Source organism: Convolutriloba macropyga, chromosome 1, assembly GCF_964194025.1.
Source record: "Convolutriloba macropyga chromosome 1, txConMacr16.3, whole genome shotgun sequence".
In the NCBI taxonomy this organism is placed as follows: domain Eukaryota; kingdom Metazoa; phylum Xenacoelomorpha; order Acoela; family Convolutidae; genus Convolutriloba; species Convolutriloba macropyga.
In genome coordinates, this window is record NC_134468.1 from 24,888,892 (window position 1) to 24,960,980 (window position 72,089).

At 34.3% G+C, this 72,089-nt stretch overlaps 2 protein-coding genes across 8 annotated transcripts; one reads left to right on the forward strand and one right to left on the reverse strand.

Moving 5' to 3' along the window:
- The first annotated feature begins 371 nt into the window (after window positions 1–371).
- LOC142337015 (cationic amino acid transporter 4-like) lies at window positions 372–14,828 on the forward strand. Of its 2 annotated transcripts, XM_075386048.1 has the most exons (3): window positions 372–614; window positions 10,286–10,875; window positions 13,412–14,828. In XM_075386048.1, exons 2-3 carry the CDS (start codon window positions 10,365–10,367, stop codon window positions 14,617–14,619), a joined length of 1,719 nt encoding a protein of 572 aa, XP_075242163.1. In that variant the 5' UTR covers window positions 372–614; window positions 10,286–10,364; the 3' UTR covers window positions 14,620–14,828. The 2 variants fall into 2 exon arrangements, with proteins under 2 accessions (XP_075242163.1, XP_075242153.1); XM_075386038.1 differs by lacking the exon at window positions 372–614 and having other exon boundaries at window positions 10,086–10,875.
- Window positions 14,829–20,535: 5,707 nt separating this feature from the next.
- LOC142337031 (gamma-aminobutyric acid receptor subunit beta-like) lies at window positions 20,536–58,690 on the reverse strand. 6 transcript variants are annotated; one of them, XM_075386070.1, is made up of 8 exons: window positions 48,594–48,650; window positions 41,666–42,423; window positions 34,707–35,108; window positions 27,387–27,652; window positions 24,762–24,861; window positions 23,933–24,131; window positions 22,101–22,362; window positions 20,536–21,514 (listed from the first exon to the last, which is right to left on the reverse strand). In XM_075386070.1, the coding sequence occupies exons 3-8, from the start codon at window positions 34,983–34,985 to the stop codon at window positions 21,109–21,111; spliced, it is 1,512 nt and encodes a 503-aa protein (XP_075242185.1). In that variant the 5' UTR covers window positions 34,986–35,108; window positions 41,666–42,423; window positions 48,594–48,650; the 3' UTR covers window positions 20,536–21,108. The 6 variants fall into 6 exon arrangements, with proteins under 6 accessions (XP_075242185.1, XP_075242222.1, XP_075242203.1 ...); XM_075386107.1 differs by lacking the exons at window positions 41,666–42,423; window positions 48,594–48,650 and adding an exon at window positions 58,587–58,690; XM_075386088.1 differs by lacking the exons at window positions 41,666–42,423; window positions 48,594–48,650 and adding an exon at window positions 54,295–54,807.
- Between the last annotated feature and the right edge of the window lie 13,399 nt (window positions 58,691–72,089).

Genomic DNA, 72,089 nt, shown 5'->3' on the forward strand with positions numbered 1-72,089 from the left:
GTTGTCGCCTATAGTTAGTCTAAATTGGACTGATGATGAGTGACGTTGAATGGGCTCCTCAAACTGAAAGGATACTCATAGTCCTTTTTGTCCATTTTCATAGTTTGCTCTTAAACAAAATTTCTCGATGATCTTCATGATCATAATTTCTTCAGCCAACGTTGAGTTTTGCCGACTATCGAGACCAAATATTTGTCCTTTTTTCAGGGTAGTCAAAGTTTTGTCAAAACTATAAAACCTTATTATCATGAAATGAGAGCGGATTTCAATTTGGAATAAATTCAGCTAAGTAGAGATTATAAAGTGTAACATTATTCTGGTTCAGTTCAGCAATAACGGTATTAAAAAGCTATTAGTGCTGGTTGAAATATTTTCCTAAGTGTTCTATCCATCTGTTGCTAAGTTTTGTTTATTCCCTACCGTACATTGAAGTATTTTGTCACCACTGCTATTTCAAATGTGAATTGAACATAAGGACTTATTGAGCGCAGAACTAACATGCTGCTTATTATCAAATTGTTATTGAATACGTTAAATATCTGAACCATTTTATAACAAAAATCATATAACGAACCGTTTCTGGAAATTAGATACTCGTGGAGTTTTTGATCACCGTAAGTAAACGCTTAATGTTAATTATATAAAAAGAAAACTAAATTTTTCATTAGTAATTTTTCTGGTTTGAGAGCATAGCCCCCTTTCTGCTTCACATGCAAATGCTTTAACTTTTCATTAAAAAAACATAAAGAGACCTGTAGGCCTTACGTGAGCAATTTTCGTTGCCTAAAAGATGATTTTCAATAGTAAAATATAATAGGTCTTATAGTGTTTCTTCCAAGTTGTTGACTGTTTTCTTTTGCATGATAGCAACAAGAGTTTTATAAATCTTGCCTGGTTTAATCTGCACCAAATTGTACGCAGTGTGAAATCGTTTGCGAGCCATTCAGTTTCATAACTATATATCATTAATGGGTCTTGCTTCAAGTTGGTTACCCGGGTCAAGGTTTTTGGGTAAATTTTTGTAAGAAATGCGGTAAATGCGGTGAATTTATGTAAGAAACGCGGTGATTGCGGTGAATTGCGGTGACAATAAATATTTAACCGTAATTCAGCGCATTTCATACAAAATTCACCGCATGTCTTACAAAAATTCACCAAAGTTTACTCAATCTGATTTAGATTCACAGAAAATATCAAAGAATTAAGTGACAGTTGGCGCAGTGGAATAAGCAATTGAAGGTATGCAGAAGGTGAGAGGTTGGAACCCGTGTAGGGAAGATCCTGTTTTTTTAAGAATACTGAGAACATAGTGAAAATAATTAATTCGCCACGATTCACTGCATTCACCTTAAAAAATGTAAGAAATACGCGAAGAAAATTTTTTTCCACCGCATTTCACCGCATTTCTTAAAAAAACTCACCGCCAAACCTCGACCCGGGTAATCATTTCGGTTTGAGGAGAATTTAAACGATCGTTACAAATGGAAATCACAAAATGTAGAGTTTAATTACATTTGGAACAAATAGCACACAGACTTTTGAGCAAAACATGAAAGGAAGAGGCAATTCGTTGAAGCAAGCAGGGTTTAATAAAATGTACAATAAATTGATGTGGAGGTGTTTTTATTGTCGTATAAAACTACCTTAGCCTTGAGTTATCTGGCCATTAGAGTCTAAGCAGGGTTGTCTCGGTTCCACGTGCATCTTTCAAAATGTCCGAAGTCTGCAGTGAGGGAAGTTCATAAAGAAGTTCCTATATACGTAAACAGATTTAAGAACTCTCAGCATTTTCGAAATTGTAAAATGTCTGTTTTAAGCAAGATTACGTGACTCAGCACACCTGACTTCGAAACCGATAGTCAACATCTCGAACAGCTACGCGGTCTTGATTAAAGTCAGATTAAACCTATACATATGTTTCCAAATGTCAAAGGATTCACATCCGTTCATTTTCGTCATATAGCAGTCATGTCAGTGACGTCATTTATTAGTAGCAGCAGGAGTAAACAAAATGCAGGTCTTATGGTTCTATCAGTGCAACAATCAATGACATCTGACGCAAGGAAAAGCTAAACAAGCCAAATAATTGAAAATTAATTTTTGTGATTTTCTTATCAATTGCACTTTCTGAATGTACTGTTGTCTGTTTTGTTTTATATTGTATGTTGAACAGTTATTTTATCCGCAAGAATTTGTCTGCAAAATTGATGGAAAATGCTTTTGATTCTACAAAGCTTTTGTGCAATAATTTCTTCAGATAATTTGTGTACCAATTGTAATTATAACCTGTTGTATAATACAGGGAGAGTACAACTTTTCTATTTTTTTGCTTCTTATGAAACGCTAAACGCAAAGCAAGCCGAAGCAAAACTAACCGGTTTTTTTTTCATTGCGGTTTTATCTTTTGTCCAGTTTTTTATGGTATTGATAATACAAGGTTTCGAAAAAACTACTAATTTTGAATAATTGCCCAGTTTTGAGGTCTTTTGTAGCCCTGTGACTTTATCACATAATTGACAGATCCCGTGTTCTTTAACAGATTGAGAATTTGAACTTATTTTTGTTTTATTGCATAGATCATGGCTTTAACGGTTACCACTCTGTTTTCTAGCAAATTTAACCGATATGTCCAGTTTTGCCAGTATTTGTCGTTTTATTTAAGTTTTAAATCACAGAAAGATTGCTCTTCTTTTTTGGTCAAAAGATTGTTTCAATGGCCTGCAAATGAATCTTTCGACCAAACAATCTTTGGTCAATCTTTTGACCAAATAATCTTTGGTCGAAAGATTGTTTCAATGGCCTTCTATATAGCTGCAAATGAACATATTTGACTATTTCAACGAATAATCAATGTTTTTTACTTAATTTCAAATCTTTCTGAAGAATATAAACTTCTTTTGAACATTACTCTTTGTTCTTCTTTTTGTTATCCCATAATTTGGTCTCCTTAGTGGAAGATTTGATTAATTTTTCAATTAAACAAACGTTGAGTTTGCATCTTTTCCTATGCTTTGACTTATGGTTTTATGGCTCGGATGATGTGCGTTTTAATTAGAGTCGTTTTCGTTTTGATACTGGTCAAAATTTGTAGTCCTTTTGTCATTTTAAACAGATGGCCACTAATGGTTCAAATGAGACCAAAGTGACCCGATTCAAGCTTAGTCTCACTAATGACAGATCCGATTGACTTCAGCGCGGCCTCTTTTGACCTTTGCTATCTTATCTCTATTAACTTATAAAAAAGTTTCAGCTAATAAAGAGCAATACTTTGTTTGTTGTCGTTATTTGGTTGTTATTCTTGTCTCGTAGTCCAGGTTCCCTTATTTTTGCAGGTTCCCTTATTCGTCTAATGCGTCGTTTTCTAATTCATTCAGTGATTCGTGTTGAAAACTTTTCTAACTCATACCTCAAGTATTTTTGAACAAAGTGAGAGCTTTTGAAAGATTGCTATCTCTTCCTAATTTGGTAGATAACTAAGTCCAAAATAAGGATGAGTGGAATTGAAACAATATGCGCCAACGCCGAGCCTCAACGTTAGGTTGTAATCTTTCGTAAAAAGTTGATAGAAATGACTAACATGAAGGCCTATAAGCTCAAGACAATCTTTTTTCAAATCAATCTCCCGCATTTTGTTCCATAAGTAACAGCTAAAATTACGTGATGACAACTGCGCTTTCTGCTATATGTACGCTTTCTTCATTCTGCCATTTTGTGTCGAACATTAAATTTTGAGTAAAGCGATCAAAATCTATGCGCACAAAATGATGCTGATAACTTGAATATGAAACACCAACCAAGAAAATAGGTTAATGATTTTGGTTTCAGCTGCATATTTTTTATTATTTGGACGACAGCGGACACTTCAGTCCTTAATTTACAGAGAACATGCAAAGGCAAAAGTAATGAGTACCTTGTTGACACTTGTTTGATTTCACGTCTCGATATCTATGAGGATAAAGAACATCAAATGAATTCAATTCGCCAAGAGCAGATTGCCGTTTCAATGAAATTTGTTTTTCTGCTAGAAACGGTGTTTCTGTTTTCCGCTACTTGCTTGTTTGGGATTTCCAGCCAAAGACAATTTTATGTTTCTTACGTCTAATAAAAAATACGTCATCTTCACATTCAACGCAACTTAATTCACTAGCTTAAAAGGTCAACTATTTCAAAACGACAAGATCAAAATTATCCAAAAAGGTATGTTTACTTTGTTAAATCTATTGCCTCGTTACATTATTGACCGTAAATTTAATTGAGCCTAATAACTGCCTCTTGTCGATTAATAACCTGATTCACTCGCCCCTTCGAATATTTTAATTATTAAGTTGTGTTCAGGTATAGGCCTTCTGTAAAAGGGTAAGATTTTTTGAGTTTTTTCAAATTGATTAAGCAGAAATTGTGGTTGTTTTGTAGCAGATTCACAATTTGAAATTTGTAGGATTGTTTTAACAGAGACAAGTAGTACTAATACAATTAAAGATCTAAAAATTGAGGTACCACTGCTTTATTTATGTTAAGTAGCAAAATCAGCTTATATGAGGTGAACCATATTGTGTAATTTCTAGAAATGATATTTAAAAATTGAGGAAAAATTAAGAACGTCAAATGTATTGTTTATCGCAAATTTCTATTTTTAAATATATTCAGACAGTTAAAAACGCATATAATTGCGCGAATTTTTAAATACTCGGTAAATTTGATTTAGAATATTATCAATTTTTGTTGAGCTTTCATTAATAAACAATTTAAAGCTATTTTCAACCAAAAGACCTAATTTATGAACTTTCCGATATAAACAGTCGATAAGAATAAAAGTTTAATGGAATCCTTCCGGTTATTGAAATATCTAGTAAAAACAAGCAAAAAGATTAATGTGAAGGAAATTCAAAACGTTTGAACAATTTGAAAACATATTTGAAAATTTTCTGTCGCTATCTGCTCAAGAGAATTTGCGGCGTTATTTTAGGCGGCATAAAAACGAAGAAAAAATCAATAGTGGCAAAAGTTTCAGGGATTGAAAATTAAAAATTAAAATAAAAGGCATCAAAATCTTGCAATTTTTTAAATCATTCAAAAAATTAATTAATCATAGCAGTTAGTTGCCCCGGGTTATTAGCGATATTCAAAATGCAATCCTCAATGACTCAGAGGTTCTTTGCCCCTTATACTTTTTGATCTACTCACATAAGATTCATTTGTGTCCATTTTTGTATACCAACAAAGAGGTGCGGTAATGTGTTCGCACATAAAATTCCGAGCCCGCTCCTCTGCATTTTTAGCATAAATGTCTATCAAATGAGGAACAGATACAAAACCCCCCAAAATTTAAGCATTTTTCAAAAAGAGTGTATGAACAAAAAGATCGCCTCCAATGGAAACATTTCAGTGGAGTAAAATATGCCGCATTATATTAATCAGATCAGCCATTATTAAGAAAAAAACAAGTCAAGACGAACAACAAGATGAAATAACAATAACTACAAACATTAATTACATCCAAAAATTTATGTCCATTTTTAATTAAAAAAAATACGAACAAGGTCAAAATAGCGTCAAATAAAACTGAAACTAAACGAAATAACTTGTATATCACTAGAAAATAAATGGGACCACACAATAATAAGGCTCGGTAACAATTAGACAAAGAAGAACAAAAAACAGCAACGTTAAAAAATTGGGTTATATTTTAAAAAACGGTTACTTGCAAGGTAACAAAAACCGTAGATAGTAATTGAAAATATCCAGCGTGTTTATGATCACAAACGTCTCCATAGGAGGGCACTATGAAATTTAATTATTCATTTTTTTGCGTTTACAAAAAGAACGACATATAGTGAGAACAAACAAAAATTCAATTAAAGCTTGCAAACAACCGCTGCCGATACATTTATTTGAGCCGTCCCCAAACGCCAACAATGTGGTGTTAGACCTCTTTTAATGAGACTAGGTAACAAGCAGTCATAGAAAGAGAGAAAAAGCGCAAAATTAAGTAATACTTTTGTACTTTTCGAAAACAAATTTTCTCAAAGTCATGAAAGCCATTAGCTACAAAATTGAATCATCAAACAGGTGCTTGCACTCATCCAAAACAACCGTATGAGACCTTTAATAACTTAGAATATGTCTAACGTCTACAAAAAGAACGTCAAACGCAGACAACAAAAAAATTATTTACTTTTTAGCAAAGCCATTAATTTCATAACGAATTCTTTTAAAACATTAGATTTTGCAAACTTACACCTCCACTCAACAACAAAAATTTTGTATGCAGCCTGTATTTAACGAGACTAGGTAACAAATAGACAAAAAGAACAAAAATTGGAAATTAAAAAGTGTTTTTTTTGTTTTTGAAAACAATTGTTTTCGAAATCATGAAAACTATCAGCTAACTACTCAAAGTGGAATATAAGCTCATATAATTCTCCACATAAAACTAATGAGATCTGTAATGATCCAGGATTTTTCAAACAACTAAAAATGGTCGGATGCCACTATTTATTCACAAATTAGACAATCTAAAATCTTAACACTGAGCTTTAATAATTGTTCTTAAAATAAAAAACATTCAAAATGTTTTTTTTAAAGAAAAAAACCGACTGATTACAATCCGATTTTTTTTCGCTTGTATTTCTCCAATATTGGACCAAAATCAATTTTGCTATTGTTGTTAGTCCATAAAAAACACAACCGTTTCGAACGTTATAGATCTAGATAATTTGTTAGTTAAGAGATCAAAAATAAATGCTGCGTTATCGATATTCATAGAGTGAAGTTAGCAAAAAACGGCAAAATTGTAATTCCAGAATACTCTCAATGGAAATGGAGGTAAAACTGGCTTCATTGTAGCTTGCAAAGATTGTGTTGGTTGCTTTTGGATGGTAGTTCCGACAAATTTCGCCAAAGTGGACAAATAATCTTTTTTCGGGCAATTTTGATGAAAGAGTCTGAATTTTGAAATTTTTAGCCCAAAATTGCAGCCATAAAAAATAAAATCAAAATATTAAATAATACCTTCTTGTCCTTAAAAACAAAATGAACAGTACTATTGTCAAGAATTGTTACGTATTTTGGCAAAATAAACAAAATGGGCAAAATGGACAATATTTAGCAAAATGGACGAAATGGACGAAACCTGTCTTCATTTCTGTCCATTTTGGAGAACGGGCAAAATTGAAGACAAATTTCATTTTTTCCTTTTGTTTGGGAGGACTAAGTTTTTTCTAACTATCACTACCTTTTACTTACTATAGATGTTTACCTATGAATTTTGTTCCAGTGCTTTTCAAATCTAGCTAAACACTTTCTTCAAAATAATTTTGCTGCAGTTTTTCTGACTTATGATAATCAGCGCTTCTTTTTTATTCTTTTTTACAGGTTAAGAACCGTGTTGAATTCCCAGCCAAAACCGAACGGTTATCTTGCGAGATCTTGCAAGATTCTTGCAAACCTTGCAAGACGATGCATCGTCTTGCAAGATTTTCTTGCAAGATCTTGCAAGATAACCATTCGTCTTGCAAGATAACCATTTGTCTTGCACAAATCCTGCAAGATAACCATTTGACTTGCACAATCTTGCAAGATAACCATTTTTAGCGCAAAAAACCTCCTACATCCTAGAGACCTAGTCTTAGACTGAAAAGTTTTAAAAAGTTGAAGTATTTGAATGTACACAAATTCTGCGCATCGACAAAATTAATTTAATAAAAAAACAACAGAAAATTATTAAAATATAGCATCAGAAAAAGTGTTCTTCAACCTTCTTTTTTTCATTTCCTTTTTTCAGTATTCTTGATTTTTTCTATCAAATTCGTGATTTTCTGTTTTCTTGGTTTGAAAGAAGATGGGTTGCCAATGGGTTGCCAATGGGCAGACCATGGGTTGCCAAAGGGTTGCCGATGGGTTGACGACGGGTTGCCAATGGGCTGTCGATGGGTTGCCAATGGGCTGTCGATGGGTTACCAATGGGCCGATCATGGGATGCCAATGGGTTGCCGATGGGTTGAAGACGGGTTGGCAATGGGCTGTCGATGGGTTACCAATGGGCTGACCATGGGCTGCCAAGGGGTTGCCTATGGATTGAAGACGGCTTGACGATGGGTTGAAGTCCTGGCTACAACAATGAGAAATTTTTAGTACGCACACACACACCACACATGTGCACACACACGCACACCACATGCACAAGCACACCACACACACACACAAGCGCACCACACACACAGACTTACATGGTTGACACAGGTATGGTTGACATTTTTGCGGGAACTAGATGTTTTTTCATTCTCAATTAATTGTTGAAATTCAGTTTGTGCGGTACTTGCTACCTAATAATCATTTATAAAGAATGGACTCACAGAAAATCGTTAATTACAGAAAAAAAAGTGTAAAAAAACAATACAGATCATGAGCTGTGGATGCTTTTGTACGACTTTTTTTGTGCTTACCAAATCATTCACACTTGTTCTGAACATAATTAACCATTGAAACAATCACTGAACTGTTTTTGGGGAAATTAATATTTCAAATACGTTATCGACGGTAAACTCTTTTTGAAATTTTGCGTTTAGGCCCGAGAGAAAAATCAAATTAAGGCGAAAAAATTTTTGACCTCAATTTTCCTCTTTAAACTATATGTATACTTCAGTAGAAGCGCCATTCTGCTATAGGATGAGTTTAGCAAGGATTGGAAGGTCGAGAAATATGACCATTTGCGATTTTGGGCATGTAAATAATTTATCAATGAAAAACGTTATGTTATCGCAACACGAAAGGTATGGTTGTCAATTTTGCGAGAACTATATATTTTGTCACTCTCAATTGACTGTTGAAATTCAGTTTATGTGTTACTTGCTACCCAATAATCATTTAAAAAGAATTGATTCACAGAAAATTGTTTTTTTTTAAACAAAAAGTGTAATAAAAGAATATTTATCAAAAGCTGGAAGCCGCCGGATGCATTTTTGTTACCTTTTTTTGAATGCTTAACATTACATTCACACTTGGTTTTAACAGAATGAACCGTTGTATTGGTCATTGAAGTATTTTGTAGAAACACTTTTTCAAATACGTTATCAGGTAGTTTTCCTTAACTTTAATTAGTGTGTAGTTTTTGGCTTTCAAATGCACATCAATTTCGACAAAAAGTCAATTCAGCGACGTTTTAGACATACATGGTTGATCTCATTAATTTATTTACTCATTATTTGAGGTCTTTGGTTTTTTGCAAGAATCTTGCAAGATAACCATTCATCTTGCAGGATCTTGCAAGATAACCATTCATCTTGCAGGATCTTGCAAGATAACCTTTTGGTACTGACTGGGGATGTCTGAATCAGGATAAATTTTTCTGTTGAATTTTTCATTTTTTTGATTGGCTGGAACATTATATTCACACTACCGATCCTCCTTGTATTGGCTCAAGCACTGTGAACACTTTGCGACTGGTCAATCCATAGCTCAATTTTATTAATTCGAGTTGCCTCCCTTTTTACAATAGTGGAAGCGATTGTTAAAAAGATACGTATCTTATTGTATCCAAACTAACTAAATTTACAGAGCAGAATTTAATAAAAGCAAAATTAATGCGAGCAAACGTGTCTAATACTGTCCAATAACATCTATCCAGTAACTCAACTAGCCAACAAAATAGATCAATCTAGTACTAAAATCAATAAGAATCATGAGCTGTTAAATTAGCTACATTAGACTAATAGTCTCAGCACTCGCCCGTTATCAATGAGTTCGATTCATTGAAAAACTCGATGCTTCGAAAAGCAGTAGTCTACTGAAAACATTTACAATGTAATAATAATAATACAAACGTCATATAAATGAACAAATGATATAAATTTTACAACGCTGCTTAAGACGTAGAGCATTGACTACTGTAATTCTCCAACAAAGGTCACTTTATCAATCGTGTGATCAATCTTTTTTCTTAAAAAGACAGCAAAGATATACAATTTTTTTTATTGAATACTAGCCTCTGCTATAAAACATGCATACAGTAAGAAAAGATATTTTTCGCGTTTTACACGCATATGGTTAAAGTAAACAAACCAGTTTCATGCGCTCAAACTAAAAACCAATGGCAAACTGTATTGAATAAGTCTAATGCTCAAAAACAGATCTCAAAAGTTATAATGCTAACGTCAAAACTAAGCCATAATTCTAATTTAAGAGACATGTCTTGTTCATACTTGTAGAATTAAATTTACTCTTATGGCCATTTGTTAGGTGACTTTTGACTTTCTGAGTAACTTAAGAAAGTGGCTATTCTTTACAGGCTGTATTTGAACAGACTCAAACATGTACAGAAATTTCGCAACATCGTGAACAATCAACTGAACAACTATTCTCCAATAATGTCGTCTACATTGCTGAGGAAATTGACGAGGCGCCGGACACTGGACGACGATGCGATGGCCACCGAGTTAAACCGATGTCTCACAACTTTCGATCTTATTTTGATCGGAATCGGCGGAACGGTGGGAAGTGGAATGTACGTTCTTGCTGGAGAAATTGCTCATGAAGTTACAGGTCCCGCTCTTTTCCTCTCGTTTCTTGTTGCTGCAATTGCGAGTGCTATGTCGGCTTGGTGCTATGCCGAATTTGGCTGCCGGGTTCCCAAAGCGGGTTCGGCTTACATTTATACTTATCTCACTGTTGGGGAGTTTATGGCGTTTGTAATTGGGTGGAATTTACTTCTGGAACATATAATCGGTGCAGCTGCTGTGACCAGGGGTCTTGTTGGTTACATCAACGCAATATCCAACAATTTTTTATTAAGAGCAACCCCCTCAGCTCTCTCCAGTCATCACTTCGATCCATACGCTCCTATTCTTATCATTGTCTTGGCTTTTGTGGTTTGTTTGGGTAAGTCCAATGTTTACTCTGTTTTTACAGTGCTATAGAGAACGCAAAGCTAAATTAGCATTCAACATTTTATGACGTAAAAACATCAAATCTAGGCCAAAAATTAAACTAATTTCTGGTTACTGCACAAGAAAGTCTCCCTCAAATTGAAAAAAAAATTTGATGAATCTAGCATGTTTTTAATTTTTCAAGGCCATTTGGATTTTTATTAGCTGAATTGTTTTATTATCACATAACCAAATTTTGCCGACTTTGCCAAAATTTTTGATAGGTAGGGTGTATGAACAATGTGCGCACGCTCATTACCTAGCATCTATTCATTATGGATAAGAGACGGAATAACTGCTTGCCACTGAGTTTTCAGTTTCCATTCTTGTTCTCTTTAGACATGTATGGCAGTTGACACTGCTGAGGTCAAATTTTGGATCGCAGCTTCCAATAATTGTTACAAGTTATGAAAATGCTCCAAGTTAAAGATGGTACTTAAAAATTTGATGTTGATCGGGTGCTTTCGCATATTGCGTTCTATCGCTATGAGGCATGCATTTGTCTCGGATCGTTTTCTCGTCGGGGCATTTGAATTTTTTCTCAAAAACGAGATAAACCGGGAAAACCTGGAGGTCACGAAGTTGCTGAGCAGTTCTCTTAGAGCCTAACTAGTTTTATAGAAACTGTTGAGGAGACATAAATTAACGCATTGTGTAAAGGGGGTAATTTGACCCAATCACTCACAACTTTACTTCTACCTCCCATCACATCTTCCACTTCACCCCCCAACTGCATCCCTTCTGCCAAAATCCGCCCGTAACCCTTCCGCTTGACACCTACCCGCGCAAAACAATCCCACGGCTCCATCTCTTCCCGTTTCATTCAACCCACCATCTCAGTAGAGCTAAAGCTAGCCTGCCTAAGCCAAAGCCAGGTACTGACGACTCCAACAGCTCGCCAGTCGGTTGAGAGCAATTGGCCACAAAATAGATGTTTAATTGATCTGGAACGAAGTTTGAAGCAATTATTGTACACGTGTGTGTCTTTTTTATGCAAAATTTGCGCTTTTTCTCTAGAACATTCTCTTACTTTTGACGCTTCTCCATCAATTTTGAATGATCTCAATTGCGCTCACTCCTAAGTAAAGTTTAACGCTAAAATAAAAGCAATTGTAGATTGAGACAGGGACTTAGCTGCGAAAGCTATAAGTATTAGAACTCTGGAGGTCGTGGGCGCAAATCCTATTGTTCGGATGTTTTTGCAACCATAGACAAAATTTGGATCCATTTGTTCGGTCGGTACGTTTTGCCTCCCCCTTTTACAGAGGAAGTTTCATCATATAGTCAATGATTATGTAAAAAATGGCACTGTTTTCAGCGGGTACAAATAATATGCACGCAGTAAGCTGGACGAGGGCACAAGAATTTATCTAGGCTACAACCCAGGAATCAAATTTCTAGCAAAATAATCTTGGTTTGCAAACGTTCGCCAGTTTTTGTCTAGCTGACTTAATTTTGTAGTTTTGGACAAGGTTGTAATGGTTGTAATTTTCAGCAACCTCTTTTGTAAATGAATATTAATCGCTTAGCATTGGGTCAGTTTTTACATATTGTTGATATAAAATGCCTTGAGTTAAAATCTTTTAAACAGATATTGTTACATTTGTCGTCTCTTATGTGTCCATTTGGTTCAATCCGTAATCTGATACCTGATTAAAATTCTGATAGGAATTTCTTTTTTCTGGTGTAGCTTTGTGCAAAAATTGGAGAAAGTTTGTTCTGATTCGCAGTTAAAAAATGATGGATTTAAGTTTTTTGGCACTATATTTCCCACTTCTGGAATCCGCGCCATAATTAACAGTCTGGGCCACAACTTTCAATTTCTTTCAGTTATTTAATCACTATTTAAAAAAAAATCAGAAATCAGCTACAATTACAAAAAAAAACTGATCTTTTTTATATTAACATCAAAAAACTTAGTACGGCAGACAAACGGAAAATAGATAATAAATAAAAACTTGCCAACATTGGACATTTCTGCTCTGAAGGTATTGCTCTGAACTCATGTGCTGATCTTGGTATGCTAATTTGCGTGTGGATGTACGTTGAGTCAGTTACTATGGCAAGTTTCCTTCTTGAGTCGTTTCCAGAATTCATCAGGCCATGCTTTAATTTGTCTACATCAATGATTCTGGCCACCATTTGACTTCTAAACAAATCATTTTGGAATGATTTACCGTTTTCAACTGAATTTGTGTGCGTGAAGTCATTTCTGACTCCCTTTCTCAGTCTTTATGTCAAAAGCGTAAATGGTGTTTTTTGGTCATACGTGACTTACTCTCGAACTTTCTTTATTGTATGATCACATCTGTAACTGAATGTGAATAGAGTGCAACTAACATAGAGCGCTATCTTAATTTTTTTACTCTGACGTACTCTCTTCTTTTTTCTTGCTTATTTATTTTCTGTTGTCAAAACAAGCTTCAACAATCTATTTTGCTACTATTATCCGACAATCTACCGGCTCTGTTATAGACACTGTGTTTCAGGTATTAAACAATCGGTTATAGTGAACAACTTTCTAACACTGCTCAACATCTCAGTTGCCCTGTTTGTTATCGTCTGTGGAATGATACTAGCCGACAGTGCCAACTGGGCACATTTCCTTCCCAACGGAGCCTCTTCCATATTCGAGGGGGCAGCACAAGCTTACTATGCGTTCGTCGGGTATGACGTCATAACAATAGCCAGTGAAGAGGCATTAACTCCTGAATTCTCAGTGCCTTTTGCTTTGGCATTTGTAGTTTTCTTCGTAACATTTCTCTACTGTTCGGTTTCGGTTGCTCTGACATTGATGGTTCCCTTTCAGCTTATAAGCAATGATTCGGCATTTGCTTCTGCACTTGATTACAATGGATGGACATGGGCCAAAAACATTGCAAGCGCCGGTGCAATTGCTGCAATGTCTTGCACGCTTTTGGGTTGCATGATAACAATGCCACGTGCGCTATACGCAATGGCCTCGGACGGTATTATCTTCCAGTCTTTATCCAAAATCAGCTCGGATACGCGGGTTCCAGTAGTAGCCACTATTTTGGGAACTATCAAAATGTGTCTATTTGCATTCTTTCTTGAACTTCGCCAATTGGCCGAGTTTCTTTCGATTGGAACCCTGTTAGCTTACCTGTTGATTGCTCTGGCAGTTATCATGCTTAGGTACCACTCCACTGACTTGATTACAGGGAAAAGTTTTCCTGTATCAGAAACAGTGCCTTTAGAAGGTCAGCGACGATTACAACTGCGTCAACTTTTTGTGCTTATGATTTTTGTCATAATAGCGCTTTTTACAAGCCTTTGTATTAACTTTGCGCAGCTTACTAACAATGATAGTGTTTATTATACGTGCTTGATATTCATATGGATTTTCTGTTGCTGTATGATTTATTTACTGTGCTATTTGTCATGGATATCGACAGATAACAAGGATTACGTCAAATCTGCATGTAGGGTTCCATTAGTTCCTTTCCTACCTGGAGTATCAGTGTTTGTCAATATTTATCTGATGACGCAACTGAAACTGGAAACGTGGATGCGGTTCATAATCTGGATGGCTCTGGGTTTTATGATTTATTTTGGGTATGGAATTCGAAACAGTCGGCTTGCGGGTGATGATAGCGAGAATGGGGATAAAGAAGGGATTATATCGACGAAAGATCATGACACCGACTCCAGTGGAAAGAAGACATCATATCAATAATGTATGTCAATATAATCGACAGGTCACCTACTCTGCTAGATTTAACTGCTCTTACTGATTACCATAATTGTACATAGAAGTATTGAATTAGAATTGGTCGTTAAAAATGATGCGCTTGCTATATGGGAAAATGCATGAATGGCTATATATTATATTTTTGTCATTTAGAGCTTTAGATTATATTATGCTTATTTGAAATTTGCAAATCGCTATCTTCGAAAATTAAGGTACCTATAGCAAATTACAGCAGGGAACGCAGAATTGGAAAATCAGTTAACATGATGAATTGCTCTCAAACGAAGCTTGTTGCAATTATATTATGTTAGTCCTGTTGGTCTTTTTTATGCAATTTTTGGCTTGACCGATGTTTCGTCTGACCCATTTGACTTTTGTCCTCAAAAACAGGGATAAACAGGTAGCGCACACCGAGCAGTACGTTCTCCTAGAGCCTTTCAGCTCACTGTTATCCAAGTATGCTATTCACAAACTGTTTTGGAGACTTATAATTATGGTGTGAAGGTCGGTTCTTAGAAGTTGACCCCTCTGCAGCCCCCTCCCCACATCAGCCCCCTACTTCATCCCCCAATCCCTACCCAAGCACATCGTTCAGGCTGGAAGGGTCCCGTGCAGCAAAAGACCCCCTCGAACCGCTGACCCTCCTCCCTCCCCCCACTGTTGCCCCCAACCCCCATCAGCCTCCCGGCGGTGCACTCCCTCCCGCTGCGCTCACCTCACGCCCCTTCAATTAAGCTAACGCTAGCCTCACTAAACTGTGCCTAGCTACCGACGAAGCCAACTCTGAGTGCCTAGCTACTGAATTCGCCTGACGTTAGTCGGTTATGTTTGGGTTCTTTTGTTCTTGGAAAGAAAGTTTTATATTGAACAATTAAACAACTAACACAAAAGGTGAGGTAACGTGGTTTATTTACCCAGTCTAAAGTGGGTTTTCCCCAGTCTAGTAAAAGAGTACTTTACAAAGACTTTTTTTAATAACTAAATATAAATTTAGGAGGAGAAAACTAGCATAGGCACACTATTGTTGACAAATTTGTCAACAAATTTCAGTTCTTTTTCAAAACTTTTTCAACTCTTATGCTTAGATCCTATTACGAACAATGCCTTCTTTAAACTGAGTAAAAAATTAGTGCTGATGCAACCTCTCAAAAAGAAATGAAAACTAAAAAATTATCAATTAACTGACAGTTGAAATCTATTTTCTGAAATGAGTTACTTCTGCAAACTTTTTCCTTCGGTTTAACTGGTTTTAACATTTTATACGCTACGTGCACCAAGTTAACCTTGCACGATTTTTGCATGAATCTTACAAAATTAATTTTGTCTCGCAAGATCCTACAAGATTTTATCTGTCTTGCGAGATTATACAGAACCATACAGAATCTTGTGTTTTCGACTTGAATAATTATTTGCAGAATAATTTTTTCTGAAATGTTTTAAGACAAACAGCTTTTGCCTCGAAAGAAGTGTCACCTCGAAGTTCCTGAGTTTTACGTCTGTTCAATTATTGGTAAGCATTATTTTGATCATTTCAATTCATATTTAGTCAAGTTGCTCATAAATACCAAAAACAAATTCATTGCTTTCCTCAGTAAAAATAATATGTTATTCATAAGTTCTCCGAAGGTCAAATGATGCAGCTTAGGGAATTTATTGCCACTCACACTACTTTGTGGTAAAATGATAACCTATTGTTCTTTTGAGAGCAATTTTTTCAAAATTTATCTGGTATGTTTGTGGTTCCAAGTTTTGCCGGCTAAATTGCGGTGTAACAGTTTGATATTTTGGTGAAAGAACCCGAGTTGTTTTTTCAGCATTTGGTTTCTGAACAACTTGGCGGGTTTCAATGTCACCCTCGTCATGAAATATTTTCAACTTTTGTTTTGGGTTCTCATTGTATTTACAGATAAATAGTGCCCCAGAAAAGATAAGAATTGGAGACCGATCAGAATGAAGAAACAAGATTTTCACAAAGTTGCAGGATTCCCGGAATCCGTTAATATTGGTCCTTCAAAAAGGCATGTTGCATAACCTAATTATTTTTTTGGAAAAATCACCCAAATCTGTCATAATTGCCCTCTTACACACTCTGCTTGTTGACTGATTGATTAAAGGCCCTCTTTTTTACAAATCGAAGAGGAATAGTAAAATTCTACAGCTTTTTTCTAGCTGACAAAAGTTTTTTTCAAGACTTGTGCTTTTGAACTTTGCTTTCGAACATTGACTTCTGATTAACAACTTGGGTTGTTGTTTTTGAACATTGGATTTCAACAGTTGCACAGTTTATAATGTATAGTTATTAGGAACTGCGGGTAATATTCGCGGTGAAAAAATCATTGAGAACTTTTGATCACTTATAAGTCACTCCAACCTACTTAACCTACCCTTCCCCACTTCTCCTTACGCCTACTTTCCATCTCCAACTACTTACCCCACCTGCCCCTCCTTTCCGCCTACTTACAGACATTTCTCTCTAAAATTAATTGTTCTCACTATATGTTGCTTTTTTATTTCCTTTTTTATTTCTGAAATAGGTAGAGTTAAATAAGGTTTTATTGGACGACTCTTGGTGTCGTTTCCAGTATTCTACCGGCTATATTTTTTATGCAAATTGTTTCGCTTGACCCTTCTTGACTTTTCGAGTGCATTTTTGCGTTTTGCGTGATCTAAAATTCTCTCTCATAACGATTTCAAGCAAATGAACTCAATTGGCGGCAATTTATTACTAAAAGTCACATGATAAGTGCACCGACACTGGTGCCATTTTTCCAAACTTTTAATGAGGTTATTTGAAGCCCCTAGTGAATTTAGCAATCCCAGTCAGGCTATCCCCGACTGATGCAGGCTGCAAATGATTAGAGCTTCCACTAGTTGCTCGAGAGCAATTCTTCTGGCATTGTAAAATTGGCCACAAAAGTTTGTGTCACGTCGCATCGAATGACAATATAATCTGTAAGGCGAAATTATTGAGCTGCATTGTGAAATTGCATTGACAGCATTTTATCTTAGTACGTGTTAAATAGTCTGCTCTTACATTCACTTATTAGTTGTTGCAAAAGTTTCTCAACTTCAATATTTCTGAAAACCTTATTATTTTAAAATAAGGAAGTTGCTCAAAAAGGCCTTCTTTTTTGTCATTTGCCATTATTAACGTAGATGAGAAATACCCATTACATAAGATTTATTAAAGATTTATATTGGCAATTTAGTCTATTTTACATCCTGAATTCAACAAAACGTCCTGAACCATAGTAGCATTGTAACTCAGCTCTGAATCATAGTATTTTAAAGAGCAAACTAAAACGGTGCAACGCCGAAGCTTCAACTTCGTATTCAAAAATTTCAATTTTGCCATGCTTTTTGTATGCAACATTAAAATTTTTCTGTGAAACATTAAAGATGGTGTTCAGTCTATTTCAGACAACAAAATTGAACACTTAAGTTGAACCTCACATCCTGAGGTAGAGATACCCTTAGGATAGACTGTTACAATACTGAGTCGAGAATATACTACGGAATTTTGACACGAGGGTCCGGGGTATCATAATAAATGTAAGGGCCTTACAGTATGGGATATCGCGACAAAGGAACGATTATACTACTTTGTTTCTACTGTTAAAAAATGTATTATACTAGGATATACCTCACTAAAAGATTATAATTGTTATTATACTTTACAATGCCTCTGTCTCAAAATTCCACAAATTAGCATCTTAATTAAAACCAATCGCTAGGGAGCAATGGCTTGTATTGATACACATACGCATGCACAAATACATACATATACACCTGCTCTTATTTTTACATACATATAAACACTCATCCACTCACCCAAACACACTCACACACACAAACACCCACACATACACCGACCCCCCCCCCCCCCACCCAACACACTCACCCACACACACACACCCGCACAGCCACCGCACACACACACACCCACTCACACACACGCACACACACACACACACACACACACACACACACACACACACACAACCTACCATGCGAGAATGCATGTACACACGCATACCGTTTTCTTGTCAAAAGATGTTGAAAAATGAAGAAAAAGTGCTGCTGTTCGCTGTTCTGTGACAAATTCTCTCGATAATCTCAAACGTGCTTAAGCAGTGCAAACTTTTGAGGTACAGACTGAGTTGGACTTGAATAAATTTTCTGGCAATTGGAACGATTATGATTGTCATGAAGTTATAAATAAAACTCTTGGGTAAATGTTCAGGTTTCAAAACACATAAAAAATTATAACCGACTAACGTCGGGCGAATTGCTCTCAAACGACCGGCGAGCGGCTGGCTCTGTCAGTAGCTAGCCCCGGGTTAGTGAGGCTAGCTTTAGCTTGATTCGAATCTGTAAATTTTTGTTTTCTAGCCATAACAGTAAATAAATATTAAAAAAAACTGATTTTCAAAAAATTTGCAAAATATTCCAAAAATTAAAAAAATGTTTCCAGATTCCGCAGTGAAAAATTGTTCGAAGCCAATTTTTTGTCTCTGGAGTTTTGTCGGGTAACCCATCTGCAAGACTTAAGAAGTTTTGTTAGCCAGTAATGATAGTTAAACTCAGAAAAGGGGCAAAAATATTCAAAAATAAAAAAATTCAAATTTTATCAAAAAATTTCTAAAGCAGAAGTCATTAAAAATTTGTGATCATTCCGTTAACTCTAGAAACTTTGCAACAGCTTATTAAAAAATCTTGGAGGAGGCCACTAGAACTCTGGTGCCGAAGTTTGCGATAATAAAAAAACGAAAACTAATCCATGGCCAAACAAAAATGATTCAATCACTTTTTAGGGAACACTAAAAGAGCTTTTCTGACCCCTGAGGCTGAAAAAACCTGAATAATGACAAAAAGTTAAAAAAAATGAAAAAAATTGCAAGTTTTGTCAAAAAAAGGTTAATATCCGTATGTTAAAATCTTGAAAAACATTCCACTACATCCAGAATCTATTCTATGACCTATTGTAAAATCTTAGAGGAGATTTTTTTGGCCCTTGAGGCTAGAGAAACCTGAAAAACGACCAAAGTTTTCATAAAACTTGAAAAAAATACAAGAGTTATCAAAAATAGCTAAAGTTTGTGATATTAAAAAGTTCAAAGATATACCATGGCAAGAACAAATTTTCCAGTAACCCATTATCAAACCTTGGAGGAGATTTATTGGCTTCTGGTGCTCGAAAAACCTAATTTTCGATAATAAATTTTAGAAATTTGAAAAAAAATGCAAGTTTTATAATAAAAAATGCTAATATTTGTTATGTCAAAATGTTGAAACCATTACACTGCCAGTAGAAATTTTAGAATAATATATTATTAAACTTTTTAGGAGTTTCATTGATACCTATGGCTGAACGAAACTAAATTAAACAACAATTTTCAAAAAGCTTGAAAGAATTGTGAAAGATATTATAATTTTAGCGAGTGGTTGTTCGTCAGTTGCTAGCGAGGGGGGAGGGGAGAGTCCACCGGGACTGATGGGGGCAACAGTGGGGAAGGGTGGGCAACAGCGTGATGAGGGGGGTGGGGGCAATAGTGGGGGGGTCGACAGTGGGGGTGTCTTTAACCTCTAAGAACCGCCCTTCACACCCTAAGTATAAGTCTCAAAAACAGTTTGAGCTGAAACAGAGCTGAAAAGGTCTAAGAGCACTTAATTCCCGCTGGGCGCTACCTGTTTATCCCGTTTTTGCGGACGAAAAGTCAAATAGGTCAGACGAAAAATCGGTCAAGCGAAAAATCGCATAAAAAAGACAAACAGGATGAATATATTTGCTGCAAACTTCGTTTGAGAGCAATTAATATATAAATTACTTTTTTATTTAGGGAAAACAGGGATTATAACCGATTGTTTTTTTCACCTGATTCGTTAGCTAATGGAACTACATACGAAAAGAAAATAAATTATTTGAAAGCTTTTATTAGAAACACATATCTGTAGATATCACAACTATTGTGAAGTGAACTTTAATATTATCATAAAGCAATTACAAACTGCTAACAGAAATACTATATAATGTAAATACTAAATACACATTGTACTCAATATAATACCGGAAAAATTATTAAAGACTACCGGATATTTTCAATTTGTCCCCCCTAAGCGTGTTGGATGCATATACATATTGATTTACTGTGTAACAGAACGTGTTCTGTAACTGTGAGTAGTTCATAACGTACCGGGAGAGGGGGACAAAGGAAAAGATCCGGGTCATAGTCAAGACATGTCTAAAGCAGGATTAATTTATTTTACTTCGACGTGATAGCGAAATACAAAACATCTAGCTCAAATTTAAGGTATTCCCATTAGAGCCCAGGCCATAATGACCATAAGTGTATAATTTCGGTGATTTACGTGTTTGCACTTTCTTGCGCCTTTTACACAGGGATGGCGTGGCTATCTTGGGAAAGAACACAAATTTTTATGTGGATAGTTTTTTATAGAGAATCCGGTAGTTGATCACATTGTGTAATCTCTCGTAAGATAAAAAGCCCAATATCCGAACATAAGCGTGAAAAACGCCAATGGGAAAAACCATCTCGAAAAACTGTCAATAGCTCCAACGTCATCCATTTGGAATTGACATCCGGGTTCCACAAAACGTCGACAAAAATATCGAGCAAAGGAGACTCCTGGCTCCCCTCCCTGGCTCTGTGTCCCCATGCCACCCCCACACCCCCCACAGAATGCTTCCATTCCACTAGAGGGGGTGTTGTGTTCGCAAGAAGAGGGGTGGTGGGGTGGAGCCTGTGGTACGAAGTGCTCCTCTGGGTAGATGCAGTTGTTCTGCATGTAGTAGTGGCGAGGGTCCATCTCAATGTCGTTCACATTGGACACCCTCTGTCCGATTGGAGCTCCGTGCTTCCTGAATGCAATTAAGTTCCCGACATTTTGAAACAATTTTTTGTGCCCTTTGTTAAATGCAAGGCCTTCATTTTCTTGATAAAAATTAAAATTGAGATGCCTTAGCAAGATCCAGATGAGCCAAATTGTTATAAAATCTATAGGATTTTTTAAAAAATATTTGTTCGTATTGTGCCCGTATCTCCAATTTCGTCCGCAACGGTCCGTTTTGTTAATTAGTCTTATCAAGATATTTCAACTGTTGTCTCTCTGGTATAACGCTAGGAATCGATCCCACACAAATTAACAACAAAAAAAACTAACACGACCCTCATAACTGCTGTAAAATTGTTCAAGAGCAAATAAATCTCATCATAATTGAAAATTTGAATAAATCGTTTGTATTCCTAGATGTGTCGGGAAAAATTCCCATTCTGCCAAATTTCTCAAAATATACCCGTTGCTAAAATTATTAGAAAAACTATTTAGCATGATAATGCCTATGTGCGAAAATTGATAATATAATTTAGTTTACGTTTTAACCGCAAATACTAGCTCATTTGGTTAAGCCTCGCCGGCCTGGTACAAATGATCTATGCTAAATGTACCTGATGAGAACAATGTCGCTGTGTAGTAGCTCCTGAATCTCGTATCTGGACTTGTCGATCTGTCTCTTAATCTTGGCACTCTCCCTCTTCTGTGGCATCTGTTGGTCCATGTAACACACCACTGCGAACTCTATAAGACTGGCGAACACGAAGAGGAAGCAGCCTGCCAAGTAGACGTCTATGGCCTTCATGTAGGAGATCTTGGGCATGTTGGCATTTGTGGACGAGATAAGAGTCAAAAGGGTCAGCACTGTTGTGATACCTACAGACACGGATATATTCAAAACCTGCATTTATTAGTCGCCTACTGTAATCTTTAATGAAGGGAACGGGTATCCAAAGAATTTAATGAAAAATTTGAAACTACTGTAAATTACCAGCAGATCAATTGGACATTGCCAGAGAAACTAAAATAAGCAAACTAAACTTAAAAATAATCATTGTTAAAAATAATTAGTCTAAAAAGAACTTAACCTGAAAGCCCAAATTGATCAATTAAAATGCATCCATTAGCCCACGCACCAGCCGTGAAAGAAGTTTATAGTCCACAAAAAATAGAAAAACTCCAGAAAATGACAAAAACATTTAAAATATTGAAAACTGCAAAATTTATACAAAAGTTTCTGAATTTCGCAAGGACAATATGTTCATAAATTCGTTTGTCTTTCGGATCTGTCCAGTGAAGCATATGCTAGACTTCAAGAAGTTTCATTAGCCCTGAAAGATTGATAACTGCGAGAAAATGACAAAAGCTTTCAAAAAATTTGAAAACAAATTCAAACTTTTTTGAGTTATTGCTACAATTCGTTATATTAATATCTTCAGAACCATTTCATAGTCTTCTGAAACTATCCAGTAATCCATTTTGAAGCCTAAAAATTTTCACTGGCCGATAAAGAAAAATAAATCAGAAAAAGATTAGAAGTTCCAAGTTTTATAGAAAAAAGTTCAAAGTTTTTTTTTCGTCATATCAAAATGTTAAAAACCATTTCATTGTCCCTAGCAACTACAAAATAACTTTCAATTAACCCCTAAAAAAAGTTCCCTGGACCCTGGAATTAGAAAATTTCAATAAGATGAAAAAAATTATGAAAAAAGCTTGAAAATAGAAGTTTTCTCAAAAAAATTCTAAAATTCGTGAAAATAAATTTAAAACCATTTCATTTATACTAGAAACTATACTGTATCTTATTATCAAAACCTAGAGGAGGATCCCTGGTCCCTAGGTCTGAAAAATTTGGAAAATGACGAAAACATGAAAAATTGGCAAAAAATAGTATCAATTTGCGTGTTTATGTTTGTAGTACCAGAATATATATCTCACAAAATGATCATAAACGGTAATTATTTCTTGATTAAGTTTTTTTAATGAATTTTGACAAACGTCAAGTTAGGTCTGATTCAACAAAATACCTAAAAATGACGCAAAACGTGAAAAATTATTAAAAATTGTCATTGTAGCCTAATGACACTTCAAAAATCCATTGCACTTTTTACAAAATAAATTGTTATTAAGTGTAAAAACGCCTTTTATGGAGTGTCAGGATTATTTTGGCTAGCGCCCCCAGATTTTTAAGTGATGCTAACATTATATGCAACAATTTTTCGTTGAAATACGTAACACTTTCAAACCAGAGCTCAGCTAGCTTTTAGTAAATGCATATTTTTCACATACGCATATGTATAAACTTACTTAGATTTAACTCTTTGCTTAAACATGTATAAAGGGGGTGCAACGGGGCGGGGTGCGTAGCAGAAAAGATCCAAGTATTATGATCTATCGGGGAAGAAAACAGGTTCTGTTTTTTTTGGTCGTGTAATTCTGATCATACCAAGTGCGGCCCTGGCAGGAATGGCAGTTCTGGCCACCCAGAAGGATACCCAGGAGACCATGACGATGAGGGTGGAGGGGATGTACATCTGGATGATGAAGTAGAGGGTGTTCCTCCCAAACACGAAGGACGCCTCCAATGTTGACCAGTTGCCAGTCGTGAGAGACCGGTCGAAACTGCGGTACGTCAAATTCATTACCTGTGAAATATTTACCACATGATTAAGATTACATATTAAGTCTTTTCAAAAAGCATGCATCTCAAATATGGTGATAAAAATGTTAAATTTTATTTACATGGTAAATTATTTTATTGAAGCTTTTTCGTCTCTATAATTTGCGAAAAATTTTACCCTGATTGAGATGCCGTCTTTATGAAATCGTAAAAGTCTTCTAAAAACGAGATTTGAAATAATTTCCGACCATATAGTTTAATACTAGACGAACCACGAAATAACGTTGATCAACCAATATTGGGTGTGAAAAAGCACAATGGCTCGACATTTGAAAAGATTTTGGGAAAAACCGTTACAACTGTAACCGTAGACCCAGCAAAGTCTTTTAAAATTGAAAATTAAAAGCCATTGTTTCTTTTCACACCCAATATTGGTCGATCAGCGTCTCTTCTTTGGCCGACCCCTCAACTAGGGTGAGTATGAATTGTATGTAACATTTTTATCACTGATTATCTTAGAAATTCCGGTGTCAACATTCTGGTTAGATGTTCAAGAAGATTTCTTTCTTTCAAATGTCCTCTGCTATTTTGTAGGCCTCCCCGCTCTCTAATACATGTTGAAGAGAATTCTTTTGAAAATCTTTGGGATGTTAACCTGGAAATTGGCTAGTGTGATGTCATCTGATATCTGGATAGGGTCTTCTTTGGTGCTCTCCACCCAGAGATACTGGATGTCATCTGCCGTGTAGCCCCAACTGACAAGAGAAATACACCTTCATTTTTTAAATCAAAATAAATCATTAATGCATGAGAAATGGGTTACCTACACCCCAGCCCAGTTAAAATGCCTTAACTGTTTTGCTTTGTTTTGCACACTTATTCGCCAAAAGGACTAATAAATCGAAAACCAAAAAAAAACGGGACCTGATATAAACATATCACAACCGAACATGAATGCTAAAATCTGATTGTCCAATACGCAACTTCAATTAATTCATGTTCAATCTATTGTCCCAATTTTTGCTTTCGATCTATTGTTTGGTGTCTTAGTACTTCAATGTCGACCCTTAATTAAATGCTTCTTTGACGAGTAAGGATTTGTTAATATTTGAACCGAATTGTGGTCCAACAGTTGGCGCTACACGTGATAGGATACTATAGCGAATTGAACTGCGTCAGTTTCTAAGTGAGAAATAGGGCTGTGGACGCCTTTTTGAGTCTGCGGTAACATGAATAATAAAACATAGTCTGTTGAAGCCAAGAGAGGCCGCTGAAACTTTAGGGTGAAGTTAAGCAAGCGCAAGTTGTATTGCTAAAAACAAGTATCCACAAATATGTGTTTCTAGAATTTTTTACGTGAAAATTGGTTCTCTATTTTTGCTGTTTCTATATAAACAGATATATCTTTAAAAAATGATCTGTTGAGACTCTTATTTTTTCTCAGTTTTCGTATTTTAGAAATACTTTTAGAAATTAATACGTTTGATGATGAATAATTTGCACATGAATTTGTTCTCGTAAATATTGCAAAACAGCCCATGTTGAGGTCCCAGACGGAAAGGCGGTATGTCCAGACCAGAATTTCACCAGAATTTCGTGCGTTCATATCCAGACCTTCGTGCGTTCACCAGATTTTCGTCCATTCAGCAGGCTTTCGTGCGTTTATGTCCAGACTTTCGTGCGTTCATCAGACCTTTCGTGCGTTCATGTCCAGACTTTCGTGCGTTTTTCCGTGTTTCCAGACTATGTAAATTTGAACGCACGACACCCCCGTCGTGCATACATCTGGTTCTGGACATGTCGACTTTCCGTCTGCGTCTTCAACCTGAGTTTAATTTGCTGTATAAACCAAAACGAGTCACTCAATGAATTATCTGTAGCAGAATGTGTTGAGTTTTAGTCCTGAATTTGCATTGGAAATTACGTATTTTGGTAAATACCGAGCTATCAGCAAATCTGATACCATCAGGAACATGCGGTTAAGAAATTTCTTTTAAAATTTTCAAAAGAAAACCTATAAAGGTGATTAGCAAAAATTTCAAAACTTTTTTGCATAATTTCATTATTTCCTAAATGGTGCTAATTTTTGCAAAGAAAATATACAGAGCTTATTTTTAGTTTTAAATTTCCTTGGCGAGCTGTGATAGCCTCGAATTTTAACTTGGTGCATTATTTAGGGCAAGTCTCATTCATTTGGAGTATAATATGTCAAAAAATTTTGCCAATTTCCTATTAAATTTAGCCAATCCGATAATGATGCTCACAGAGTGAGTTTTAGAAAGGAATAGAAAAAGAGAACAAATATTGATTTTCGATATTTGAGAGATTTCCGGAAAAACAACCAAAAATGATTTGCTAGAGAAACTGCAAAATTGACGGTTAAAATTGGGTAGCTATTGGTACTGCTCTTGTGTCTTTATTTCACTAGCCTATGCCTCTAAAAAGAAAAACCTTCAACCTAGCTTTGTAAATGTTATTTTTGCAAATACGTGCAAAATTCTAAAATTTTGTCGAAAAAGGGTCAACAAATTTTTAAATTGAATTTCATAACGGATTGGACAATTTTTAGAGCGATCACTAATTTTTAGTTTAATCAAAACAATTTTGTAATCAAAGCCCAAATTTGAGAATTTGGTCTGCATACTCTTGGATTTCTAGATCCTTGTGAAGAATTCACTGTGAGTAGTTTACCGGGAAAATGCAAGTTGGTACATTTTTACAACTGTTATTTTGTTTCGTATCTTGTTCCCAAGTCCAGAAGACCAAACAAAATGACATAAGAATTATTTGTCATGATCATTGTCAGGTTTACGAAATCGTCGCTATGTTTGGTTTGAAGAAATCAGCGGGTTTTTTTCCCTATAAAAATTTGAATTTTTTCTTTACAATGTAAAATGTTAATGTATTCACAGGATTTTCAAAAGTATTTTCAAAAGAAAAGGATCTTCTTGTCAAATTCAAGGATTTAGAAAAACGATTTCAAACCGAACATTCCGACGACTTTCCAGCGATTAAAGACAATAATTTATGCACTGATGCAATAGCGTACGGCGGGAGCACAAAAACTTTGTTTCTCCTAGTTTTGGAACTGAGCGGAGAAAATGTTCGGAAATAAACTGATGACGAAAAGAAACTGCTCCATTTCGTTTCTTTCATTCTAGTTTCTAGTTTCCGTAACATCATCATGCTTTTTTAGTTTCTATTTTCTAGTTTCCGTAATACCATCATGCGAAATTGAATGCAATTATGAACGCAATGTTACATAGAAGTAGTTATTCACCTGGCAATTCTGAGGACACATTTCTGCACATCCATCGGGAAGTATGCCAGATCCATAGGACAGCGTGACGTCACAGTGACACGCATGCTCATGAGGATGCCGCCTTGTTTGTCCAGTCGGAAGAAGATATTCTTCTTAGTGACGTCATGGACATAGGACTCTGTTTCTGTCTGGAAGAATGAGTCGGGGATCCATAGGGAGTCCACCACGTCCTGTGAGAGAACTAATTTTTCCACTGTCTCGTTGTAAAAGTTGAGTCGCTTGTCCTAAAAACACAATGGGTATTTTACCCTCAAGCGTTTAAAGTGTGCAGTAAATTTGAATGTTTCAAATAATTAAATATTTCAAATTAAAACATCGCGTAGCTAGCTTCTTTTGCATAAATATTTATTTCCCCGGCTCGAGGTGTCAACAATAAAAATCGATAGAAATTTACGAATTGCGATGAATGTGGCTGAAATATGTAAGAATTGTGGTTTTTGGCGTTGAATCCAGTAAATGCCGTGAGAAAAAAAAACTGCAAAAAATTCTTACAAAAGCAAAATTCTACAAAAGCATCCCCTATGTATGAGGTAAATAAATCTATATGTGTAATTTAAAATTTGTGAGATGTGTTAGATAATGTCTAAACTGGAGCCTGGATTCACGTTGACAAAAATTAACCCAAGTACTGGTTCAAGTTAAACATGTAGAAAAAAAAACTACAAAAGTGCGCAGAAAATATTTTAAAGTCAGAATCAATAAAAACAATAATCGCTATTGATGGGACACCTGAAGGGAAAGAAATCCATACTCAGTGAGTGAAAAACTGAGTTTTGTTAGTTATTGCGTAAACCGAATTGCTGTGAGAAAAAAATTCTCAACCCAATGAATTCACTCCTTGTAGCGGTGAGGAATGAAATGAAAGCGTTGAGTTCTTGTAAGAACGCCGGTAAAAATGACGATGAATATTTTCTTAATTTGCACTTCATAGCGATTAACTTTTTCCAACGCTTTCTTTTGGTATCATTAAGTTGTTTTAACTCCAACCAGAAGAAGCAGGCAAAAAACCGTATGACTTTAAAAAGGCAGAAGTTGCAATAATTAAATTCATCGCCAAATTTACCGCAAACCAAAATTTGACAATTAAATTCACTGCAAATCTTGCAAAACATCACCGAATTTACTGCCATAGGATAGAAGTCCCTTGGGGTGAGAAGCTTTCACCGCTGTTCACCACAACAGTTATGTTATTTTCTGGACGAAACTTTGACCGGCTCTACAAGTTACCCAGTCAATTACTTCGCTTTTAGTTTCAGTTTTTGGCTGCGTGGAAATTTTGTAAATCTACGAACAAGCCATCTAGCTCTTTTTAAAATAATAACGCAGGCACAGACAGAACGGAAGGAGTTTGAAAAAAGCAAGAATATCAAGAATTTCAGAACTCCAAAAGCACGAACTCAAAGCATTTAACAAAAATCACTATCAGAAGTAAAGACAAAATGCGTTTCTTTGTCAGCAAAACAAAAAAAAAGTTTGACTTGTCAGGTAGAACATCGATGGGCTCCTTTTACAGCCTTATGGTATAAAGAGCTGGGGCTCCATATTTCTGCGCGCGAAGTAGGCTTACCTATATCTCTAAGACTAACCGGCTCTTTAAAACACTGAAGATAAACTTCTATTAATACGGTGGTAATAGAGTACAGCACCGGAGTCAAGAGTATACACATGGTGTATCTAAACTAACAGACTGACTATAGCTAGTTGAGTTAGTGCTATATATAAGAGAATAGTGTCCCTGATTGGCTGGAGGTATACATCCAGAATTTCTGCTGCTACACTTGATTGAACGAACAAATTGGAACGTATCTAACGAAGAAGATAACAAACGAGTATCAATTCAACAACAAAGACAACATTTAATCCAAAAACACTACAAAGATATACTAAGACTCATGAAGTTCAGGTCAAGGACCTCAATAGGGCAACAACTGTTTATTCCTATCTTTCAGCATTGATCCAAATCTTTCAATGTGGTCCCAAATTATAACAGCAACCAAAAACTGACATCTATTTCTTCAAACTTCCCAAAATTGCAACGCCCCCACCTGTTAAAAATGGAATTTGTCAGTAGAAACAAAAACAGCGGTATTATTGACAAATTCAATGAGACTTTGCAAACCTCAGCGACAAAATTAGATGATGTAATTAATAAAGACGTGACATTACCTGATAACATACCGGATTCGAAAGATATAAGTATTGATGAAATCGACCCATAGTTATTCTGAGCATTCCAAACGTGGTTCACTGCCTGGTATGAGTTAGGCCAAGCTAAATTACCTCAAACTTTCTGATAATTTAAAGCATTTTTTGGTGAAATTTAGTTAAATTTACAATAACATTTTCTAGCGTGAAGCTAACTGGAACTTTGTTTCCAGACTTGAGTTGTGTTTATGGCATCGAGGCCCGACAATGTTTAAAAGTTTGAACTTAAGACAAATGCACCTCAGTTTTTAGCTTTGCAAGGATTTTAGTTATTCGTGTGTGTGTGTATGTGTGTGTTTGTGTGTGTGTGTGTTTGTTGTGTTTGTGTTTCTGTGAGTGTGCTTGTTTAACTGTGGATTCTTGATCAATTGGCATTATTATTCCGACCCACTTGTGGGGGGTGGGCGGAACTATATACTCAAATGGGTTTGTTTGACCAGCTAAATTTGACCGATTGATATATTCATCGTAGAGAGTTGAGATTTGTATCATTAGAGAGCTCGTCCAGCGTAGAATATAGAATTAAATATTTTTTTGTTTTCAAGTTTTACAGGGAGTTATCGATGTGTAAACTTTTGGGAGAAGTAGAGTTGTTTTTTATTCCGTTGTTTTTATTCACACTTTCCGTAATTTTTGACCCAATTTTCCTTAGTGTTGCTAAAACTTGTTTTTATTTATGAGAACATTGTTAATGCTTTTACGGTTAGGGAGAAAGAAGGCTCGCCACGTTATTTTAATCGAGTTTTTTGGTAATATTTCTGCTAAATTCGAATTTGAGACTTTTTTTTTAGCTCAAACAGTCTCCAAAAAAGACTTTGTTTCTTACTTCGTTTAAAATTCCAGGAAGTCGAGACCGGACATTTGCCGCCACAATGTTTTGGAACTCCTCAAAAAATCTGTACGTTCGCTTCCTATAGGAGTTTTTGGAATTAAAATTTTGCCGGTTTTTCGAAAAATAAACATTTACACGAAATGCATAATTTAATTGTGTTTTATTAAAACATTTCGTTTGCTAATTGTTACAAGAATTTAAAAAACAAACCGTTTTTGTTGGACGCCGAGAAAAATCAAGGCTGTATTTTAACTCATCATGGATTCGTATAATCAATAATTACTCGGATTAGATAAGGGCACCGTCTTTTTCAAAATTTTTTCGCAGTTTTGTTTTTTTTGTTGATTGCTGACAAGAACTATGTCAAATAAGACCCAATCAATGACAAAGTCTATGCACAGCAAAAAGGTCATATTAAAATATAGTTTGTCTTCAGACAAAAGCTAATAAGATTTATGTCTTTGACAATGTGTTTTCGTGAACTTCAAAAAACGGTTTTTTTCTTTTGGCTTCATCTGTCAATCTTTTCGCATTCTCATGAATACGTTTCATTATTTAAAGATTCAATAGGGTTCCTAAAGAGCTTCATACAATTTCTTTAGTTGTTATCTAATGCCTCTTACGAAATTCAACGAATTTCTTTTAAGAAAAGGCTAGTGAAGTGTTGAATTTTGAAATTTTTTAGTCTAATATCTTTCCTTATGGATCTTAATCTTAATTTATGCAAGACAAATATTAGATCACGTGAAGGATAGATATCTCATTATAGTGGTTTTGTATTCAAGTATTGTTTTTAGACTTTCTTATACGAAATTTCATGAAAGTTTTTGTGAATTTTTGCAAATTTCCTGTATTTGAGGTAGTTATTTATTCACTTTTTAACTAATCATATTAAAAAACCCAAAAAACATTTAAGAATGCGCAAATTAAACATTTTTGATTATTTCCGCGATTAAATGATTTATTGGATGTTTGTCTTTGCCTGTAATTGCGGTTCTTTTCGCTTTCGTAAACATATTTCTACCAACCAAAAGCCTTAATTGTATCTCTAGAGTTTTAAATGATTTTATTTACTTATTTCGAATTAGAGCTGAAGTTTTTGATTAATTTTTTTTAAGAAAATAATTTTGTAGTTCCTAATTTGTGTATATTTTCCCGTATTCGGTGTTGTTTTTTGTTCTCTTTTCAACTTATGACAAAAAGATAGCTCCAGTTAGCATCGAAGGGATGCGCAAAAGACCCATTTAAAGACTTCAATGAATAGCCTATAGTTTTAGCGGCTGCACATTCGTGCCCTCACGATATTCTTTTTTAATTTTTTTTCTGTTTTTGCCCCTAAACGCCGTTCTTTTTGCTGTCGTTCAGCATATTAACGTTTATTAAAGGCCTTGATTGCTTGAAAAACTATTCATTCGAATCTATTCCCTAATATCAATTTATAGCTAACTGTTCTAAGAACATTCGATTAATTTTTTTGTAGAAAATATTTTTGTTGTTGCAATTTTTTGTTCTTTTTGTCGTCAACAAGTAACTAAGACTTATAATGGATAGAGCTCATCAGTTTTCAGTGGCTCTTAGCATCAATTTTGCTGTTGGTTATGTTTTGACAGATGTCTAAAGTACTTAGAAATGTTTTTTAAAAAAAGTTGCGTGAATATACTGTTCAATTTTTGTTCTTTTTCTTGTCTTTTCCACAAACAGCCTACACCCAAAGACCTTTTGGCTTCAACACTCTGGCTTCAAGAAAATTTTTATAGTTTTTCGATGTCTGTATTAGCTTTTTTGTCGTCCTTTGATTGGGTCACAATAATAACAAGCACAACTGGATTCTTGAGCAGTTGGTTGTAAATTGCTCTGTTTTTGTTTTAAATAGAAAGCTTATGGTTTGTTTGACTATTTGAAAATATTTTGTTAAAAAAATCAATGGATTTTTTAGTTGTCTCAATTTTAAATTACTTCATGGAATTTTGTAGCTTGGTCTCTGTGACGACAGGTTGTATCATTTTGCTCATTCTGAGTTTTTTATTACTTTTTACATTATCACACTAATGGGGTGGCCCATTTGACGTTGAAAAGTGCAAAATTAAAGATGTTTAAAATTCTCCATGGATTACCCGAGGTTTCAACTGTGGCTGCCCCACGTTCTGGGTAATTTCAGTTGTTTTTGTTCCGTTTTTGCTGTTATTTTTGCAGACTTCCGACATATTAAGGATAACCACAAGACTCGATTGTCTCCTATGGCGTATAATTTTTCCTTCCTAATGAGCCAAGTTGACACTAAGTGGTTTCAATCCATTAGAAATTGTTTGTTTTGAAAAAGAGAAACGTATTTTTGAACTTTGTCCTTTTTGCTCTTCTTTTTCTGCATGTAACCGAGTTGCATTATTGAGATGTCTTGATTTTTATGCAATGAACATCTAATGAAGTACAGGTTTATTTGTTTAGATCGGGTTTTATCGGATTCATTATTTTCTGTCTTTTCGTTATTTTCTGTTCTTTTAAATACAATCATGGAAATTGAGGCATAAATAATGTTTGCAACTATTTGTTTTTGTAGCTGTTATGTCCATTACTCTCCTTGTTGGTAAGCCTCACCGGTTCTCTAATCCAGCATTATTTTCCCAATTAATTGTGTTGAAAGATTTGTGTTTTTTGGAACAACTCTTTCTCTTCCTCACTTGGCAGACTATTAAATCAAAACCTTGATGGGCGGGGTCGGAACATCATCTGCGAAAGCACATTACCGAGCTTCCTTGTCGATCATATTTTTGAAGGTTGAGCAACAGTCTCCCCTTGTTGACCTATTGTCCTTATAAAACCGATTTGGATCCTATAGACACTTTGCCGATATCCAGTGAACAACTTTTCTTGTTAAAACGTCTGAATGAGTTCTAGTCGACTCCCACTAAGCCTATTTGCTGGTTAGAAGGCATAATATTGTGTCAATAATTTTGAAAAAAAGTCATTGATTCATTTGTTTTATTAGATCTTTTTAAAACTCCAATAAGTTTTTGAACTCTTGGTCCTATATATCAGTTATATAATTGTTTTACTTCACAACAACCGAAAATTCAGGCAACCATAACCACCCAAGTTGAGGTCCAGACTCAAATTGGTTTATAATCAGACCCAATCGAGCGCACACCCGTGTGTTCCCAGACCGAAATTACAGGGTCTGGAAGGAAGTTCGAGCGCTCTACAGTCTGGACGATGGTCTGGACGATGGTCTGATCAGATGTCGATTTGGTCTGAAAAGTCTGATCATAGGCGGATTCGAGCGCATTTGGGTCTGATCAGAGCCGACTTCGAGCGCAATTGGGTCTGATCATAACCTCTTCGAGCGCACTTGGGTCTGATCAGAAATGTTTTCGAACGCATTTGGCTCTGATCAGGGACCATTTCGAGCGCATTATTTTTATTCAATTTTTTTTACTGAGAGATGTTGGCTTTTCCAAGAGGCAGCCACAAAGCAGCGTTCTGATCAGAGACCCATCATAAGTCCGATAGCTCTGATCAGAAAAAAGGAGTCCAGCTGATAGCACAGATGGTCTGATCAGAACACCCTCGGTCTGAAAAGTCTTATCAGAGACCTTTGTGTCTGGAAAGTCTGATCAGAGGTATTTTGGGTCTGGAAAGTCTGATCAGGGTGAACTTCCGTCTGGAAAGTCTGATCAGAGATAATTTCGGTATGAAAAGTCTGGTTGGGGTCTGGACCTCAACCTGGGCAAGAACGTAAATTTTCATGGTAGCTGTAAGATTCATGAATGTGCATCGATCCGAAAGACATTAATTATGATGAAGTCACCCGTGAGTTACTCTGAGTATTCCAAAGCTGGTGCACTCACTACAGGTATAAGTTAGGCAAAGCTAAATTACCTCAAACTCTCTGATAATTTAAAGTGTATTTTTTGGTTAAAGTTCAGTTCAATTTGCCATAAGATTATCCAATGTGAAGCTAAATAAAATTTTGTCTCCAGTCTAAAGATGTATTTAGGGGATCGAGGCCTGACATGGTACAAAAGTTTAAAGTTCAGACAAGTTTGGCTCAAATATGAGGATTTTAGTTATTCGAGCATAAGTTATGCTTGATGTAGCTAGAAATGACCCTTTCCAGAATTGAGAACTTGACACTACTTAGCGTCATAAAGCCTGCAGGAAAGACATGATTTGTACTCGATGCGTCTATTTTTACTGTAGCTGCTTTTGTTCAATCACCTACAGAATATGTAATATATACTTACATTCCAGAACTGTCGGAAGTAGAGACTGAGTTTGAATGTCATGTCCACCTCAGACACGGGTCCAATACTGACAACGTACATGGTTGCATTCACAATAAGGGGAGAGACACCCGACAGGGGTCGAAGTCTCTTCTCATAGTCAACCAGCAACCGAGAGAGGATCTTCTCTTGAACACTGTCTGTCTTTTCAGTCTTCTTACTACACACCACACCAATCTGCAGTAGTGACGTCACTGCTAATAATGCTACAGTCCTTACTAGTAATTGTGTATTTGACATTATAAAGATTCTGATTCGTAATCAAGTCTTCTGAGTCGACTTCAGCCAAGTGATTGAAGTATGTAGGTGGTATGAAGTAGAGCCGAGTTTTGTCACATCACTTCAGCATAACATAAGTAGACGCTAGAACAAAAACAAAATAGTTTCTTTGGAAGAAAGAGTAAACTTCATTACTTATGAACTTTTCTAATATCACATTATTTATCTGCATAATGGAAAAAATGGGTTTAGTTGTAAAGTAATAGAAACTCAGAAAACGCGCAGGGCTTTCAAACAACATCCCATAAAATTTTTTCCTTCCTGCAAATCCCTCCGTTTTTAATGTTGGAACGTGTATTTTCTTACTCTGATGGTCGATACTGTACAAAAATTGAGGAGTTTTAACTTAAAATTTTGTTTGCCGCTTATAATGCTTAAACAGTCATTTTAGATGATCGACAACTCCATCAGATCGAACAATCAAACATACTTTTATCTTCATAACTAGATGAAAATCAAGTCACCCTTTTAACGAAGAAAATGAGCGGTTCAAAAGAGAGGACTAGCAAAAAGGGTGGTTTGAGATCGAGCAAAAAGCAATTAAAATCAACATTTCTAAATACGCTCCTTCCAAGCTGTAAAAACGATTAACGCAAATTTAATATTTCTCATTTTTGTCAAAGAGGGAAAGTTTCGTCTTCTGCGATTGACAAAAAGTCCCCTGAGTGTGATGATGGAAGATTCTAGAACAGGAGACCCGTTTTCATCTAGGGCTCATCAAAAAAAATCCGAAAAATAATATTTAGACAAAAATGTCTCCATTTCAACTGCTTGAGTTAGCGCCATACAAAAACTGGAGACAAACAGTTTTTGAGTAGAAATCTATGAAAAACTACCCATTATTATCTTTCAAAGCAGCAGTCATCTAATGCAAAAAAAGTTCAGCGTTCACTGTCCAAAATACTTATAGATTTTTTTGCGCAATCAAAAAGTGCACTATTTTAGTTCAATGTATTTCAAATCAAATATCTATAATTATATATCTATATATATATATATATATATATATATATATATATATATATATAAATATATACGTAATATATATATATATATATATATATATATATATATATACATATTTATATATATATATATATATATATATATATATATATATATATGTCTATATATATATATATATATATATATATATATATATATATATATATAAATATATGTATATATACAAGTAGAATTTTATGAAAAAAAACTAACAAATATATACAAATATGAAAAAACTACCCATTAATATCTTTCGAAGCAGCAGTCATCTCTCCAAAATATTAATAGATTTTTTGCGCTAAAAGTGCAATATTACAGTTCAATATAATTCAAATTAAATATCTATAAATTTATCTATGTATAAATATATATATATATATATATATATATACATGTATATATACGAGTAGAATTCTATGAAAAAACTACCCAACATATACATATAACTATATATTTATATATATATATATATATATATATATATATATATATATATATGAGTAGAATTCTATGAAAAAACTACGCAATATATACATATACACACATATATATATATATATATATATATATATATATATATATATATAATTACATACCGTGAAATCTATTGTAATATACCAATATAACAATTATGTTTTTCAAAGCTCTAATCGGTTGATAAAAATTTTCCTAAGCTGCGAAAATTAATCAAAACTGACAGTACTAGAATTGTTTCTTCTGAAGAACATTACCGAGATTTTTCAAATAGAAAATTAAAATGTATTTTTGTTTCTAAAATCCTTTTACTGGAATTGAAATTGCTCGTAACTTTGATATTTTTTGACTTCTTTGAAGATTTAACTAATTGTTGCACCCCAAAAATGCTCAATCTACATTTAAGAATATAGCGAATAATCAGTTAGAAGGTCGCAAAAAGAACATTTTCAATTTGTTTTGTTTCAGTGATTCAAATATTATCTTTGCTTTTTCAGCAACAACAGGAACAAAAATTTTATCCTAGATTTTTTTTAAAAACAAGCATACAGGGAATTTTTTTCAGTGTTTAATATGAAAAACAAATAATCCCCCAATTAACCTGATATTCAATTCATTTGAACTATAGCATAAAAGAATATACTATTGTAGTATAAAATTTGTTTCTGATCAAAATTAGTTCAGCTACAACCAACGCTTTCTAACTGTCAAACGGATGTCATTAAATACCACGTTTATTTTAACTGATTTAATTAGTTTGATGAACTGTTACAAATGCTGGTCAGCAAAAAACAAGGGCTGTTGAAACTTCATGTGATTGAGGTAAGTGGGAGTGAGTTGCAGAAACAGATCAACATAAGGCAAATCATATTTAGACGCTTTAATTGGAAAAATGAAACGATATAAAATTTGGAAGTGATTTTAATAATCAGGAGCCCAAATAAGTTTCATAGATGTGTCCAAAAATGTGAATTTCATATTGAAAATAAGATCAATTTATGCCTAGCACCCAAATTTTAATTGAGCTGCAAGAAATTCTGCAGGAAAAAAATTAATATATGGTATTGTTTAATGGTTTTTTCACAAACCTCACTTTTTATTTAAGCGACAGCAAGTTATAAAAAATGACACCAACTTATCATGAAAACATTTAAACTTCCGTTTAAAGATCGATACACTAAATCAAATATGGATCGTGATCCGCAGAAATGATGTATTAATCGAACGGTCATTTTTTCATGTTCTAAATATTTACGCAATGTAGAAAACCGCTGTTTGTTTTCTAATTACTACGTTCTGGTAGTTTTGATCGCTCCATTATTTCATTCCAATGCAAAAAACTTCCTATTAAAATGATGAAATTAATTAAAACTTCTCACACTAGCCTGTTGGGTGTGTGGTTTTTGGAAATGTCGATATTGTTTATAACAGGTCTATAAAAAGCACTGAAACCTAAATAAAAATGGAAGAAGAAAAGTGCATCTGAATTAAAAGAAAAGGCCAAGTAAAAGCTGCGCCGTTTGTAAGCAGTGCCTGTTGAGAGGTGAAGACTTGTTCAATCGGCGGCAAAAGTGGGGACATCAAAACAGAGCAAGCAAAATAATGGAGAGTTTGCTTTCTTTCGAAGCGGATTAAATATCAGTTCTTCTTCGAGTGCCACTGCGCCATACAAAATTAAATCCTAAAGATATGCATTAAAAATGCGGTGTCTTAGAAATCTACAGAAAAATTCTCAGCATTATATTAACCGAATGAAGTTGAATGCGGTTTTTTCCCTCGTGAACAAACATATATTCGAAGCTCTGCAGCATGAGCAAAATTAAATACAAGATGTTTTTTTTTATATTTAGTAGATGATTAAAGATAACAATTAGAGGGAAAACAGGATTGAAAACTAGAAATAAGCTAAAACAGTGGCAAATTGGCTGAATAAGATGAAAATGTACGCATATAAAAAAAAGCTAATTTTGCGGGAAAAGCGCTGAAACAACCTAGTCATAAAAATCACATGACCGAGTTCAATTACAAAAAAAAGCTAATTGAGCTGAAACTATTACTTAAGTTCACAAAATATCACTAATCATCTCATTCAAAATAACAATGATAAAAGAACTGGATCTTTTACAAAAGTTCATGGAAAACTCTTATCACATTTTCGAAATCAAATTTTAATATTTGGGTCGAATTGTTCTTTGAATACGTCCACGCACTTCAAGAGCAGCTTTTGAACAAACTTTGACCAAAGATTTTTTTTAATATTTCTCATTGAACATTGATGCCTACAATAAACCAACATTGTGCAACCGACAAGATTTAGTTTTTCAAATTTTGTTGCAACTATTTTAAGAAATGTAATTTGATTTTTTTTCTTCCAGTTTTCCTGGCTTGGGAATCCACCGGTTCTACAAATTCCACGTAAGGACGTCTCAAGCACTAAATACCAAAATATTGTATACTTTCAGGTAAAAATCTTTGTTTGGATGACAATACCAATACCGAATCGAAGTATAAGTTTGCATTAGGTTTAAAATATTGATAATACATTTCATAGGGCGTTACCAACTACCAATTTGTACGAACCATTCCTTTCTTTTTACCCATCATTTTAAATAAAATTTTTCATCAAACATGTAAAATTGGCTCAAAATATGAAATAGTGTTAAAAAAGCATTGTATGGAAAACGGTGCAACTTTTGTCACCAAATTACACAAAAAGGCCATTTTGGCGGTTGAATTTCGTGACAACAATTGTCCCTCTGATTCTGCAATTTAAAACTATGATATGGCACAGTTTGTGGTATTCAATTTTTTGCATGACACGTCCCTTAGAATTCACAAAAAAGCAGGTAATTAATGATAAATTAAGTAGCTACTCCTCCAACTTAAAAAAACAGCTCTGAAAAACAAGTGGGGTCAAATATTCAAATTACGTAGTGCATAAGTATTCAAATTATATTATAAATTAAACTTGGTACACAATACAGTTGATTATACAATATAAAAATATGTTTTTAAGAACTACCAGATACAAATAATTTAAATAACCAACTTGTATATTATAATTTAGAGATTTTTTACAAGCTATATTCATATAAAAATTTATCTGTAATCTTTTAATAAAACTGCTCTAACGATTTTAAAATTTCGTAGCGGCAAATGAAAAGACCAACTTCTAAACCTGATAAAACAACTAAGTATACAATTAAAACATGTTGTTAAAACAAGTAAGTAGAGTATACAGTACCTTTATTTGTTGGTGAGTGAGTAAATTTTTAGTTGAATTTCTTTATTAGATCCAGTGGAAAGTGATCAGTAACTCTTTAATATTTTTCCATCGTATCAAAACAACACCCAGTCTTCGCCAAAAACTGTTCTATCATAATTGCCTTTTTTCTGAAAAATGCCTCCAAAATACGGCTTTGTTACTGCTGCTTAATACATATCATATATATAAATTAGCGCCTAAGATAGAGGGGGTTTTGTTCACTGAAAATTCTAATAATTAGGGAAATTTATTTTCACCATTTTGTCCAAATTCCAGCAGTTACATAATTAAATTATATATATATATATATATATATATATATATATATATAACAGTAAGTAAATAACAACAAACCCTTCTTAATTCAGGGTACGAGGAGACTTGAACGGATTGTTTTTTTTATAAAGTATGATAATAGAAATTAGTAACATGATTAATTGGTTACACAGAGCTAAGGTACAATTATTTCATAATCATAAAATCAATTATCGGATTGAGAAACCAATCACGACTCAATTTGAAGATGGATTAGGGCCGCTTCAACGCCAAAGAAATTAAATTATTTGTGGAACAGACAAAACAGTTCCAGACAAAGCAGTCCCGGACAAAACATTCCCAAATAGCAAAATATTCCCAGACAAAACAATCCCAGTCAAAATAGTCCGAACTAAAGATGGAGTCAAACATGTGCACATCACCTAAGAAAGAAACCCCTTAAGGTACTCATATGATTGTAATTCTTTGAACAAAAATTAAGCTTAGTACAACATAGTTTTTGACAAATAATGTGTTTTTAAACAAGTTTTTGGTTTATTCCTAATTCATATCAATTAAAAACAATGTATTCAGAAGCCTAACTTATAGATTATGTTTTTTAATTGTTTGTAGATTATATTTAAAATTGTTCCAATAATTTACTTGGGACTATTTTGTTTGGGACTGTCTTGTCTGTTTTATTGGGACTAATTTGTGCGGGACTGTTTTGTCCGGACACGAAATTATTTATTCAAAAACATGTTCACAGAAAAGCCTATTCTCTGGCTCATTTGATAGCTTTCATGATTTAAAGTAATACAACGTTCAAAAAACTTGCACGTCATCTTTCTATGAAGTCAGTGAATTCATATCACAGTAACACAGTAGAATTAATATATTTTTTCTATGATTAATATCAACTCATATATAGTTTCTTGGCAGTCATGGCAGTTTCCTATAAATTTTCTGTGTGATCGTACATCGGGATTCTAAACTACTTTGTTCAATTCCTGCAATAACTGATAGTAATATGCTGCACCGTATTATACCTTGTTAGATGCTTTCTGTAATTAAATTTTACAACGATGATTTGTGATTTCTTTGATTTTATAAGAGAATCATGTATAAATAGTACGGTGTCATGCAGTGAGGTATAATACGATGAAGTCATACAAAGTCTGTAAATGGAATTACGTTATGATTTAGAAGACATTAAATATGATTCCTATTTGGCTATTAGGAAATGGTGACTTCCCGGGTCCTTTACAATATAGTGTCCTAGAAACTACTAGTTGAATTGTTACCTTTAAAAAGTTTGAATTTAATATTACATTGAAAATACTAATTTTTGTAGATAGTTTTATTTGAAATAATTATTTAATTTAATTTCTGTTGCAGCTGAGTTTCTTAGAAAAAAAATACAAACTGCTTTGATGAATTTTGAACTCATCAATTAAAGGTTAATTATATAGATTTTATATACTGATATAAAATATATTTTCGAATGAGAACGAAACTGCTGAACCGTAAGTAATGAAGAACAAACTGTCTGTACCATGAAGAGTTGTACTAGATCTGGTATTCAAGACAATATTGTCATGTCACTGATCGTACAATATGCAAACTTATTTAACGAACTTACCTTTAATCTAAATCCAAAATCAACTGTCTTGTTTTGGGGTTCAAGAAACTTCACTTCGAAATCGAAAATTAAATACCATTCACGCCGCACAATTATTTTTAGTTTTGGTTTTTAAAATTCGGTGAATATGCGCCAGAAGTTGAAAAAAATCTTCAATCAGATTATTATAATGATACCAATAAATAAGATACGTCTGCAAGGGATGAAATGGAAACGACTGTCAGTTTTTATCACCCAACTATTGTCATTAATGTGCATCTCAAAGTCCAGCTACCCACCGTAACCACAAAAAAGACTTTAGGTTTTATCTTCCAACAATTTCAAACCATAATTAATGATAATTACTCTATTGAGAACTGAATAATGAACTGAAATGTCAGGAAGGAACGGTTGTAATGAACAATAAACTTTTATGGAATCTTTTCTTCTCTCTCTTAACTGTGTAGAAACAGGAAACGAGCGCCCCAAATAAGCGTTATAACGAAGCTTTATTTTCGGAGCTAATGATTCAAAAGTAATCATGAAAATAGCTTCACGTCAGGGAAGTAAAACGGCGAAAGGGGAGAAATATTGAAAGAACTGAAAACTAAAAACAGCAAATAGTTTTTGATAAATTTTTTTTGATTAATAAGATTTAACACAAAACAACAAACAAAATGTGATAAACAATACAAAGACGTGACTATTGTGTTGGTAAAATTGTGAAGAAAGCGGTGTGAACTAAATGTATGACGGTTTATTCCATGAAATTGTGGAAGCTAGTGAAGGTAAGAAGGCGATTTAGTGATTTAAGTTAACAAAAATGTACATGTTAATTTTCGAGGGGGAGGGGGACTTAGACAGGAGGTTTATTCTCAAGTAATAATACTTTTCACGCATTAATGCCTTTCAATTGGGACATTTGTTAATATCCGCGAAAACATAAAACCTCTCAGCTAGTAAAATGTACCTTTGGGGGAAAATAGCCCCTGTTTTATCCTGCCGGAGGTAAAAAGAGTGCTAGTGAGTGGGGGTGGTGGGGGGGGGGGGGGTTGGGTTAGATTATTAGGAAAAAATTGTGACTGTATTAAGATGCAAGGCTGCAAAAAACCAAAAAGGAGTGAAAATGAATGCAGATTTGCCCAGGAAACCATTCTCAGTAATAATATGCTCAATGCTCCCCCTCCCCCCCCATCACCCCTGCCCCTCTTTGAAAAGCCCCATTTTGCCCGTGTTTCTTCCTTTTTGCATGAGTGATTTTTTAAAAGCTCATCTGTCAGGTTTAAGACTTCGCTCCGCTGCCCACTACAATAACGGGGATTTTGACATTATAAAAGCGTCAATCAAAGCGAGAGAGCTTTAATCGAAAAATGAAAAGAGCAGAACAGAAATGAGGATGAGAAGAGAATTATTCAGTTCTAAAATGACACTACTGCGGGTATACGTGATGCCCGCTTTGCCCTTTTTTTATCAAATAATAACTAAATAACTAGGCACTGGAGGGGAATAATAAAAAACAGCTCTTTTCGTATCATATTCCCGTAAGCTGCTTCCTTCCGTAATGCGGTACAAAACATCCTTCGATAATCGATCAAATGCTTATTTTGATGCTTAAAACGGAGATAGCTAACTTAACATATTCCATTGAAGCCAATCATTTGCATACGTACATTATGTTCTTTTATTCAGTAATAGAAGGGAAAAGGGAACGGGGGGATATAGAACGGGATCTTTTCAGTTTCGCTGCGGAATCTCGGTCATACTGAAATCGAGGAGGGTTGCTGGGGAGGAAAATAGAATTCATTTGAAATAACCGCGGGTTAAAGAATAATGATGTAAAAATAATGGCCGCTTATTTCATCACATAGAAGAAGAGGACCCTCTCTACCTATCTATCTATCTTTCTTTCTAGAAATATTCGTTTCTTCTTTTCATTTCAAAATTAGTGGGAGATAAGTTGATGGAGATTAGGGGTTGGAACCCGGCTGGTATGGCGGGAGGCTATTGGTTAGTGAGGGGATGGGGTGAAGTACTTAACTGAGGATCTATTGTGTCTTCTGGTCAATAAAGAGCCCTTTGACAGCTGAACAATTCTCCCCTTTCTTATCCCGTTTTACTAAAAATGACTGGAGCAGAAAGGGCTCCTCTATCTCCTCCTCCTCCGTCTCTCTAAACTCCAGTGAGCCTCACTGTCTGGGAACATCCACCAGCCAAAAAGATATCACCATTCAGTTCAATCAAAGAATGAAAAGCACAGTCGAGATATGCCCAGTTTGAGACGCGACAGCCACAATTGCGGGTTGTGGTCAATTAAGGTAATAACTGCATGATTTTGTGAGGGTGAGGGACAAAAGACGGACTTTGGCAAGGCGACCTCGAAATTTAACAATGACGTTGAAGAACATTCAATTATATCGTTAATAGTGTATGATATTGTTAATAGTGTAGTCAATATAGTTAATAGTGTAGTCAATTATATATGAGTGGTAGATATATACTGATCGCTCGGCGTGTATTGAAATGTTTGTTTCCTTGTTCGTCGCGTTTCGCTGTTCTCCAAAAAATTTTTACGATAAATTTTTCTAATCATTCCTTCTCTCTATGAAACATACTATAATTTACCGAAACTACATAAAAATCCGAATGAATGCATCTAACCATAAACGAGGTAAAGATTCCTTATGAACACATTTTCGGATGTGTCGTGTACTTCTTAAACAGGATATGACATGGATACAACAACCCAAGTTGAGGTCTCATACCAAAATAAATATGCCCAGACAAAAGCTGAACGCACGGATGGAGGGGGCACCAAAGGTTCAAACTTTGATAACCCAGAAATAAACGGAAAAACAAACTTGATTTTAGAGATCGGCAAAATTGGTTTGGAACGCGTAAAATTCTAACAAACTCACAAAAATCAGGATATTAACGCATGAAAGTTTTATGAATGTATAGAGGAAAATGCATTAAAGAACGTATTTCTATCTAAAATTTGTACTTAGAATACATAGTCAACCAAAATACTAGCTATTTCACATTTTGCCGAGGAACCACTTCACAGGCCACGGCTTTTTGGTGCTTTTTTTAGATTGATAGTAATTTGTTAAACACTTGAACAAAACAATGTATCTCTATCGCTGATCATTCAGAGAAAAAACTATAATGATCATTAGAGTGGACGTGAGAAAAGTATGGAAATAAGCGCTTTTTGATTAGAAAATTCTGGTTACACTTGAAATTTGTATATGACTCGCCAAACTGGCCATTAAATTTTTTTCACAACATTATAAAATCGGCCAATACTAAAAAGAATCGATAACTCGAAAACGCATGTAATTTGAAAATTTTTGGGAACAAACACAATTCTCAACAAGTTTTCAATTGTTTGTGACGCTAGCAGACCCAAGTTGTGGTGCACCGCAAACAGAAGCAGTTAGCATGTAAACTCCTCCAGGAAAAATAATTAAGCTTTAACTTTAACTTTTGAAAAATATGTATTGTTTGGCCATGTTAATTCGTAAATTCAGCTGGAAAATGCTTTTTATTATAATTTTCATTGGTATATATTTTAAAACACAACAGAAAAGTCATGGCAAACAAGAACAAGCTCCATCTTTTGAGTGCTGCCGTTATCCATCATTAGTACAGATTTGACAAAAAACAACAAAATGATAACATCAAAAAAGGTCAACATCGAAACGTATAGAAATTTTGTAAAAATCAATTATGGAGTCGAGAATTGCAAGCTCCTTTTGAATCTCTGTGTCCTGCATAATAGTTATAAACAAATCTTTAAGTAGTGTGTCCTCCTGAAAACGCGGGCCAATATTCCACAGATGGTTTCTTTAGTTTCTCGAAGAAATCTTCAGTAGACTCTCAATTAGCTTGTTTTGTTATGAGCAAGACATAGATGTCAAAAGTAATAATTCTAGGTCAAATAAATGCCTCATCCGTGAGAAGAAAAAGATTTCCAGTTCTCAAGGTGTACAACATGATATAAAAATTACGGCCGTTTACAGTTCTTCTTCTGTCAGTACCTATGCTAAGATAGATCACTGAGACGTGTTTTTGATCAGTTTGCTACTAGGGTTGGTCAGCAAACATGATCCGGATTTCCATCTGTCTTTGGCTTTGATTCGAATATTTTTAATCTTGAGCGGGTCTTTCATAGCTGGTCTCTCGCGTTCTAACTGAGCAGAAAATGGGATGGTGTCTTCATTGTTGGCTTCATGAGATAATTGAATTCGTTCTGGTTGAGGGCGAAGTAAAGTATCAAGAGTGATGTCTTCCTTCGCGAGTAGAGCCGGTTGCAATCGGGCTTATCTCTTTGCCCATTTGGGAGGAAGACATGTACTCAGTTCCTCCCAAAAAATCTCGATAACAAAAGGGGTTCTTTTGTGAGATGACGACTGCACCATATCGTACACAAACAGGTTTGAGAACACTGATTTGATGCTCTGGCTCACTTTCGAATAGAAAATCTGAGTTGTCTAGGCGCGTTTGCTTTACTCAGTTCAAGTTTAGTATTCGCTCAGCGAATCAACTTTCCATTATTAACCCACTCGAATTGTGATTGCAAATAAGTAGCGAGAAGAAGATTTAAATTTGGCAACCTGTCATGAGATGAAAAACTAAGAGAGTGATTTAGCAATAGCTAAACCAGGTGAACAGATCTTTGCTCCCAAGGAGGGACACCAAGCATCAGACATGCATGTGAGCAATAGATAAATATGAGAGGGAATCATGAAATAAGAATGAGAATTATTATATGGCATTCAAATAAATGAAATACCTCGTTAATAATTTTTCTGCACTAAAAATGAGTGAAAACGAGTGCACCTACGTTAAAACGCCTGCCAATCGCTTTTAATTAGTGTATTTTTTAATGAAAAATAAAAGGAAAAACAGAAATTGACACCAACTTTCAAGCATTTGTTGTCTGTATGACCAATTTAACGTTAGATTTTTTCTTTATAATTAAAACTGAGGAGTTTTAAAGCATAAATTGTTCAATACTTTTCATACTTTATGTTGAAGACACTAAATGAACAAAAGGACGAAAATTGAAGGAGACTGCAAGGAGTCTGCAATAAATTTGTTTGTCACCTTCTGAAGGAAACTGCATTACAGTGTAAATTCCAGGAGACCAAAAGTTTTATAAGTACCACAATTTTCATATCAGTAAAAACTGCAAAAAAGTTATTTTAAACAGTAGAACCTTAATGCAAGATCAAGAAAGAAAGCAAAATTGATTACTCAGAAACGACTGTTTTGCCCAAAAACTTCAGTACAATCCTTCAAAACGAAACAAAATTTACAATTGCTAAACAAAAAATTTCAAAACCCCTGAGTTTTTACTAATATCGAAATTTAGTTGTGTGATTGTCATTCTCCAACTTGTGTCACATAGAACAGTCTTCCACGCCTCATGGCTCATTTTCTATTATTGAATCAATTTTCATTTTACAACACAATGATATTACAGCGAAAATTATGTTTGTATTTTTTAATCCTTTCTTTCGAACGTGCACTCGTTCGAAAGAGTATAAGAATCGTATTCGGGCTGTTCTATGTTGTAAAAGAAAAATTAAGCTTTTTAGCAAACGTAGATTTTCAAATTAGTGAAGAAACAGCGCAGTAAAATTTTTGCAAATAAATAAAATCCGGAAAGTAGTGGCATGAAAAGTGACTAGACCTCTCTGACATAGAAAGCTATCCCTAGTCTAGCAGCCTGAACAAAAACGACGTAAAAACTGTGGTACTATTAGTTTTCAACGAAAAAAATAATTCGTATGTTTGGTTTGAAGCACATGAAACCATCGTTATGTTTAATTTGAAACGTAGAAAATCGTTGGTAATTTTGGCACCAAGTGTTTTTACTCTACACGTTCTTCAGTAGCGTATTCATGTGATAATCTTGTTCATATCATCCTAGTCATTTTATGTACTAGATTCTTCTCTCATAACTAGACGCTGACTTTAACATAGCCGTGCCCTAAAATTAGTGGGAGTGTTGTGCTCTAGTGAAATTATCCAGTTTTTTTTTCATTCCAAAAGCTCGCTCTAGTATTCAATGTGTTAACCCAGCCGTATGGTTCCTCGGAATAATATTAGATAATGAGGGTAGATAAGAAGAAGTGGGGGTATTTAGTTTCCCACACGTTTTAAATATCAATTAATTGTGTCGGAGGTTGGAATATTTGCCGACGTGAAAATTAGCCGAAAAAGTCAAAGATAGGAAAATCAGCAGAGTTAATTGCTGAGATAAATGCTGTAAGCAAACATCAGTGGGACGCACAATTATTCTACTCGGTAGCACATAAAATTAACGCAATTGGCCATGCATTGCGGGCCATGGCCGTTCCTAAGCGGCTTATGGGACTTCAGCTAATATTAACGGCACCAATTGAGAGACGACACCATATCAAGACTTTCCTGACTTCAGCAGGATTTCTCAAGTTCATCAAAATTTAATGTGGAATTATGACTAAACGTTCAAAAGGTCCGCTGCATTTTTCAAAACTGAAATTATCAAAAAATATATAGTTGTTCAGCTTTGGCAACGAGCTATAGAAAAATTTCAATCTAATTTCACTTTCCACCGCAAAATTCTCGACAAGAAATAAGTTTGAAGCTTCTGCGAATGGAACGCTACCATAGCGTTGACTAATTCACAGTTGACTAATTCACAGACACAGAGTTTTGACATGCTCATTCGAAAATAGGTATATAAACCGTTTTCTCCTGATTTCTTGTGATTTGATACCGAACTCACCGCCTGTTGCCTACGTTTGAGAACCGAACATACAGACGACACCGAAGAAAAAAAAGGGCTTTCGTCATTTTTGTCTAGCGAAAGCGGAACATACCGACAGTTCTTCTGCGTTTAAAAATACAACTTCTGGACTAGGGACTCAAGTATAAGGTTGTTAGCAACTTTTTTAACCTGGAATAGCGACTGTTTTCTATAAAATTAAAAGCTTTGTGTAATGTGGTGCTCTTTCCTTTGCACAGCAGATGAGCAACTTGTTGCTAATGATAGATTTGTAAATCTCACCTTTTGGCTCCTACATTGTAATCAAGATTTCAGTTTTGACTCTCTCAATGGACGCAATTTATGAGCTTGATCAAAAACGTAATAAAAAGAAGCGGTGATGGTAAATTGCGCTCTGCTTAATTGCGCACTGTTTATGGTAATTTGATTTCCTGTTTGAGACAGAACAATAATTGTTTGAACACCTGCACAGCAAATGGTTTCATTCTTGCCAACATTCTGGCTCATTATTAATTGATGGATACACTACTGCGCACACAGCACATTTAATTGATTTCATTCTCCCACGCAATGTGCAACACAAACAGTGGTAGCCAGGCTGCTATTTAAATCATACAATATCCACCAAAGTCATCGTGAAAAATTGTTTATCATTATGAATTTTTGTGGAAAAAAACGAGCAACTATTACGTCAGGAAGATAAAAGTTGAGCAAAGGTCTTGAGAAAGCAGATATCAATGTCACCAATTTAAAGCTATGCAAGGCTTTATTATACGTCAACAATTTTTTGAGGGCTCACCCTCGCTGAGTGCGGTAAATATGAGAACACTTTAAACGAATAGAGAGAATGATAAAGGCTATATTCCACAGACCAGCTCACCATCTCACAAGTGCCCAAGTTCTGCCTAAGTGCGATATTAACTTCATCAAATTAATACCGATTAGATTCACAAATTGGTATTATATTATAAAAACAGGATCAGTGCGCATTATTCGGCGCCTGATTTTGATAGTTTTGTTGACCAACGAGGGTGCCACGAGGGTGCCTGAAAATTTTTCCGGAAAAACTCTTTATCATAGCATAGCATAGTATATCATACATTCAATAGTGTACAATATTCTTTTTAGAACGGTGATGATTGTGTATCAAAAATAAGCTGATCATGGCTCAATGTTTTGGATTCAGAAAGTAGCGGTGCCAATAAAGAAGAGAAGGAACCATCAATAATGTGCATTTATTCAGGAATTCAAGATCTATTTTCATAAATAATTTTCATAAAGAATTTTACCAAAAAAACTACCAAAACTAAGATTAAAAAATCAAGATCTAAATACTTTTGAAACTAAATCTCAAACTGTGATGTCTTTTAAGTAACAAAGTAGCCTATATTTTATCACAATAACATTTAAAAATTTCATTTCAGATTTATAAAGGAGTGCAGAAGTAAGAAAAATTGCTTCTGCATTCACGTTTTGATCTATTTTGAAAATAACAATCTATAAGGTACGGAGTACAGAGAATTTGTGTATTGAAGACTTAAAAAGTAATTCTGCGCAAATTAAAACTGTGAAAGCTAATTTTTCGAGCCAAAACTTCTTGATTCCGGAAGGGAAAAAATAATGACACCATTTATATTAGTATAGTTTACGACTGAAGAAATTGGTTGAAACTATTCAGTTGGATCAGAAAAGCAAAACGTGGTTTGAGTGATTATGTTTTTTCCATAAAAAACCAAGGAAAAATGTTTCAATCGATTAACATTTCAATTCGCCTTTGTCATCAGTTAATTGTTAGAAGAAAACTACTTTTTAAATTAGCTTCCTTGATAAAATAAAGAAACTAGACAAATTTAAGCAAATTGTTTGTATTCGGAAAAATACAGGAGAATACGAAAGATTGGAAAGGTGTGCTCCATTATCATATTTAGTACTTCTTCTAAGCCATAGATACATTTTCTGTTAAAGATAGTGACATTATAATGCAACAAGGAGATTCCTTATTGCACATGGGCAAACAATACTCCAACAGTGAAGATCCACATCGTGGTCTCATTTGTCTACAAACTGATCTAGACACCTTCTTAAAAGTAGTTCTCATTTTTTAATTTCAACAATGATGAAAATCCTAAACAAAGACAGATCTCTATGCAGATAATAGTTCACATCATTGAGATCAAATTTCTTGAATTCACTAGACAGAACAATCCGACAAACAAAACGATGGACCAAAAAAATCTAATGCAATTTCAGACATTGTAAAATTCATCAAAAAACAAATAATTTTACCAAAAAAACTACCAAAACTAAGATTAAAAAATCAACATCTAAAAACATTTGAAACTCAATCTCAAACTGTGATGTCTTTTAAGTAACAAGAAGCCTATATTTTATCACGATATGATTTAAATTTTTCATTTTAGACTTATAAATGAGTGCAGAAGCTAGAAAAATTACCTTTGCATTCACATATTGATTTATTTTGAAAATGCCATTTCAGATATAATTCAATTATAGGTTACCCACGATATAAAATGAAGAAACGCCTCAAGATTGAGGTAAGTAATGTTTGCGCTTGAAATTTTTTGATCTATTGTTCTGGCAGTTGGTTGTCAACTCAAAAAAAGGACAAATAAGAAAACAAAAAGCGGAAAAACTCATAAAAACTCTATTTCATCTGACAGTTTTGATGCTAAAATTTAAAAAACGAAACTCAAACTTATTTTTTTTTTAAAATTGAAACAAAAAACTAACCCAGACAAATGATTATTAAGGAGCTCCGATTATTTTCTGATGAGAGTAACTTACGTGTCGGCACAACAATATTTGGGGCCCATTTTTCCTTAACCTACTACTGCTTTTGAGAAAAAAATAACTCGTTTGCACTCAAGTGGAAATTTTCAGAAAACCCAATTTTTTTCTTTAAAATGCCAGTTCGACTTGTACGCAATCAGAATGCCAATCAAAAGCCACCAAATATTACAAGAAAATAATTGAGTGAAAAATCAAAAATAGACAAACGTTCTTCTTTTCAAAAAAATTACCTTGAGTCAACTCTGTATTTACAATGTTTATGAATTTTAAGACAAAATTCAGATCCAGACATGGTTCATTATTTAATTATTTCTCCCTAAAAATTACATTGATTGACCTAAGAGCAAAAACAAAAAACTTTTAGAACTCAAATTTAAACTATACTATTTTTATTTGAAAATTTTGGTCTTCAGTCGTTAAAACTAACAGGTATGAACTCCAGCTTGTGGCAAATTGTTTTGATGTCTTTACTACATTCATTGAGATCTATCAAATTTCAGATTGTAACAAAAGTAACAGAGAACAAATGTCTAGATTCAAAACGCAAAAGTTACATATGTTTTAACAAAGCAAATGGTTCCAAAACAGTCATGCCGCAAAATTTTAAAAAGAGAAATCTAGAATGATGATGAGAACATGCCAATACTTAAAAGAGAATTCTTATTAATTTCATTCGTGGAAATAAAAGAAAAGAACGAAAAATGGAAAAAGTTAAAAATATTTAATGACAAATCGTAGTGTCAAAGTAATGAAAAATCTTTAGTTGATCTCGGAATAATTGATAAAACAACATCTATGCACAAGCTCAAATAGGGCAAGTGCACCGCATTCGATATACTTAGTAGTGCACTTTCAGTATTTTTAACTTGGACAGATTCTCAAGAAAGGACATAAGTGTATGCAAAAGAGGGTTAACACCAGTGAGATCAATATTATTTGTCTCACAAGAAAGGACGCCAAAAAATTGGGTGACAAATTTTTTGATCTAAATCAATGCAGTTTTTCAATAATAAAGCAAGTTTTTTCAAAAGAACCTTTGAATTAACCAAAACAACAAAAGAGGAGATACAAATTTCTACAACTGAAGATTTTCAATATATATCAAAACTGTAAGGCTTCTCAAGTCACAATTTTCATACTTTTCAGATTGCTTCGGCTGTAAAAACTTTCAATTGAATTTTTAAGCTCAGCTTAGATATTTTTAATTTAGTGCAGAGGTCAAAAAACGACCTCTGCTCTTACTTATAATCAGTAATTGAGATGGCAAAAATGTAGTGATTTCTCTATTAAAGTTATCGCAAGCTAACTCATGGCCAGCATATGTCAAGATTGCACTTGGAGCTTAGAAAATGTTGGCCGTAGAAAAACAGGTATCGAATCATGTAAACAATTTTATTCAAAAATATAAAGAAGAAGACAAAATCATGAAAGGAATTTTCTTCGTTAAATTTTTTGGTGCTAAAATTTGAAAAACTAAATTGAACCTGAGAGTGTTTTTCCAATATTGAAATTATTAAACATCATTATTGAGGTTTTATTATGAAACAGCTGGAAAATTTTGACATTGAGAACATTTAAGCCTCCAAAAAACAAAATTAAATGGCACATTCTAAGATTTTGTGTTTGCCAAGAGTTTGTGGTCCGTCATAGAAAACATTAACTATGAGGTGAATCTCTTAATGATTTTCATTTAGATTTCCACTAAAATCAATGAGACTTTTCGTTTTCAGACTTTTATCAAATTACATAGCATTTACAGTCAATGCACAAAAATTTTCAATATTTGTTTGTAGAACAAAAAGTTTAATCGACATTTTATAGTCACAATCAAACTTATCACTAGATGCTCAGTAAAAAAATCAGACAGCAGCAAATATTCATTATCAGAAAAGCATGACAGTAAGTTTACGTCGCCAGAGAGTTACGGGAACAGACCAAAACAGAAATCCAACGGCCGCGAAATAAAAATTTGTCTCTAAAAACCGTCGAATCTAGATCCAAATGCAAATCGGTTTCGTACAAAAATTAGACTCGATGTTGCTTCGTGGTTACCAAAATCGGTAAATTTAAAAAATTTAAACCTCGACAAAAAAAACAAAATTTTTAAAAAGCTTTTTAATTTTACACCCTAAGCTTGACGAGTTTTCTAGTGATTGCACTCACAAATCTCTACGATAAATGTATCGATCTTCCAAAATTGAGTGAAAAGAAACCAGCTGAGCATATATTTTCTCGCCCCAGATGGAGTTGGAACGAAATTCGAATCAATCATTAAATTAGTTTTAAAATTATACGAACTTTGTGTTATTTTGTGTTGCTAAGTCAGCAGAAACGTTAATCCAATAAGATTTAATAAAAAGTATCAGAAGTTTCCTTATTTTGCTCCTAAAATTTATTAGAAGGATATAAATGTGGCATATCATCAGCTTTTTAATGATTTAAGAAAGACTCAAGAATTTGTTACTTAACGAATGTGAAAAGTTTTAAGGATGGTAAACTTTTTTGTATAGGGAGGGGTTTCTCGACAATTCACTAAATTTTGATGGAGTTTTCTGTGCTACCAATTTTGTTTGCTTTCACAAAAACGTAACAATTGAGTACATCATTTCAAGAAAAGGCCAGTAAAAGGGCCAGTAAAAAAGCCTTAATTCAAGAGGTTTCTAAAAATTACGAAAAACTCGTACCTCATCTTATGTTTTCGAAGGTCTCCTTTTCTCAAATTATTCATGTTCAATCATAACCATACTGTTAGCGTGATCTTCACAAAAATTGTGGAAGTTGTAGATGACAATTTTTGTAGTTTTATGGATTTGTTTGATAAAGTCAAACTGAAGTTTACGCATTTTGGGTATTTTTCGTGTGAGTGAATTAACCCTCGAATTGTTGGACGCGATATGGTCACATGAACACTCATGAAAAAGATTATTTCGTTTCGCACCTCAATAATCTTCGGACGATCATTTCGGTAGCTAGGAAGTCTTAGTACGACTTACTACCGCATTGCTAAGTTTAATTTTATCCACGTAGTATTTGACATCAAAATCGGAAGAAGCTCACTTACGGTGATGTATCTTCAGGAAGCCATTCATCAGCTGACATGTCCAGAATTTTGTTTGGAGATAAGCTTTTATCATCCGGGATTAACAATTCTAAATAAATTCGGGGTCGTCTTTCATATTTCATGCGTGGTTTCAGCAACCTCAAATTAGAGCATGATAATCAATATAAGAAAATGGAGCTGATAAAAAAGTTTTGGGAAACACAGAATGGATGCATATATAAGAGGGGTCTAAAGCCTGAGAAAAGTACGCGACTCTTTAAAATGATCGAAAATGGGATCTAATTAATCCTTACGCATCCTAAAAAGAGACAACTTGTAGAAATATATCAACAAATTCAATCGATGTCAATGAATTTCGAAAGTACAGGCTGTTCTTTGGCAGTCCAGAAAGCTGTCTGTCTATAAGCGCTGAATGAAATATGACCACTCTTGTAAGTGCAAACTATTGTGAAAATGAAAAGGCGTGATTGTCAACTCGTTCACAAATTACTTCAGCTTTCATCGCACTCAAATGAAATTGCAATCTCATCACTTCTTGAGAGTTGGTGGTGGGGTGGCGGGGGGGGGGGGGTTGAGGGACGTACATATTGCTGCTAACATTTTGCGTATTCGCATGAGAGTTGGAAGCAGAGGTGTGGAACAAAGAAACAAGCAAAAGTGATGATTAAGTTGTCGGTCTTTATCACTTCAAATTAGGAACCATAAAAGGCAACAGCTTCACTATGTAAATTCTATTGGGATAATTCTGTGCAGAACCGATTTGACAGAAAACTTAGTCATGAGATGTGTAAAAAATGATAATCCAAACTACAATATTCCGTGTAAAGAGGGTACCCTTGGTTCAATTTAAGGTCAAGTTTGCAAAAATTTGAAAACAGATTTGCAAACTCTGTAACGAGGTTTTGGATTTTGATGGATAAAGGTTTGCGGAAACGTTATAAAATGTTTACTCCAGAATTGAGAGTGATGAAGATTATTTGATATTTACCGAAGAATTCTAATGGTTCAGGCGAGGTAGGGGGGGGGGGGGTGGTGCGGCACTGTTCATTCTATAAAGAGAACATAGTGGCATTAACAAACTGCGAGTTGGAATAAAAAGATAAACAAATTGACTTGGTCCTATGTATTGGGGAGAATATTCTGCAGGTAAAAGAAAAGTAGCGGGTCCTCATTTGGGATCAAAAATGTGGAGCATTATATTGTAGGAGATAAAAATTGGTAATCAACCGATCGGAGGAAGATTGGGAATAATCGGGAACTGGTCAAACGATTTCCAAGACGAATAATCAAAATCAGTTTACTTCAATCAACTACAACTATTGAACCTTTTAAACTTCAAAAGGCATCAATAATGAAAAATATATTTTAAATTTTAGTACTTTGTATGGTTGCTGATTGGGTTAATTTTCAAAAGAAATATAATTAATTAATAAATATTGTAATGCACCGATCAAATTATTCAATGTCTCATCTTGCTAGGTATCTTTATTGTTTAAACTGTGTTGAAAAAATGTTCTGAGTTATTCATACCCTCTTAGGAGGGGGTGTTCATCAATAAAAATAATTTTGCAACCTTGATTTCATAGAAAAGATTGCAGATTATTAAGCGCGCGTCTAGTAAAGTTTCTTTTTTATGCTGAACATTTTATATGCTTCTTTGGTTTATACAACCAAAAAAGCAACGGTTGGTTGATAATCCATGCCATATTTGAGCTCAAAATCATTCAATACGAAAAGCAAGAAATATTAAATACAAAAACGTTATCATATTCTATTGAATATCACAAATCACAATTATTTTGAGAATTGTAATATTAGTTTTCAATTTTTTAAACCAAAGAGTTGGAACATAAATATACTCAAAGAGAATTTTTTAAAAGCTCACTGAAAACTTTTTTCGCTCTTTTAAACATTTGTGTGTTAAACGGAGAGAAAAGATAATAGTATATAAAAGATGTTAATCAGGTAATGAAGGGATTTAGCACTACATGTTGTTTTCAGCAAAATGAAAGCGTTTAAAGACCGCAAATTGGAAAAAAGAGATAGAAAAAAGCGAAAGGGCTCCTCCGATTCCTTCAAAACCATTAGGTCAAGCGATACCACTTTTGTTCATCCTAGATGCATATTATCATTTGTGTGTCTTAAACAAACGTAAACCTAATCTATTTTAGGACGATGAACCCGAAAAAGAGGAGTTGCGAAACCCTTTGAAACCTAAAATTTTCTTTTTGTAATCTAATTATTTCAGTAAGTTGTAGTATATCATCACAAAGTTTGATTTTAAAAACTTTTGGCTTTTAAACTTTTGAAACCTTTTGGCTTCAAATGTGGATACAGATAACAACAGAACAAAACATTGTCTTATTAGTCCAAATTTACATAAAAAGAGAATTCAATAAAAAATCAGTGGGGATTTTGTAGCCGATGCACTCATGAAAATTGCCGGAATGAAAAGTGATAAATGCCTAGCTGACTAAATAGGTAGAACAAACTCTTCCTGATAGATAATAGAAGATTTTTTTTCATCATTTCCATTAAAAAAATTATTCCCACATTTGAAATACTTCAAGATTCTTTCTCAATTTTTCCTGTATATTTGATCAGAGCAAGTTAACAGAAGTGCTCATAGCAAGTGAGCTGTACTTATGAGGCAGAGTGTAAATTTTATCAACTCCACTGATTAAGCACAAGACGAACTGTTCAATGTTTTAATTCCAAAATTAGTTTGGAAAACATTGGCAGAGCCATTTCTCAAAAATAATTTTTAGAAAACTATTTTCAGCTGGTGATTAAGGAAATCAGAACAGTTATTTTGATATCATTCTGACTGAAATAACTAGTAAAATATTGTATAAAAATTTAAAAGAACGGGGTAGAAATAAGACCTTCAAATTTTTTTTAAGTGTTCCTCTAGATATTTTGAACCAAAGCGGGTATTTGTGGACCAAACCAAAACAATAATTTCATAATTTTTAATAATTTCATAATTTTTTCCTCATCACGTTAATTTGATTGCAAATCAAGAAATCTCTGAAAAACAAAGATTTCAAAAAAGCGAATTAGGAAGAATAAGTTGTTTCTTATAATTAATTTTCTTGACTTCAGGTAGCTGTTAACATCGAACTGTTTTTGGACTTAGAGATTTTTGATTTTGATAAACTCAGAAAATTTTAAAACTTATTTTGTTTCACCGAAAACTTGTTTCATCCGAAAACTGTTGGAAACGATCGCATGTACAAAGTTGTCCACTATTATTATACAGTAGATCAAGAGTAGAAATTGATCTTAGGATAAACTTTGTAAAAAACGCAACTGCGCGAAGTAAATAACGCTTTCTTTTTCAAGTTTGGGCATTCAACGTCCCCAAAGGAAACACTTGCAAAGTTGTGTGTATGTTTTCTTAAAAAAAATAAAAATAGGATTTTTGTTGTGAAGTTTTTGAGAATGAAAATATTTGAAATTTTTGTGTTTTTAGCGAAAAAATTACTGCTATGTTTAGGCCTGGCAAGCATCAAATGCTGAATGTTCTTGATGCCAATAGAGTTTGTTGCTTACTTCTACAGTTCTCTTCGAGAAACAAAACAACTGGAAAAATAGAAAAGGGTGCCCAAGAATGAAAATGACGGAATTTTAGTGGTGAAGGCAAATAATAGAGCGTAGGGTCAGGAAAAAATCACATAGCAAAAGTTGCAAAGAATGCCTCAGATTTTGAGCGTTTCACGTTGTTTTCCCACATTCGCAAAGCTTTTTTGATTTCTGCTGAAATTTATTGTTGAAAATTTTGCAGAATTGCTCTTTGAATGCGCATTTGCCAGCTCAGACTGCAATTTAATCAAAAAAACTTCAAAATGGTGCACAGAAAAAAATCTTTTTATAATATTTTTCAAAAGGAAACCATCAAGCCAATAGAACAATAGAAACAAATTCTTTGTATTCTATTAGAACTAGGATTTTGCCTTCAAAATTGTTCATATACTTTTTTTATACTTTCTCATTTTATACTTTTTATACTTTCTTATTTTACTTTCATCATCTTAAATATTTATAAAGTAAGTAAATATTTTAAGGTAAAATATTAAAGATTTTTCAGATTTTGAGAAGCATTTTTTCCATGTTTTAGGCTTTTGCGATTTTTTTGAGCCCAGATCTAGGTTTTTGGACTCAAGATAAATTAAAATAGACTTGATTAGTACTGATATTAGCTGGTGTCAGTTTTCCGCGTATCAATTTTCATGTTGAGGAATAAAGCATCGCTGATTATGAGAAGCGGATAACATTATCTCCTAACTTACCTATCAAGGTCAGCAACCTCCTCGTCCTGTCCAGACTTCCTTCATCCAACACCACTCAGCTAGTACAACTCAAGTAACAAATATAAAACTAACTAATAGACCACTGTCCTCAGTCTATACGCATTGTGTATGGTAGCTGTTGTGCGGGGCCGCTAATGAAGGGCTAAAAGATTAGGAAAAAACAGGGCGGAAAGTAGCCGCGGCTGATGATGATGTATAGCTGCAAGCTATACCCTCTGAATCTATTTCACAAGGCGGAAATTTGGAATAATTTGGGCTTTGTCTCTGTTATTAAAAGCTATCTTCTTCTTCTTTCCCTCCAAGGCAAAAACTGTTGGAGAATAATGGAAAATTTTAGTTGAAAATGATAATATCTCGTGTAAAAACAGCTTATTTGTCTGAGTTTAAGGGAAAGTAAGTTACTTTGACGATACTTGAAGATTTGTTAATGAGGCTTGGATAGTGTTGTAAATGCACTTTGAGTTTTCTCAAAAGCTTAAAATGTTGCATTTCTTCATTTACTATAAAATAACTATAGCAGTGCAGTTTCTTCATAGACGCATTTTTATAATTATATCCTCGGCCATTTTCAAAACAGTGCATGTGTTGGTACATTCAGTTTTTAAAAGCAGATAGATATAAGGAAATTACGATAGTAATAACGAATGCAGGTATATGTAAAAAGATAAGTACACAAACAGATATAGGTTAGAGTCTAAAAATGGTATGATAATGTTGATATCTATCCTATTCCGTTACATACAAAGTCAATTATTTTGATGTCAAAAGCGCATTAGGTTAGGAAAAACAGGCAAATTAGGGGCAAAAAGTTTAAGCTTGTATAATATGTTAGTATGTGTATCTATGTGTGTATAAAAGGGATCAATTTACTTCTTTTCACGTGTATTTCTTAAACAATTCCTCTTCGCCCACGGGGAATTGTTTGTGTATTAACGCGGGGTTTCCGCTAATTTGTTTATGCGCCCAAAACACAACATACCAAGACAAATTTGATCAAAACAGCCAAATAAAATAATTAGCTTTCCCAACTCACTGAGACGCACGTGAAATAAAAGGAATCGGGAGGGAGGTAAGGCTAACTAGCAGCAGCAGCATTCTTTGGGATGCGCACCGCGTCACTATACAACAGGGGAATGGGTAGAAATTTGAGGTCGAGATAGAGCGATCACGTCATTTTTAACTCACTTTCTTATCCGCAGAGGGCGGGGAGGGGGATGCAGTTTTGAGCTAAATGCAAAACGACGGAAGAACAAAAGTAACTCGATCCGTGAATAAAATCCGTGACGCGTGAAATTGACTTGTGATCATGACTGTTTCCGTAGTTAATTAGAGGTGTCACTTATCAGGAAAACATCTAGCTCAGAGTTCACAATTATTATAGGTGACTTTGTTTTCTTGTTCAGCAGAATAATCTGAAGAAGTAGCCCAAAGCGTGAAAAATTCTGTGATGCCATTCAATCATACGTACTTTATCTTTACTGGCAATAGGACAGATGAGCAATATAAAGCAATTAGCAACTTTTACAAGGTTGAAGATCTCTGAAAATTCAATGAGTTGAGGAAACGCAACATAACGGATAGTTCTACTGCGATGAAAAGATAAATGGCTAAGAAATTCATCGGGAAAGGATGGTTCTGAAAATCAGTTCTTGAAACCTTTCAGTAACTGTGCCTGCATTATGTCCTGTTGAAACGGAAGGCATGAAAGTATCTTACCTGTGAATGTATATTCGTTGAGCAATCGATACCCAGTTGAGAAAACGGAACAACAACGACAAACCTGTTGTACGAAATGAGTGCTTTATTGTTCCGACCCCCACTTTAGTGGGGAGGGAGGAACTATATACTCAACTGGGTTTTTTTGTTCAGTCAATTTTGGCCGATCGATATATTATCGTAGAGAATTGTGAGTGGTATCATTAAAAAACCCCTCCAGCGTAGAATACGGAATTAAAAAGATTTTTTGATTTTCGTGTTTTACAGGGAGATGTCGAAGTTTCAAGTTTTGTGAACATTCGACTGTTTTTGTTCACATATTCAGTAATTTTTGCTAAAATTTGGCACAATTTCGCTAATATAATTCAAAATAAGTTAAAAATTTTAACGGCAGAGTGTTGTTGTTACCGTTAGAGATAGAAGAGCGTTGATGAATTGTTTGATTAAAGTTTTTTTTTGCTAAAATTTTTGATAAAGCTTTCAAAATTCCAAATTTTTTCATCAAAAATGGAACAAAATATGCTTTATTGGTCCTCATTGTTAAAGTTTGCCAGACTTAATGACCTAAAAATCTTTACACAGACTCCCTAATCTCCAAAAGAGCGCTAGTTTCAATTAGACGCCGCATAAAAGTCTTCTGGAATTAAAATTCTGCCGTTTTTTGCAAATATAACTCGATAATTATACAAAATTCATATTTTTTTTCAATATTTGAAGAATTCCACTCAACAAATGGCCTAATTCACAAATAATTGGAACACTTGGTCGGTTTGTTGGGCGCGCGACAAAATCAGGGAGAGGTTTGATAATATCATGGACTCTTAGAATCGGAAACTTTTTGGTTTTTATTTTGATGCTGCCCTTTTTCAAAATACTTTGCTTTTGTTTTTTTAATGTTAATTACTGCCAATATTTTTTATTCACTGCTCCGCTAATGACAGCAATTCACGTAAATATGAAACCAAATGTATATACAGTTTGTTTTCAGAGAACCAAAGGGTTTTTATGGCTCTGAGGAAGAGTTTTAGTAAAATTTAACTGATTTTTTTCTTTGTCTTCAATTTTTATTCTTTTGACAGTCTGATTTTCAAGTTTAACCACCCAAAAAACTAATTTTCTTCCTCAAAAAGTGCAAGTAAACCTTTTCTATTCAATCGGTTGTTACCTATTGTCTCTTATAATATTGAATGTTTTTGTTTTAAGGAACTTTCTGTGATTTCTTGAACTTGTCAATTTTTCAGATTATTTTAGTCAAAATTTTGCTTATTCTCAGTAAGTACAGATCAACTTTTCCTCCTTATAGTTTTTAAACAAAATTTTCTGATTTTTGTGCATAAGTGCCCATTTTTGCTGTTGTTTTTGTTTCTTTTGGTAAATTGTCTCATTATTTAACAATCTAGCTGAAAAAAACTTTAAAACATTTGAAACTGAAAATTATTTTTGTTTTCATAACATATGGTTTCAAGGGCTGCGACACCGTTTTCTTGCAAAAACTGGTAGTGTTTTTTATTGTTGCCACTTATATGTTGTGAATTTTTGTTGTTATATGCCAAATATTGTGTAATTAAGGGTCTCAGTGGTCGCCTAGAGAAACAATTAAATTTAAATAACTGATATCGGTAAACAACGAATGGTTGTTTTGACTTCGGAATTAAATTTCTGGAAAAATGAGTAATAGTATTCTTCAACTTATTCCTTTATGACCTGGTTTTCGTATTTTACTATTAATGTATCATTTTCATAAATTAGCCTCTTTATTTAGAGCTCTTTTTATTGTTTTGTTGAAACAAACAATAAATTTTTTTTGTTTAAACTTTTTAAATGATGTCTTCAGGGCTTAGACAATTTGTTTCAGAAGAATTTTGTGAAGTTTAGAAACTTTTCAGTTTTTGTGGTTCTTTTTGTTGTCATTTTGTTATAGTCGTTTTACAAAAAGATGTTAGGGTGATCAAAGGAGACGCAAATGAAGATGTTATATTCTCGCGGTTAATATCTTATGGTAAATCGCTGTTAAGTTTCATGGCTTCAAAACTGTAGTTTCGCGAAGTTGTTTGTGAAACTTATTAGTTCAGCTTGTATTTAATGTTATTTTATAGTCATATGATTTAGTCTCGTTAATAACAGTCGCAATTAGTCGTCCAAGTAGTTGCAAGACAAAATGTCTACTCTTTTAGTCGAAAGATTATGTTGGCTATGAATTTTGAATATATTTGTTTTTAATAAAAAAAAGAGATAGATTTTTGAGAACTGCCAATGTTAAATTGTAGCTAAGCATCTCTATATACAAATCACATCATTTATCATTTGAAACACAATTTGCTCTTCATAACGGTTTTATTTTCCTCAAATGGTCTTTCTTCTTGGAACAACCAGTTTCCATAAAACCAATTTTCGTGATTTTTGCAAATTTACCCCTTTTTTGTAGGTTTTCGTTTTCTTTTCACAGTATCGCAAAAATGGGCGTCATTTGACTTACAAATGCTGTCACCTGCAAAAAAATGCAAACGATGATTTTTTTGTTTTAAGTGATCAGCTTAATATTTAATTGATTGGGGGGACATCGTTTTCGTGCATAATTTTTCGTGCAAATTTTTCGTTTTTGCTTGTACTTTTTGTTCTTTTTGTAGTCGTATGACATATACTTGATAATGAAAGGCCTCAGTGGCTCTCAATTGAGGTATTAACGACTCTCTCAATGATTGCATTTTATGCGTAATGTTTCTAATCAGCTCGAATTTAATTGTTTTTTAAAAAAAGCAATGTTTTAATAAACTTTTGCCGCTTTTGCTCATTTCTAGCCAACTTGCTGCCGAATCGCATTGAGGAAAAATCCCATATTTTGTTTCAAAAAGTACCGGTTAATCTTCTTAGTATGATTTTTATCTGATGCCATTTTGATTTGGTTATTAGTGGTTTTCAAAAAATGGACAAGGAGTTTTGGTCGTAATTAATATTTGTAACTATTTGATTTTTATTGCCGTCTTTTCTGTTAGTCATATTATGGTAGCCACAGGTCTCATAGACCCTCTAGAGTAGATTGTTTTATTCTTTCATTAGTTTGTTGAACGATATATTGATATGTTATTTTTTTTATCTCTTCCTCATTTGGTAGACAATTAAGTGGAAAATGTAGGTGAGCGGGGTCGGAACTTAATGTGCGAACGCACATTACCGAGCCTCCTTGTTCTGCTTTAAGCGTAAAAAAACTGTTTGTTCGGTGTGTTGCGTTTCTTTACCTTCTACGGTTATCAACGAATAAAACCCTGGGTTATCCAATTTTTCAACAAAAACAAATATCGAAGAAATCTCTGCTTTAGATCCTGAAAGTACTTCGGCTTGTTTCAAACTTCAAAAGAGCCCTGCCAGTTTGCAAACTGGCTACTAGAAAACACGCTAGTTCTCAAAAATTATGGCGCTTCCTTCTGATTAAAGTCTCTCTCACATACCATAGACAAGTATCATTAAATACTGCTCAAATTATATGAACAATAAGACTTTGTGAGGATCAAGTCCAGCTCCATCCTCAATTTCATTTTCCTTATTCATACTCTTCCATGAAATAGAAGTGAGAATGGAATGGAAACCAGACAGAAATGGGTATTGAGTAACAAAAATAATATCAGAGGAAAGAGTGGAGAATCAGTAACAATAGGATGCGAACCAAAAATTTGATTGCCAAGCTAAGAAATTCAAACAGCCTAACCAAGCAGACTAACCAACAGGACACTAGTGAAGAGCATTAAAGCGAAAGAAAAAAGTGCATACGATTACATCTCGGCCCTAGTCTGACCACATAATTTGTTTTCTTCGTTCCCTTTCATCTCTTCAGTAAATGCAGCTCAAAGCCCAGCTCAGTCACATTTCTTTTGTTTTTCCTTGACTCGTCAAATACAATATCATATTTTTCTGGTCATCACACATGCCCGTGTAAACCAAAAGTTGTTATCCTAGAACTTTCCCCCCATGGATCCTTAATGTCAAAAAAAGTTGTACGAAATTGGTAGGGTTACAACTTTCTCATAAAGGAAAGTTCTATCATTACAACTTTATCCTAATAGGAAAGTTCTTTGATCAAAAGTTTTTCATAAAATGGAAAGTTCTAGGATAACACAATTTGCATAAATGAAAGTTCTAGGATTACAAAATTTTCATCGTTTCGAGCGCACTTTTGTCTGACCAGAGGACGTTGCGAGAGCTAAAATAGGTTAAATACTGTCGGAAAAAATCTACAATTGAACTAACGAATAACGAATAACTTTTTGAGATTTTCCAGTATGTTTTGGGTGTGTTCCCCTCCTTCTCTCAACCGGGCTGGGGACCGGCTATGGCGGAGTTACAAACAAACAACTATAGAAGATTTTGAGAAGAGCACCAAGTCAAATACCAGGTTTAAACTCTATCTCCAAACAAAACAAAGCATAATACATCGGTATTTTAACAATAAATTTTTAAAATTCGCTAATCGCGAAATTCGCAAATTTCCGTATGAAAAACTAACATTTTATTGCGAAAATTTTTTTTCATTATGAAGTTCCATGACTACAATTTTTTCATAAATACGTTATAACTGAAAAGTAACTTTTTCCAATTTTTTTTCTTAGAAATTTTTTTGAAACACATTATTTATGCTTTGTCTTAGCCGGGTTCATGATTTCTCGAAAAATTTGTTAATTTACAAATTTCATTATATGAAAGTTCTAGGGTTACAATTTTTCATAGACGACAAAATAGGAAGTTGTAATTTTACAACTTTTTCAATCATGAAGTCAACCCGGGTGCTCAGAGTAAATGGCCAGCTGGTCGCCTGTTAAACTCGGGGCCAATTTTTTTTCTACGTCTTACTCAATTCAGCCGGCCACTCGCTAAGTTAAATCGGGGCTGAACTGACCAAGCTGAACTGAAGATTTAGCACAGCTCGCTATTTCATTAACACTTTGTGAGTTCTAATTCAAGAACCACCCGGCTCCAAACCGCTTCTTCTTTTAGTTTGGCTGCGAGTGGCCGGCATAGACGACAAAATAGGAAGTTGTAATTTTACAACTTTTTCAATCATGAAGTCAACCCGGGTGCTCAGAGTAAATGGCCAGCTGGTCGCCTGTTAAACTCGGGGCCAATTTTTTTTCTACGTCTTACTCAATTCAGCCGGCCACTCGCTAAGTTAAATCGGGGCTGAACTGAAGATTTAGCACAGCTCGCTATTTCATTAACACCTTGTGAGTTCTAATTCAAGAACCACCCGGCTCCAAACCGCTTCTTCTTTTAGTTTGGCTGCGCTAAAAAGCAGAAAGAATTAAAAAAAAAAGCAGAAACAAATTTATCTACACTAGGCTATTTGGTGAAGTGGGCTTTTACTAATCAACATCTACAGCAATCTGATAGAAGCCCCCGTCAATGAACATCTAAATTTCGTTTTTCTCATAAGTTTATTGATTTTAATAGTCTCAATTTTACCAAAACATTTAGCATTCCTACCTCAGACACATAGACATCTCCTGAGGTTACAATTTTCACTCCCAATCACTCGGACTCAAAATAAACTAATCATTTCAGTTTTTAGTAGTTATACCAAGCGGCACTAAAAAAACAGCAGAATCCAAATCTCAATGTTAACTTTTCTATGTTTAGAAAAAACGTAAATGCCTTTTCCAAGTATTATTTGCAATTGCTTAGATCTCCAAGGACATCGGTCGATGTTTTATAAAAAAAAATTTGGTCCAAAAAATTATTTGTTCTGAAAATTAAAAGCATTGTCTTCACTAACATTTCCAGAAATTTCCATGGAGCCTGTTTTTGTTCTTAGTTCTACAAACCGTAAATTTGCCACTTAGAAGAAGTTGGCGCTTTTTTGGACAAAGGTTTCCTTGGATAGTTCTGGCTCTAAATAACTCTCAGTTTTCCTCTAGTCCAGCAGAATTTGATTTGAAACTTAGGAAAGTGTCCTTCTGTTTGGCATGGGTTAGACGAACTGGACCAAAGCTCAAACAATTGTTCGGTATCGTCATTTTATTCTGTATTTAATCGTAAGAACTTCTCGGTTTGTACCGTTCTCAAACTTAGAAATGTTTTAGTTAAGCTAGGTTTCAAACGTAGCAAAGCGTCGTTATGCTTGGTTTCAAAAAATATACGGAAAAGACCTGTATTATATGTGCTTAATGTCACTTGATCACATCAGGACTATTTCAAGGTGAACTAATGAAACGGATGCCCATTATTGATTAGTTGGTCTGTTACCGCGTTAAATTTCACACTGAATAAAAAATGTCAAGTTAGTTTGTTTCTTCTATTTCAACTAGTGATAACGAGACACAGGACACAACAAAAATTTCTAGCGATTTCGTTGGTCTTCTGGACTAAGTCTGCACCCATCTAGTAGGGTCGGTTGGGTTTTAAAACTCAAAATGTATGACAATCGAAACCAAAGTTCTGCTGGTTTTGTATGCGTTTCCCGTCTTCTGTTCCCATCAGACAACTTCCAGAGTTTCGCCCATGAAATTCAAAACTGGTTTCTCTGGATCCAATGTTAAGACCTCGAATTATGAAAAAACTCAAAAATTCTAGTAGGGAAGGTTCAAAATTTACCAAATTAAAACACACAACCACTCTGTTAACGTCGAGAAAATATATTCTTATGAGTTGAGTAAAAGTCTTCTTATAGGCAATTTGGGTCAACCATGGTTTAGAAAGAGGCATTTTGTTAAAATTTTCAATTATTTCCAAAAATTTTTTCAATATTTTTTGTCCTTTTCTGAGTTTAACGACCATTACTGGCCAACGAAACTTTTTAGTCCCGGAGATGGGTTACTTGACAGAACTTTCGAGACAAAAAATGGTTTTTTTTATCGCGAAGTCGAAAACTTTTGTTTTTAATTTTGCCTTTTTCAGTTTTTTTTTCTATACGATTTATTTATTAACAAGACTAGAAAACTAGAAGTTGCATAGTCGAATCGCATCATGGAAAATATTCCTATCTCTTTCTTTCTGTTTGTTGGGAATTCTTTCCTTCTGTTTCTTGTTCTCGTTTTATCTCTCTCCCTCTCTCACTCTCTCTCTCTCTCTCTCTCTCTCTTTCTCTCTCGCTATTTGTCTATCTATTTCTTTTTTATTTTTCTTCTCGTTTCTCCTCTTTGCTTTATATCTCTTATCACTCCTGTTCCTTATTTTTTTAAAGATGTTTTAAAATCTGTTGCCCGGTTTTTTCATCCCACTTTCAGCGTCAAATTTATCTCCCTTTCTTTGTCTCGCTATCTATTTCTCTCTCTCTCTCTCTCTCTCTCTCTCTCTCTCTGTCTCTCTCTTTAAGGGCGCCTTTTGCTTTCTTTGTTAAACTTATGTTTTTTATCTCATATTTATCAACATTTTTCTTTCTCTGTGAAATTCTAATTGCCAATTGATTGAGATGATCATTTTCTCTACTCTGGTTTTGCAGTTCTTCACCAAGCAGTTTTTCTGATTTCGATCTATGATTCATATCATTAAAGGGTTTTCATTTTGTATCCAGTTTTGAATATCATTCAAGTATTTTTATTGTAACAACGACGAAAAATGTAAAACAACTTCTTAAACACTTTTAGCATACTTTAAACTGCTGTTTCTCACTTCCAAAGGCATTGTTATTTGGATTTAGTTTTGGCTTGAAGCCAAGAGTAATATTGATATTAAGTGAATAAGTAAGAATAAAATTTTGTTTGTCTATAAATTTGTAATGAGAGGTCCTAAAACAATGGCGTACAAAAATCACAATATCTTTGTCAACCTACATCTGGATGAAAGTTCAATCAAATTTCTAGCAAACAACAGAAATCACTTTGAATGAAGAAGCAGTTTTGGACCAAAATCAATAGAAAAGTCATGTTGGTGACCTGTATTTCTTTGACAGCGTTTGTATTGAAACACTTAGAAAGCCTTATAATCTTTTTGTTGCATATGGTAAAATACAAACATATGATGAAGCTTTTCTTGGTGATTTATGTTTATATATGATATATCATTTGACGAATAATTTTTTTTATTGTGTAGGACCTAAAGCTCTTAATTGTTGTATAGTCAGCCAAAGTAGATGTACCTACAGTAATCAAAAATTGATAATGTCAATATCAAGAGGAAACTTAAATTCTGATCCATTGATACCACAAAATAAATGACATATGACATCAGATCCTGCAAACTGTGATCAAAATTAGCTTTAGAAGAAAACCTGATTTATAGATAAGTTTTTGATGAACATTGTTTTGTTGGACACTCTGACAGACAGCATAATGAGATCAAATTTTTTAACGGTCGTAACTGACATAAAATTTATCCACGATGTTAAAAATGCAGGACTTCAATAAGAAATAGATAATAACTGGAGAAAATGAAGCTTTCTTTTACTCAACGATTTACCTCCGAAAGAAAAAATTGTTGATGCATGCTTCCATAGAGCTGGAGATATTAAATCGGAATCCTTGAAGTAGGAAAAGAATAAAGTATATATATACTTGCTAGCGCATAGAGAAGATGATTTTACTGCTGAAATTATAGATGATAGTATAATCTCAGTTTATATTTCAATAAAAAAAATATTTATTTGTCATCACTAAACATTGACTTAAGTGTTAGAGCTTCAGTTTCAAAGTATTTTTTCAACATCCTTTATAATTATATTGTTGTTGTTGAACTAATTTTCAGCTTAACTTATAACATATCCTTCAACCTTTCATTTATAATTGAGCAAATTTTGCATAGTTCTGTTGACATACCTGTTGTATCTGTCATTCTGGTTTTATAAATAATGATGAGAGTTTTTTGATATAGTACATAAAACACAAAATTTATGTCTGAAAATTAAAAAAGCGAAAAAAATGACCAATTTTTATTTCTAACGTATTCCTGACTGAAATTGATTTCTTCAACTACATTTTTTTCAATGAGACTCGCATTGAGTTTTAGATTTATGTTATACTGTATGGTTTTAACTACCAGTTTTTTTTTTCTGATCATCCGATAAACTATCAGTAGCACCTGAGTTTTAGAGACGACATAAGCATTGGTCTTTGCAGTTTAAAAGTATCTTTTTTTGGAAAATCAGCTTGCGTGCGTTATAATAATTAATCTAGAAAAAAACTTTCTACTTTCCAACTTTGCTTCTTTCGTGCTAAATAACTTAATATCTAATTTTTTGTGGTACCAGCATTTAAATGGCTTGTTGTAATTTCACCAAACACCATTTGTTGTTCGTAATAAAATGTTAATCCCATTTTATGCTGTTGATAGAGTATTGTCAATATGCGTATTGTCAATCAGCGTATTTTCAGTTTCAATTGTTTTTAATGAGTTTTTCACAATATGGCAAGTTTTTCACTATCTTCTTAAAACTGATTGACTTTACCAATTGTAAAGAATTTTTTTAGTTGATTATATTTTATTTTGTCTTTTTCTGACGTACGCTTTTTGGCAGCAAATTGTTGATATCCGATGTAAATACATGCTGATTGTAAAATATCATTATATGGTTGAGGCTCAACTTTTCATTTAAAATATTCACTGTTTAGTATGATTTTAGTAAGACAAGATGAGTCATCAACTGACTTTTGTCTAAACATGAATTTTGTTAATTCAGTTTGTGGTCTTGACATAAACAAATTTTATCTGCCCTGGTTATGGGCATATTAAAATGCCGCCTGGTTTCGATTTGCGCATAGCGTATATAATTACCCGCGCTTTCGCTCTTTTTTTGCTCAAGAGCCAATTATCTTGCCTCTCTCTCTCTCTCTCTCTCTCTTTCTCTATCTCGCTATCCGTTTTGATCGTAATTAAAATACATGCGTTTTCATTATACATGCTCACTGAAAGCAAAAACTGAACTGAAAATAGCTGAATTTAATATAACTAATTTATAACTAAAAGATTATGAATATAATTTATAACTACAAGATTATAACTATAATTTAAAACTATATTATTATTACTATATGATTATACCTAATTATATTTTTGAGTTATGGTTTTTGATTTTCTCGCACGCACCTGAGTTTGTTGCATGCATCTAATTAATTTAAAATGCGGCTCTTTGAATTGCGGCTCCTCCGACCTCCGCCTCCCACCTCTACACTCTTCTCCCGACATCATTGTACATAATGTTAATGTAGGTTCATCAATGTGAACGGAAACCTCCGCCGACCTCTGCTTCCAACCTCCGCTACAGACCTCCACTACCAACCTCCGCCGGCCTCCGCTATCGGCCTCCGCCGACCTCCGCTACCGACCTCCACCGACCTCCGCTACCGACCTCCACCGACCTCCGCTACCGACCTCAGCTACCGACCTCCGCTACCGACCTCCGCTACCAACCTCCGCTTCCGACCTCCGCTACCGACCTCCACCGACCTCTGCTACCAACCTCCGACTCCACCGCAAAGATGTAAATGCACCAATATATGATATAGTTGGAGCTAGAATAGCTTTAGAGGGAAACACCATTTTAAAAATTTAAGCATGATGTCAGTCATTCGAAATTTTCAAAACTTGCTATTTTCTTTGTATGTACAGTCTGATGATGTGAAACATTGATGATGTGCAGTGTTCACCAATAATGTAACTGAGGCTGTGAAGAAAAGGGACAGACTGGGATGCTTCTTAATCGACTCTGGGCAGACTGGCAAAGATATTTATACTGCTATTTGTCTGGTACAGTAATGGTTACAATTGAGAGTCAATGGTAAAGCGCTGAAACTCACTGTGAGCAAGGTACGGGAGTATAATCGTTTGGAGTGATTCATCTGCCTCTCCAAAAATGACTATAAAAACAACAAAAAAGCTAACTTGGTCTATTGAATGACCTTATGGAATATTATTTAAAAAATGGAACTGTTTGGTTAATTCATGAACACTCTGGCTAAAAGTAACACCGCTTTCAACTCTAACAAGATGATTGTCAACATTACTAGCAGTCTTTTTGATAATAAACGGAATTTCATTTTTATAAATTTTCATAGCATCTTTCAATAGATTTACCAAGTTAGCATTTTCGTTGATGAACATTGGATCCTCGTGTGAAACAATGCTCACCGAAAACTACTTTGAGTTAGATTATGGTGAACACATTTCCAGGCTAATCTTTTTAAAAAAGAAAGGTTGCTTTATTAACCCCATCAGCTCTATCTACCTTTGGTATTTCGCGCTCACCTTTGGTTTTTCTGGTTATTTAAAAATTAAAACATAGCAGGACAAGTTCTGACGTACACTTCAAAGAATTTTGATTGACTAAACAGAAGAAACTAGACCTAGAATGGACTATGAATTAATTGAAAAAATAATTTTTAAAAATCAGATAAAAAAATAAGAAAAAAACAGAAAGGCAGCATGTGAACACAAAAAACCACCAGCGAGAAATGAAATTTTAATTCAAACAAAAAACTAAGCCTAGAATGGCTGTGAATGGATTGGGAAAACCATTTAGAAAAAAATCCGATCCGAAAAATCGAAAAAAACAGTAAAAATCAGAGTGAAATTGCCGCATGTGAACAAAACACCACTTCCGAGAAACCGAATTTTTGTTCGAACACAGTTTGCTCATTCTACTTTAAAATTAGAGCAAAAAAAAGTTTCGGCGTGCCCAAAATCACTGCTCCAATTTGACATCAAAAATCATGAAAAAGTGTGAACAGATCTTAAAAAAAACATAGCCAGAAGAATTCCGGAAGCAACTCGAAGCGTCAAAATTCAACAAAAAACCGTAATGGTAGCTGAAGTCATTACCTTTGGCTTAAATCATAAACTCATTGTCCT

What these genes read in the sequence shown, in the direction of transcription:
- LOC142337031 (XM_075386107.1), bottom strand. Translation starts at nt 34,985, where the DNA reads ATGTCAAATACACAATTACTAGTAAGGACTGTAGCATTATTAGCAGTG. An exon ending in TCACACTAGCCAATTTCCAG is followed by an intron (nt 24,132 to 24,761) that starts GTTAACATCCCA and finishes AATATTTCACAG; the next exon opens with GTAATGAATTTGACGTACCG. An exon ending in TCCTGCCAGGGCCGCACTTG is followed by an intron (nt 22,363 to 23,932) that starts GTATGATCAGAA and finishes CCGTGTCTGTAG; the next exon opens with GTATCACAACAGTGCTGACC.
- LOC142337015 (XM_075386048.1), top strand. Translation starts at nt 10,365, where the DNA reads ATGTCGTCTACATTGCTGAGGAAATTGACGAGGCGCCGGACACTGGAC. An exon ending in GGCTTTTGTGGTTTGTTTGG is followed by an intron (nt 10,876 to 13,411) that starts GTAAGTCCAATG and finishes ACTGTGTTTCAG; the next exon opens with GTATTAAACAATCGGTTATA.